The following is a 60046-nucleotide window of genomic DNA, read 5'->3' as shown; positions in this document are numbered from 1 at the left end:
AACTGATGGTGAAGGCCCACATGATCAGCCAGGTAATTGTGACCTGGTCATGGAAAGAAGTTGCTCTGTGCAGAGCAGGAGAAAGTGATGTGGTGTGAGACCACTGGCCATGCACACATCAGCCATTCCTGACTATGCTCTCAGTGGTAGCAGAGGCTCAGTGCAGTCTTTTTGGGTTTCAAGCATTTTACAAATTCAAGGACCTTGAAAAAAACCTGTCTAATATCAATCTAAATGCACTTTCATAGTCAGGGTGAACTGATCAGTCATTTACGTTCTGCAGCTTCACTGGAATTTGAATCGGAGTGCTTATCACAAACTAATTCCCAGATGTGTAATTTTCCACTCAAGTCCCTTATGTAGTAATACTGTATGTAACATTTTTCTCTTTGTAATAAATATTATTCATGAAGAAAATTATATATGTTCTGCCAAATGCTGAATGGGAAAGATCCAGCCAAGTTGAAATGCTAAGGGATAAATCTTGCTGAATTGTTCTGAAATGTGTTTGTAAATTTATTGGAAGGACTTCCACTCACATTCTGGATGTGTATGTACAGCATGGCTTAACAAAATTCACTGGCTGGAATGGAGGCCTGGATGGATTTTGCTAGTCCTCCTTGTACAGAAGGGTTTCACTTATGTTAGATTACTTGGCCTGATGGAAAAAGCAAGCCATTTGATTTCAACATAAATACCAGCAACAGGGATACACCACAAGAGTTTCTGATGGGACTCCCCGTATTCCTTGCATTAATGATAAGGAACTTTTCTTGCATTGGCAGAATTTGTCAATCCCTGTATAAAATAATTCATGCTACTTCTATCACTGGACTGTGCAGATTTTTAGGTTACAAGTAAAGTTCTGTAAAATTATATATTTTAATGCAACAAATTAATTGATGACAGATGGTACATAATAGATATATTCCCTATTTATAAAGTTTAATAAAAAGTTTTAAAGTTTTGTCTCAGCCTGACTATATTAGCGAGGAAAAAAATGTATCAGTTTTTGTGCTGAGTTGCAAGGATTGCTGTGTGTAAGCCTGGGTCCTGCCCACATATGCAGCAGGAGCACTGGGCTGTGCAGAACTCTCCCTACCACGGCCCTGGATGGGTAAGCTCCTGAAGAACCAAGGCTGGCCAGAAGTTTTCCTGTGTTGAACAGAAACTGTTCAAACCCTACTGCCCAAGGGCTTTGCTCTAAGTCAGGAGCTGACTGGGAGCCAGAAGAAGTCACTTTTCAGCTGACTGGAGACATGAGCTGGGCCATTTGCTGCACCAGCCCTGGTGAGGAGCAGCCCTCCCCTGCTGGAGCCTTGGTCTGTGGGCTGGCTGTGGAGGAGGCACCAGCTGGGCCAGCACGGGCCCTCTCTGCTTGTGATCCATCGAGGGATCATCCTGGGACATTCACTGTGGATGTGCTCAATTTTACAGACTCTACTGGATATTTTTTGTACTTTCAATAAATAGTGATTCCCAATAGAATAAATGTGATGTGTCTCATTCCTGTGCCTTCTCTCACTGTCTCATAGCTGAGGCATTGCAGTTTATCATCTCAGCTGCTGCTGTTCAAGACAAGCCTTCCTCTACTGCACTGGTGGTTTATACACAATAGGCAATAGGCACAAACTTGCACAAGCTCTGTCTTGTCTGGCATTGGTCAGAGGAGAAACCCTGTACTTGCTAAATTATGAGGGAAATGTCAAACCATGAAGGAAGCTGATGTGATTTTAATGCTCTGAGTCAGTTTTTCTGAGGTATCAGACATGTAAAGATGTACGTCACTGGATTTTCTGTGTGTCATGGCAGGGCTGTTAGGCACCTAGTTTCATTCTTACCTCCAGGTAAGGAGGAAACCATTTCTTTCTTGATTGAAGTAAATTCTCAAGATGTGCTGTAAGAATCAAAGCAAACATTGCTATTGCATTCCCTCTTAACAAGCTTGGACAGGATATTGCCATGCCCACTAAACAGTATTACATCAACTCATTTTTAAACACTTTGATGCATGCACTGTCTGAAACACCCAACTGTAGCCTTCAATGCTATGTCCTGCCCAGCAGTGATTTCTAACACTGAAAGCCGTGGCAGAGGGACTAACTGAAAAGCATCAGCCCAGACTTGATTTCTCACAAGAAGAAATGTCATTTCAAGATGGAGTTTGACTCCCTGGCCATAGCTGGCAGCACACAGTGGGTCATCTCTTGGCATTTGCTTTGGCAATCAGCGCAGTCTCCTAAACTCCATTTCCCACAGACACTGCCTCTGTGGAGATTTATTTTGACAGCTTGAGTTTTAGACAGCTTGTTCTGCATTTTGGCTTCAGCCAGGATGCCACATGATGTTAAAGAGCAGCTGAACTGAGTGGACATCTGCTGTCACAACAGTGACCATTACATTTACAAGCAGGCATAAACTGGGCTGAATTAAAAAGGCAGCAAAATCCCAGTCCAGTAGGGAACATAAGCACAATGACTGTGGCTAACACTGGGGGATTTATTTCCCTTAGTTCCCCCTCCCCCTCTTCTCCTTCCCTTTCTCTCTACCCTAATTCATCCAACTTTGGTAAGTGATTCACCACTGGACTCCCAGGTTAATACTGAACCTGCTGAGTCCACCTGGGGTTGGGATATATTTAGATAAAATGCCTCTCAAGCAGCAAATAAATATCAGCCTGAAAGAGCCAGCACTGGCCCATGGTACCGAATATCACTCGTTGAAAGGCCATTTTCCAGACCTCTAGAATATAGGCTGGACTGGCAGGAATTCTCATGGGGGAAAAGGAAAACAACTGCAATTCTTCTTTATTGTTTTTTCTGTTAAGCAATTCATTTATTTAAAATAAGGTATTTCTAACAGAGAACCCTGGATATCATTTTGCTTCCTGCATCCCAGGACATTGGGCATTGTGCACCTTCTGTGCCTGAAGATGTACATTTATTTACAGGTTTATAAACTCCAGTATTTTATAAACCTGTAAATAAATTTCACTTTTCATGAACGATTTTTTGAAGACGTGACTTAGCTGCCACATACTGTCAGACCCTCCCCATGGGCCATGGAGGAGGGGTGGGAAGGTGGCAAGGAGGGGCTCTTCCTTTCAAGCAAAGGAAGTTTTGGGCCTTAAAAGTGGTGAATTCCTTGGCACAATTTGCTTCTGCCTCTGCTGAAAGCTTTCTGTTCCAGGCCCTGCAGCTCACACACGGGCAAACTCCAGGATGTGCTCCTGACACCCAGGAGTTTTCTGACTAACTACATCATAAATAGTTTGTTACTGTTTTTATATATTTTATATGTTTGTTACTGTCATTATATATTATATGATATATCTTGATTATAATATGATATGATATGATATGATATGATATGATATATAATATAATATAATATAATATAATATAATATAATATAATATATAACATAACAGGAGGGGGAGATGTTGGAATGCAACAGGCATTCCTCTGGCACAGGCTCAGAAGGAAATCCAGGCACAGGGACTGAACTGAAACCCTTGTAGAAACTGAGATATATGAAGCCACAAAGTGAAACAGAAATATAGATTTAGAGTACAGATTTTAGCTTTTAGTAGAAACTTATACTAAGTGCCTTGAGTATATAAAAATACTACATATATAATATAATATAATATAATATAATATAATATAATATAATATTTAATATTATGTACTATTTTATTATTGTGAAATTGTATTTATTATTATTGTAAAGTGTAAACATATAAAACTATTGTTATAATAGAAATGATAAGTGTTTTATCAGGGAATATTTTCATGGCAGACCAGAGAAAGAGAACAAAGGCACCGGTGACTGTGGCATTGCTGGGTGGTGGGGAAGGACACTCCCTCCCATGGCAGCTGCCGCTGCTGCTCCTGCACAGCCTCAGTTCAGCCGCAGCCCTGCGTCCCCTCTCTTTGGTTACATGGGAAGTGCACAAGGAGTGAGTGCCTCGGTGACAGGGCTGCAGTGCTGCCACCCCACTGCAACAGCAGCACCTTCACCAAGAAACTCCTCAGCAGCCACCACTCTCCCAGTAGGGGATTTTCAGCTGCTGTGCTACAGACCAGCAGCCTTTCCCCTTCCCAGCTCACTGACAGGTCTGAATACAGGGCACTTGTTGAAAAATCAAATATTGCACATGGACAAATAAGGAACATTTCAGCTGGAAAACCCAAACCATAAAAATAAATCCCCTATGCTTGTGGTTAGATGGGAGGCACTGCCAGCAACAGCATCCCCACAGGCCCATTCCCTGTACATGGGGGACAGAAACAGAGTATCAGTCCCCTGAAGTTTCCCTACCAGTTCATTTTACTGATTTGCCATGAAATAAAAGCTCCTGTTGATTGAAACATTGCAGAATCAAGCCTGTGTTTTCTGTAGGCTGAAAGCAGCACAACCCTGAGAGCCACATACAGCTCTAAGCTGCCACACTTTAAATACTTTTCTATCCTGGTCCCATAGGTTAGAGGTTAAGCAGGTTCAGGCTAATCTTGCTTTGTGCCCCAGCGTCACACACACGGGCAGTGAGGTGCAGCCCTTTTCCCAGGCTGTAGTGAAGCCCATCCACACTAGATGGCCCCAGGAGAACGCAGAACTCCCGGGAAAGCACAACTGAAACCCGCTCTGTTGGCTTAAAAGAGATCAATACATTTGGTTACTCAAAATCCCTTCTCAGAACGGCTTGGTATTTCAAAATGACTGAAAGGCAGTCAGTGCCTGTCTTACGAGGCAAGCCAGAGAACAGCACTGAACATTTGCATTTATACAAAAGAAATTGACTTCCTAGAGACTCTTGTCAGAGAAACCCCCCATGGACTGGCCACAGCTACATTTCAGAGGAAAAAGGTGCCATGTTTATGCTTCCGTGCTGTCAGATCCTAGTTTGAGGAGCAGGCTTCAGGCTCACCATGAGCAGAACATACAGGCAGGGTTTGGGGGAGGATGCACTGTGCAATGGGGCACTGTGGAAATTACAGCTGAAGTCTGGCCCTTACTGTGACTTTCTGCCTTGATAAAAGCCACTAAAATATAAGAGACAGACACATACCCTGTGAAACTAAAAAAGAAAAAAAAAAAATTGGCCTGGTTAATTACTTGCAAGGCCTTGGCAAAAGAAGTGATTTTGGCTCCATCTTCATATTCCCAACCAAATAAATATGTCTGCCAGAATCCCCTCAGCTGGAGGAGAAATGCCAGGAGTGATCCTGGGGGTGGTTTTTAGCACTTGGACACAGACTGTGAACCACACTACATGTCTTCCTTAGGGTTGGGTCCCCAGCAGGATTTATTTCTGCGTCAAGGAAGATTACAGCTAATAGGATTTGCTTCTTGGAGGCTGTTGGCGTGTTTGGTGCAAACCCCTGCACAGTGCTTTCTTAAAGGAGAATATGGACCCTGTCTGTCATATTTTTCTTCTTCTTCTGGCCTTCCACAAGATAAACCCATCTGTTTCATCTTGCATCACAGGATGCTCTTGTTCTCAGGACAGCTTTGGAAGGTAAGAACACTGTTACCCTGTTGTAGCACCAGTGAAGGGGCTCAGACAGCCCCAGTAGGAACTTGCTGATGATGTGAGCACCAAAACCAAGCAGACTGATGTATGGAGTGCCACTTCTAATACTTGAACTGTGCTGTCTTGAGCGTAGAATGAGATTTCTCTTATTTCCCTGAGATATGCAGCTACATACATAGCCATTTTTATGATTTAATAGCATCCTTTATAGCAAAGTTGGTGTAAACCCCAGGGATGGATGGATGGCTGGATGGATGGCGTATGCATGCCCTATATACAATACCTTAAAATTATTCAAGTGCTTGTAGACCTGCATAGGGAACTGGTTTATTGGCCTCAAATGCGGTCTGTGACCTGGAAAATTTTCTGGTTTCCTCCCTAGGAGTTTGCTCTGCATGTCTGCACTGCTGAGGCAGATCCCTGCAAACATCCCTCAGGACATCCGGAAAATTAGAATAGAAAATTCTCACCTAACAGAACTGCCCCGTGGGTCTTTTGAGAACGTCAGTGCCTTGGAGTATCTGTGGCTCAATTTTAACAACATCACAGTGATGCACATCAAGAGCCTGGAGTATCTGCCAGCTCTGAAGGAGCTGCGCTTGCAAGGGAACAAATTAAGTTCGGTGCCATGGACAGCATTTCAGGACACCCCGACTCTGAAGATCCTGGATCTGAAGCACAACCGGCTGGACGTCCTTCCAGAACACGCGCTGCGCTATCTGCCCAACCTGACCTACTTAGACCTATCCTCCAATCAGCTTACCATCATATCCAGGGATGTCTTCTACAACTGGCCCGTGTACCAGAGGAGCCAGAGCACGGAGGGGCCGCTGGAAGCGATTTCCAACGCCGTGCTGGCCCTCCATGACAACCCCTGGATCTGCGACTGCCGCCTGCGCGGGTTTGTCCAGTTCATCAAGTCTGTGGGCCCACCTATTATCCTGATGAACTCCTACTTAACTTGCTCAGGCCCAAAATTCAGGACAGGGAAGTTTTTTCACGAAGTGGAGCTTAACAGCTGCACAAAGCCCCTGACCTCAGCCCTCGACACCAACCTGACAGTCCCAGCAGGGTTAAACATCACCCTGACCTGCTTTGTGCAAGCCAGCCCTTCCCCGGCTGTCTGGTGGACCTATGCACTCAAACTTTTAAGGGCATTTAATGGTAAGCAGAGCTTTTCCTTCTTCTTGGTTTTTTTTTTTTTTAATTAAAAATTTACGCTGTACTATTCTACTTACATAGGTCTGCAGGCCATCAGAGTCACCACAGCAACCCAGCCCCTTTGGAGCACCACAGTTCCACAGTTATTGTGGTGGCTGTAATCCAAATGATCTCAATCATCCTGTGCATCTAGGCACAGAGCTGCTTCATGCAGGATATCAGTCAAAAATAAAAGGAGCATGGCCTCATTTTTATACAATTATCATACTTGTGGATTTTAGAAGCAGCTCTTTCTTCATGGTACATGATTGCAGGAGCTACCAATCTTATATTAATTGTACATATTTAATAAAAATGTAGCTATTTAAATATGCATGTACATTTACTAAATATATGCATGTAGATTTACTAAATATTATATGCTACATAATTTACTGTCACATACTACAAATATACATGCACACATTCTGTATATGTGTACGTGCACGTAGATGTGTTTGTATGAGCCCACACCCATATACACAGACTTGTATGTTCCTACATTATTCCCATGTATTCCCTCAAGAAATACTACACAAACCACAAAACTGTACAGCCCTGATTCCTATGTCCATTCATGTTCTGAATGAAGTGAAACAGAGGTTGGTATTTACCTGAAGTCTCGCTTATTTATGTTCTTTAGCAAAGGTGTTGTAATATGAGACCTTTTCCTCCCAATCCATCCTCCCTCATGTTTATTTTTACTAAGAGCCCTCAATAGGACAAGTTGCTATTTTCATCAGGTGAAGTAAGACATACAGGCAGCCAGCACACAGGTTCTGTGTCCCTAATAAGCCAGCTAACTAAATAGGATAGCATTAGCCCTTAATCCTGGGCTGATATTTGCTTCAATTGCAGTGCTGCAGCAGCACTTGTGTGTCTTTCCACAAGCACATGCTGATTAATTACATACAGTTTCTTCTCAACCACAGCCACACACCTCTGTTTGGGTAGATGACAGGGTTTCACACTGTTCTTAAAACTGCATTTCACTTCCAGCCCAACACTTTCTACCTTCATGCACCTATTTTGGTCTGAGCCTGTTGAGATGGACAATTTAATCCTAACAGAGGACGAAGCATGTGTCCAAAATGTAGGTGTGCCTCCTCAGTGCTCTCCTGGTTTGCCCTAAGAACGCCGATGGCAATGGGCAGCTCGGCCTCTGCCCACGGCAGCTTCTCCCTGCCCACAGCAGCGCCTCCAGCCGCTTGCACTGGGCCAGGCGTCGGGCACACCCCATGTCTCCTAGACCTGGGTGTCCCAATGCGTTTATTGCCTTTCAGACAGACAACACACTTTGCTGTCAGCTCTGTGGGGTTTGGCACATTCCTGTGCCTCTCTCTGTCCCTGGGCGGGCGGGTCCCGTCCCACACAGCCTTAGGGCCCAAGGGCACGGTGGCTCGCTGCTGACCCACTCACCTCTGCCCGCAGTGTCCACGGAGCCCATCAGCGAGGACACCGTCCGCTCGGAGCTGCTGATCCCGGCCGCACGGCCAGCAGACGCCGGGAATTACACCTGCACAGCCGCAAATTTCCTGGGCAACGCCTCGGTGGCCATCAACCTCCGCGTGGTGGCCCCGTGGGCGAGCACCACGCCCCGCGGCTGGGCGCCCGCGGCCCCCGCGGAGCCGGGCGCTCACGTCGAGGTGCGCATCGCCAAGCAGACGGTCTACGGCATCACCCTGGAGTGGTTCGCGGCGGCGGCGGCGGCCGCGGAGCCGGGGGAGACCTGGTACACCCTCCTTGTGGGCCGCTACGACGCCGCCCAGAAGGACACCATCTACATCGGGCCCGGGGTCAACACGTACTCGGTGACCGACCTGCTGCCCGCCACCAAGTACGAGGTGTGCGTGGCCGTGCGCAACCAGGCTCCCCGCAAGGGCCAGTGCGTGGTCTTCGTCACGGGCAGCGACGTCAGCCAGATGGAGCAGCGCGAGAAGCTCATCCACATCGTGGTCATCGTGTGCGCCATGGTGCTGGCCGTGCCGGCCGGCATGTACGCCTGCACGGCCGAGGCGCTGCCCGGCTGCCTGGCCCGCTGCCCCAGCGCGTGCCCGCGCCGCCGCCGCGGGGGCCCGGCGCAGGCCGCGGGCAGCAAGGAGAGCACGCTGGACAGCCTGCCCGCCGGCAGCGAGGACGGCCTGTGCCGCCCCGACGGCGGCGCACGGCGGCCTGCGGACCGCCCGGAGCCCGGCAAGGCCCGGCCGCCCCACAGGAACAGCGCCGACCTCTACTAGCCGGGCCCTGCCGCGCTGCGGCGCCTCCACACGCCCGCAGCCGGTGCTGGGTTTCTCCAAGGACTGCGCCGGGCCGGCTCCGTGCTGCGGGGCTCGGGCACGGCGGGCGCAGCGCCGGTGCTTGCAGCAGGCTCGGGGTGCCCTGGGAATGGAGGTGCCGCTGGGGTGGGGGAGCTGCGCCTCCGTAGCCTGTCCCTGCAGCACTGTCATGGAGCAACGCACACTGACACGCCAAGAGAACCAACACTAACAAAAAGAACCCCCGAAGCAATAGTAGTGCTTGTGGCCGAAGGCCAGAAGTGTCCCTCCCTCACCCACACAGGTGTGTCTTTATTTCTGTGTGCCCGCAGCTCTGTCCGGTGCCCGGTGCCAGCCTCTCCTGTGTGCCAGCTTCTGGGAACGCACAGGGGAGCTGGGCACGCCTGCCGTCACAGCCCAGCAACAACTAACAGTGGGGAGGATTGGGTCAACATGAGGAAAAGATTTTATTTTAGTTGGAGAAAAAAAAATATTTTGACCAGAGGTATTGGTTTTGGGGTGGGGTTTTTTTTCTTACTCCTCCTTAAGGTTTACGCAGCCCTCAGAGATTCACAGCTTTGGTTGTGCCACAAACAGGAAAAGTGCAAGTGCTTGAACCAGGCTAGTGGGACAAGTTGACAGAGGCAGAGAACAGAGTGGAGGATGGGGTTGGGAGCTGAAGATGCAAGCTAGGCGCATTCCCTAAATGCAGACAGGTGCCTGCCTATCCTGCTGCTTTGAAACCAAAGCTCGCCTCTTTGCTAGAGGCAAAAAAGCCCAAAGATGCATGTAAAAGCAACTGCCTCCTGCTTGTGAAGCAGCTCACTGCTGTGATTCTCAGAGGTCTGAGGACATGTGACTTACTGTTTTTCTTTTTTTTGACCTCTTGCTTTCCAGCAAACCAAAGCATGTGGCCCATAGACCCACAGCACTTGTAATATGTGTTATAGATCGTCTCAAAAAGAAGAATCTAGAGTAGACACCCCAGCTGTTGTGAGCTTCATGCTGTGGTAGCCTGGCTTTCTAATTGTATTTTGGTGTTTGGTGTGTGTTTTCCACACTGTCTCTCCTCCCAGCACCTCCTCCTGCTGTACTGTACTGCACAGCTTTGAACAGAGCTCTTGTTTTGTCATTGCTGACTCTCGTTGTCAATACTTCACAGGACTTCCTAATCTTGTCAGTCTTTTAGTGTCAAAGCAATAAACACGACCGGTTTTCAGAATACACAGAGGTCCTCTGCTTCTTCTCTGGCCTTTTACAGTTACAAATTGCAAAGAAACCTGGATTCCAAGGAGCTCTGGGGTTTTGCTGCAGGGCTGGAGGAGGCCAGGCAGCTGCAGTACAAGTCACAGGGCCCTGGAGTGGTGAGGAAGGGGCAGCAGCAGCTGGCCAAGCAGAAAAACCTTGTCCTGGGAAAGCCAGCCACAGACACAGCTAGTACAGAGTGAGCCATGAGCTGATGCTGGCTGGAGACCAGTGTGGGGCTGTGGGTGAGGGGGAGTAAATAACAAAGCACTGTCAGTAATGACCGGCCTTCTTCCACCCCAGTCAGCAGGGAGGGACAACAGCACACTGTAGAGACTGGAGAGAGCTGCTGAATCTCTGAGGAAACAGCCAAGGAAGGATAAAACATCCCCTGACCTGTGGATTAGTTCATAACAAATTGCAGACCCTGGGCACTGGCGCAGGCTGAACCTGCTGCCCTCCTGCCCCTGGGGCCAGCTGCAGTGCTCTGTACCACAGGAGCTCGGCCAGGGCTCTCTGTGACTCTGCCCATGGCCTGTGCCAATGGCATCCTGCTTCTCACCTCCCCTCCTTCCAGCCTGGTGGTGTCCAAAACCCACACAGCCCCTCTCCTTACTCACAGCCCACAGAAGGGTCCATTTGGTCACCATAAAAGTGGCCTGGCTGCTTGTCTGGTAATGTAACAGGTGAGCACAAGGCATCGTTGCCAGCAGAAGCACACCAAGCACAGAAGCATCTTTTGCAGATTTTAATTTTTTTTTTTTTATTAAAAAAACTCTTCAAGTTGAAATACAGAGTAACTGGGAAGGAGTCTCACAACATAGTAATAAAACATCTTTATTGCCTCTTAAATATAATCTCTAAGACTATAAGCCTGTAATTCCTGTTAAATCTGACATAATTGAATGGTCTTTATAGGCTTTCCTCATTAGAGAATGAACACTGAATACTGGCAATAACACAAAACTGGGAAGACAGTGGAATGGGGAATAAATCAGGGACTTGGGGGAACATTGCAGAACCTGCAGATGCCCAGCCAGCAGAAGGCAGGTGCTTGCACAGGGCAGCAGGAGTGGGGTCAGGGGCTGCATGTCCCCTCCCTCCAGCCAGCTTATGGCCAGGGGACAAGGACGAGGTGATTGGACAGGTGAGAACTTGGCCTCACATCACAGTGCCCCAGGAGGAGGGATAAGCAAGAAAACAGTGGAGAAAAGGAGAGATGTGACAGGAGAGGCTCTGGGAGCAGCGCTCCTGCCTTGGCCCCCAGCTGGGACTCTCCTGGATCTCTTGGCTACAGCTGCTGGCTCAGCTCATGGGTGACATGAGCCACGAGCACTATGGCCTCTAGGCAGATTGAACTGAAGTTAAAAAAATACAAGATTTTCCTTGTAAGTGCATAATTTCATATTCAACCAGCTATCTCCTAAACTGATGAAGTCCTGGTGCAAAAAGGGGAATTATTTCAGCTGCTGGAGTGAGAGGAGATCCTGAGGGCCAGGTCTGCTGGTTAACTGAAATGACAGCTGGAGAACTCTCATGAACCCCTTGAATTAACACAGAGTGCTCCCCACCTTGATGTTCCTGGTACCATGACAGCACAGCTTCTCTGCAGGGCTGGCTTTCAGAGACACAGTGCAGGGTGCTACTCCCCAGCCAGCTCGGTCAGTCGGTGCTGCCTTCTCCCCAGGGGATGGGAAACAGCCAGGGCCAGATGAAAAACATCTCAGAAACAAACCTGAGGGGGGTCTGTGGGATAGATCCAGTGAAAAAAGTGCTCTGCTCTTGCTGCCTTTCTACTGTCATGTAACAGGAAAAGAAAAACCTGTCAGCTGCCCTGCCAGTCCCCCCCATTAAATGTTGTTTAATTCACTCAAAAATACTGATAAGAAAAGCCTGAATATTTTATGGAAACCTCCTTTTGCACACACCAGTCCCAGTAACAAGCCAGGAGAGGTGATGAAATATATTTCTTGACACCTTCTGCTAGCAGTGTACAACACCACATGATCTTTCCAGACACTTCCCTGACCAACATATGCAACTTTACAGCACTTGTCTCTGTCTTCCACTTATCATTTGCTTCTCAATTTTACCTTGTCTTCCCAGTGTTTTTATTCATGTCCTTCTCCTGCTGGGCTCCTGCTCTTTTGGAGCACAGTGTCAGAAGGAGGCAGTGCCGAGTGAGTGCTGCTATTGAACTTCCATGCTCAAATCTTAACCCTGCTGGTCCAGGGAAGGCTGAGGTGCCTCTCCTGTCTCTCCCCAGCATGCAAGTCCAGGGCAGAAGCAAAGCACAGCATCATGTCAATGTGCTCTGGCAAAACCCAGAGTAAGCTGCAGGAAAAGGAAGAACTTCTCCAAGCCTGCCTGCTTACCTTCTGGGAATGAAGGTACTGAGGCCAGGAGCACATCGCTCCGCCAGCTGCTGCAAAGCACACTGTGCACAGGACACAGCAGTGCCACTGCTGTAGGAGACCTGCAACTGACTCAGTGCTGCTGCCACATCTTCAAAACTGGGTCTGGGATTTGAAGTGATGGATTTTCAGACACCTCAAACCCACCTGCCAGACCAGGTCAGAAGAAGCATCCACCAGGGTCTTGGCTGCAGAGCATCTTGTTTGAAAACCCAAGCTCTGGGTAGAGACCTCCAAACCAGGGGCAGCCTGAGTCCCTGTTCATCTGGGCAGACTGTGGCTGGCACACTCAGCACCGTGGGCAGACTCAGCTGCAGGAGGGCCCATGGGACCAAGGGAACAGCAGTCACGATGGTGCTTGCAGAAGGTGAGGGGTGGCTATCACAGCGAGAAGCTGCTCTGGTTCACAGGGTGCTGACAGACACAGGGAAGAGACAGAAAGTAAAAACATTCCCAGCCACAGTCTGCAGTCTCTGGGGACTGCTGGAAGCACCTAGATGTGGGGCTCTCCGAAAGCTGCGTTCCTCTTCTCAAACCTCATTTTGAGCTCTGACACGAGGGCGTTGTGGGTGCTGCTGTGACCTTTCTTCTTCGGTGGCTTGATGGTGTGCTTGGGAGTGAGGGAGCCGGACACGGTTGGCACCCGCCACCCTGGGCCATCGCCTCGGGGAGCCAGGGCCGGGGGTGGCGGGGGCACGGGGGCTGCCGGCGGCACAGGGACAACCTGCACGTTATTGTTGCTGTTCTCATTGTGCAGGCTCTTCACGTCCTCCTCAACCACAAACTTCTCTGCAGCGTTGCTGGGCCTCTTGAACTTCAGCCACTCCATCCTGACCGTCCGGGATGGCGGCACCTGTCTCTTTTTTATGATCCTCCTCACCGGCATGACTTTGTTGGACCGCTTGTTGCGCCAGAACATGGCAGTAGAGATCATGATAGTTATCAGCACCATTATGCCCATGACACCAGCTAGCACTCCTAAGGCTTTCATGGGGTTATCTTTAGTTTGCATCAAAAAGGCGGCCATAGGCCCTTTGTGAAGAGTCTGTAAAGGAGTACAAAGAAAACACATGACTTACTCCAGGGGACAGACAGTGACCCAGAAATTTCATTTGTCCAAAATATGTTACAAGTAGAGCTGATTGACGGAAGTTGTCTCTAAAAAAAATATGAGAGTCACACAGCCAGTCCAGTCCAGGGCTGGAGAATTTAGATGGGGCTGGAGACTGGGTAAACATTATAGTACTCTGAGGTAGATGACTTGAACACAAAAGCTTACAGAAGTACTGCCACCAAATTAGGGCAGATTCCTGCATGTCACCATAGTGTTTAACTTGCAAGAATGGAGCAAGAAAATAATTGACTCAATTACTGAGCATGGCATTGAAAAGGATTAGGAGAAAGCTTCTGCTTATAAAACGTCAGTGTACAAATGAGTAGTTAGCAGATATGTGCTTCATTCTGTTTTCAAGTACTCTTTTACAGACATAACAAAACTCTTTGAGGTAGGGGAGATAAGTGGAGCTAAAGAGCTTTGTTTATAGAAAGAGAAGAAATCAGCAATGACATAAGCTACATATGGCATATTAAGGACAAATGAATGGCCAGTTCACTTTCCAGCTCAGCACACTGTGCGTCTTGGAGGTCCCCGTATAATTTTGCGGATTTTGCCCTGCGGGTGGAGCTTGGATCTTTTCACACTTTTCCAGTACATGATGGTGGAGATCACCATTGTAACAGAAATGGTGGAAAGGACGCCACTCATGCATATTCCATATATTGTCCATGGACGCTTCTTGAGGCCTAAAATATAGGATTTTACCCTGGACTTGATCTGGAAATATCAAAAATAAGAGAAATGGTCAACCCTCACATGGTTGTATTTGAAAGAGGCCAGTATCTATTATAAATACAGCTGGGGAACTAGGCTGAAATGTGCACAGGATAGAAAGCCTATGAAATAAAGGGAGCTAAGTGTTGAACTAGGCACAGGAGAGGAGGCGGTTGCAATGATGTCGAACTGAATCCAGAAACAGTTACAGAAGTTAGGGGGCACATATAAACACCTGGCTGATTGGGGAATAAAGCCTAGAGGCATGGCACATAGATCACCCTTATTCAGGGTGTGGTAGCCTATCCTTGGACTGCATTTCCAAGAGAAGTTCATTGTGAATACAGGTGGTGTCTGAACAAACATAGTGCTATGTAAGGCCAGGAGAGCCTTCAGAAATGGCACATTCACACTCAGGTGTGGTTACTGAGAGCTGGTCATAGAGTGATGTGTGGCTGCAGAAAGACAGGGCTGTCCACTGTGCCCTAGTCCCCTGTCTTTGACTACAGGAGGGAATCCACCCAAACTTTGCATGTCCAGTGAGCTGTGTTTTAGTTAGAGGTCTAAGCTCCCAGCTCTTGGTCAATGGGGAGAAAAGGACCCCTCTGGAGCAGTAGTTACCATATGCTAAAATAGGTGTCAAAGACAGTGTGTATAAGGAGAACCTTGTCAGTACCTTGGACTTGAACCTCTGACTAGTAGATCAGATGGATTTCCCTGTGTGACACTAATCTAGGATGCCCATCTCTTTGCCCTCCCCAGTCTGTGGGGGAAGATGACTAAGAGTATCCCAGAGTGTGCTTCAGAGTACCTCTTGTCATTAATATCACATCCATAAACTAGAGGCATGTAAATTAGCTAATAAACACCTCCTTGCCTTAATTTCTGTTTTTTCACAACCTATCTCAAACACTTTATCAAGCCCACTCTTCTCCTACCCTGAATGTGTCCCATTGCCAACGAGAAAGTAGCAAAGAAATGCTAGTGAAACTCACAGACTGTGTCACTGGGCAGGTAGGGACAAATTTTCATCATTTTGCTGTACAGAGAGTTCTTCCAGTACTTAATTAGGAGTGGACATGAACTAAAAACTAAAAACAAAGCAGCCCATGACTTTGGTGGAGCTTAGACTCACATCAGCTTTGCTGTTCTGTGTTACATGGATTTTTTTGTACTTAAATCCCATCAGATGATAGAAATTATACCCTGGCTTACTTAACTTCATGTGAAAGTCAGATAAATTAAGTGTCAGATAAACCCTGCTAAGTAGTATGTGACCTGAGTCCACCTGTTACGAGTTTTGTCAAGATCTATTTTATAGGAAGGCACTGATGGCTGAAGAGTATTTGACTAGGTATTTGAAAACCTTGAATAAATGAGATTAGACAGAAATACATGTTGCCCATGTACATAGCTGCAGAGGTAAGAACAGATAAAAAATTGTATGGAGAGTTTTGACATTTGGCTTCGTTCTGTCTCTTGGCCTCAGAAAATCTGGCATCTGTTCAGAGCTTCCAGTGATGAAGAGATGATTAATACCAAAACTAAACCCATTAACAGCTAGCTGGTTCAGCCTCTATTTTAGTTACTTGACCTCTACTATACAAAGCTTTGCCTGGAATTAGCCTTGGACAACAACTGTTCTGCATAAAAACATCAGACATTTTGTAAGCACACAGTGGGAGAGTTTGTTTGTCATGGCCATGACACTGGCAGGATAAATAGAAGGAATAACTTGCAATACAGGCCAGGAATGTCATAATCTTAGCCAGGCTGCAGAGAGACTTATGGGAAGTGCACATTTAAAACATCAAGTCCTTGTGTTGATTACCAGCAGTGTGATGTAGCCAGCTCAACAAATAGTGACACTATTTGTTGAATTGCTGAAGCTGTTGTTTTTTCCTAAAAGGCATGCTGCATTTTGAAGGGTACTGGTTTTTCTGGTGCACATAAAATAAAAACAGATACATGATTAAATGAAAGCTGTCACATCTCTGTGAGTTGGGACATGGAAGAAACACTCCTTAACAGTCATCAAGGGAGTTAAAATACCAAAATACCACTGCTCACAGAAGATAATGCTCTGCTGTTTTTTGGGGGTTTTTTGGCTGTGGCAGCTTCTCAAGAGCCTTTCCTAATGCATGGATTGCAGTGAGCAGAGCACGTGGGCCAAGTATCCAGAAGCTGGACCCAGAAGGAATGTGGTTGAGCTCTTCAATCACAAGAGCAGCTAAGGCTCACCAGCTATATTTAGGAGTCTAAGTAAGTAGGCAAACCTGTTAAGAGCCCAAGCTATTGCAGATTATTTGTAGATGTGGCACTTAAGGGACATGGTTTTGTGATGGACTTGGCAGTGCTGGAGTTGGACTCCATCGTAACTATTTGGTTCAATGATTCTGTTACAGACAACTTGGGCTCTGTTGACTTGAGCAAGTGGATCTGTACAATCTGTGCAATGAACCAGCTGCTTCTGAGGAGCCCACTTCCACACATTCAGTGTTTCTGGGGTTTTGTTCTAGCCTGGTTGCAGGGAGGGACTGCCTGTTGGTGCCCTGGCACACTAGGTGTGCTTCCAAAACACATTTTCCTCTGAAAGAATCCACCTTGTGTGCTTGGAGCTATGTGAGGCACAGGCCATCCCACAGCATGTGGGGATGATCAGGAGATTTGCTTCAGAAGTGACTCCTGATCCGAGGTAGAACACCAGCTGTCCCTGCAGTGGTTATCCCAAAGATCAGTGCTGTCACTGTATATGAAGGCTGTGTTTGCAGCACTTTGCAATACAAACACCAGCATGAAGCTAGACTTCGCAAATCAAACCAGTATACACTTCAAGTCCATGAAACTGTGGAAAGAAGAGGCTAACTGCTCTGCAAATGTGGCAAGGGCTGTTCAGTGCCAGCAACCACAGCTCCCATGGTTGCCATTAGCATGAAACAGAAGATCTCCATGTTACTTCAAAGATTTTTGTTGAACCTTTCAGTTAAGAGAATCTAAAACTGAGACTCACCAGCTATATTTAGAAGTCTAAATGAGTGGTCAAAGCTATTAAGAACTACAGATTATGCTGTCTAAATATGGACTTAAGGCTCAGCCTGTGAGGGGGTGTAAATAAACGCCCCCTCTACATTTGCAGAACCTCAGTGGAGTCATCAAGAGGCCAAGGGATGCCCCCATCAGGCCAACTTTCAGGAACAGGAGTGGGAATCGGCCTTCTCTGAAAATACCAGGCAGGAATAGATTTCTGAGTGAGACATATGGATGGAAAAAGACTGGCTTTTCCAGCATATGTTTTTTCATTCTGTGAAAGAGCATTTTTTATTTATTGTGAAAGGATAGGATATTAAGAGATGCCCCTCAATGCCAATTTCCATAAAATCAGACTCAGTTAAATTAAAAGGCCTTTGGATTCTTTTAGCACTCTATTATTCCAAGAGAAGGTCCTTTTGATGTGCAATACTGCTGAACTTAGCCACAAGGCATCCATCTCGAAGGGCACAGACTTGTGCTAATTGCAATGGTAAACGTTAATCAGAAAATATGCCTGTTTAATTACTTACTGTGATTAACACTGCCGGAAACCTCTAGAGGATGCATTCAAAAATATCCTCCTTATCCAAAATCAGTAATACATAAATGCCCACCAAACAGTGAAATAAGATCCTTTGTACAGCTGGATGAAATGCACATTTGTAACAGCCTCAGAGAAAGAGAGACAGAGAGTGTGTTTGCAATATGCCTACACCAAGAGATTGTTTTCTTCACAAAGTGTTAGCAGTGACTGTGTGTCCCTGGGACACAGGCTGTGACCAAGGGTTTTGGACAGTGGCACTGCATCTCATGTACCTGCAAACTGAAATCTGTTTCTGCAAAAAAGATGGGATGCTATGGGATAAAAAATCCCACCAACCCAACCAACCCAAATCATTACAAGCCATGGAAGAAGTAATCGAGACATGTACAAAAGGTCATGGAGGATGTGACACTAGATTAGTAGCCCAGATTCTGCTGAAGAAACCTACTCAAAGAAAGAATATGCTGTTGCTATCTCAGACTCTCTGTTGGGACTTGGCATCAAGAAGAGCATGAGAAGAAGGAAAAGAACTCTGTGTGAGGAAATCTATGTCATCACATGCTCTCTGCTTCCCCTTCAGACTTTATGAGGAGGGCTTTCCCTCACCTTGTGCTAAATATGTACTTCTGGAGGGGGAGAAAAGGGAGCAGACAAGGGACTTCATACAGGACACCATCTTCCATCAGGTACTGCTATTGCTTCAAGCACTAGCAGAAAATTCAGGAAACTCCTTTTCCCAAAGTATCAGCTACTTTTGTTTTCCTTCTAGTTGTCCTTCTTAAGCTGGTTCAGGGACATGTTGTCCCCCAGCAGGGAGGTGTGGGACACCCTCCCTCCACTCACACCCACCAGCCCCACACGCTGACAGAGAGGTTTCCAGCTCACCCAGGAGGGAAGGGGAGGCTGGTGGCCACCAGCAGGGACATGCCTGAGGACTGGGCCTGGGTCCACCTGCTGCCATGCACTCCTGAAACATGCAGCATGTGAGGAGCAGGGAGGGAAACCACTCCTGCTCTTGGCTGTGGGCAGCAGTTCTTGTTTGTTGCATAAAACCCACCAAAACTTCATTTCCATGAGAAATCCAAGTGTTAAGCAGTTAAGATAGATTTCCTTTGTATCTGTAAGACCAGCTAAATCTCTAGACTCACCACAGACCCCCTGCATGCAGAGTCCCCCAGCTCCACGTGGCAGAGCCTTGCAGCAGCAAGCCCAGCTCACGCTCACAGGGCTGGCTGGCCCCAAAGGCAGCCCCATGTAGGCACTGCCCTGCTGGGGCAGACCCAAGTCCCCTGGCAGTCCAGCAGGCTCTGAACTGTGTACAAAAACTATCATATGAATGTGCCTCAGAGTATCAGGGGAATAAGAGGAGATGGAGTAAACAGAGAAAGATTATAACAGACCTAAGAGCAGTGGGAGCATTGTGACCAAACAAAGAGAAGGCCAGCTGCTGTCTGCAAGATGAGATTTGCATCTTTGGCCTGTTTATGTGTGTGATCCAGAGACTGTCAGGCTAATGATGTGTTTCTCATCTGCTTTAAAGCCCATTTCCTCCCTGCTGGTACCTAGTTAAAGGCATAGCAAGGCAGTTACAATAAATAAGAATTGTGCAAGCGTGTGCTGCACACCATAAATCGCTGCTTGTTCTTCAGCTGACTTAAAAGCTGGACTAAGGAAAATCTCAGCCTACGTGTGCAAGGCTGTTTTAAAGTCTTGTTTCATCTGCTAATAATATTGCAATTATTGAACTCCCATCCAAAGTTCTATGTACTTTAAAGCATTTCTGTAAAATTTTTTCTCACTTTTCCTATGTCACTTAGGGTGGCTTCTCTGATTTAGTTCACTCTGACCCCAGCTGTTTTCCACTCACTTTTTGTAAGGGAAAAAGTTTTTTTTTCTTCTCCTGGATGAAAATAAAAAAGCAGAACTTTAGCAGTTGGGATTTACCTTTACTCTCAGAAGTCTATAGACCTTAATTCATATCTAACAATCTCTAACAAAAAACTCATCTCCCAGTTATATTATGCTCCTACCTTTGTACCTTTGCAAGGTACAAAGGTAGGAGCATAATATAAATTATAAGATATCAAAATATCTTTCACATTTGTGGCTGTAGAATCCAACTTCACCACAAGGCTATAGAAACACTCTGCAAAACAGAGCTGGCAAGAGAGTCTCAGAAATGGAGCAAGCAATGTCTACCCTTTGGTGCCGTTCAGGGATTGTCTCCCAGAAGGATTTTTCTGAAACATTTTCTTACCTCTTCTGTGATATCAATCTTCAGAACTGCTGTGGTACTGAAGGATGGGGAGCCTCTGTCTTTGGCCTGGACCACCAATGACCATATGCAGTCTTTATTGTTTGTGATGTTGTGGATGATGTCCAGAGATCTGATATAGGACTTCAGCTTGATCTCCCCGGTGCTTTGGTCTATGTCAAACACATTGGCTGGATCTGCTTGCATGATGGAATAATCCACAATGTTGTTGGGTTCTTCTGCATCTTGGTCAATGGCCTGGTAGGGGAAGTGTGAAAAACAAAGGTGTTATTGTTTCTATCTTTGCCTGAGGACAAACACCTTCTGAGCATTCACTTCTGAGAGCATCTGTGCCATGACTGGGCTGCTTTCATTTAATTTTGGAAGCTAGGCTACATTTTCTAGTGAAAAACAGCAGGACTAGACTCCTTTCTTTATAAATTACTTCTATTTGAGATGAAATAAAATCAGAGGAAAAAACTGAACTGTACCTATCTGTAGAATGCAAATGGTCCTCAGCTGGGAGCTTCTCACACAGTGTGGGGGACAAATGTGAAGTGATAAAGAACAATGGGATTGGCTCCATGCCATAAATTATAGCTGCCTTAATTTTTGTGCTGTGGTATTTATTCTACAAACATTAGGTGTTGTGTTATCAGGCTTCATGATGTGCATTTAAACGTGTGTAAATAGGATGTTCAGCCTGGGAATTGTTATTGCATTTTTTCACCTTCTGTTCCGCACTGGATTATTGGATAAGGTTCTTCAAAACGAAGGGAACTAAGTTGTGTGGTTGAACACAAAGGGGTGTCAGGAAGGTTATGTGTTCAAAACCCTTTCATTCACTTATCTTGTTTGGGCTTCTTGTGATCACTGTATAATCCAGGACTGTCCCCAGCTGATTGTTCAAATACTGTAACAGGACTTTATATTCTGCCTATAGAATTTATTTCTCCTTCTCAGCAGTCAGTAAATACTATAATTCTACACTTTAATCCATTTGTTACGTCCAAATGGATGTGCAAAATAAAGCTGCAAGAAAAGACAACTTTCAGACATTCATCATGACCCCTGAGAATAAAGAGCAGAGCCAGGGCTTTTCCAAAGCACTCAGCTTTGTGACACACAGTGCCATCTCTCACCTCTATCTTCACTGGTGACCCAATGATCATTGTCTTCTCCTGGATGTTTTCATTGAACTCTGGAGAGTGGTCATTGACATCTAGCACGGTGATAAACACTTCAGCCAAGCTGTATTTCCCATCTGTGTCCTCTGCTTTCACATAGAAATTATACTTTGAGTTCACTTCAGCATCTAGCACAGCCCAGGGCTGGGTGTAAATTATACCTGTTGATGGGTGGATTAGGAACCTGGAGAAGAAGCAGGAGAAGACTTTTGGTCACTTAATGTGTGTTTAGATCCCACCTTTGCTCCAGGCTGTAAAGACTGAAATGCTGTGCCCAGACACTGGCACTCTTCACCTAATTCCTCTCCAGGTGATATTTCCAAATCTTTCACTCTACCTGGTGTTTGTCTAGTTCCTTTAGGCTTGAAAACCAGAGAACTGTCAGTGTCTCCTGGTTTTCTCTCTCTTGTGCCATTTTAGCTGCATTTTCCATTAAAAGTCTTTGTCCTCAGTAAGTGCTCAGTGTGATGGCCTTCTCCCAGAGTGATTTTCTTGCATTAAAAGGAAAAACATTAAGCCTATTTTTTTACTTTTTTTTTCAGTTTAAAAGTACAGTGTACTTTTAAACTGAAAGTTTATAAGTACACTGTAATAGATTATGTCCTGCATAAATTAAGACTGATTTATGTCACCTAAATATCTAAAAGAAGTGTGATTCATATCATATTTAAGGTCTTCAGTTCTCAGGACGGGTAGGAAAAAAATCTTCTCTTAAATCTCCCAAACCACAGAGCAAATTATCTTTTCCAAAAATAACCATTTTTCCATAGACTGACACTAGGATGGAGTGGGTGTTCAGATTTATCTGTTGCAAGTTCAGTTTTACACATTTGTAATTATAGAGACACTGTCAAAAGTGTCAGCCCAAAGTTTGGATTTATGGAGGAGATACCAAAAAAGTGTCTTTTTAAAATGGACTGCCACTGTAGGCTCCAAGCAGTAGTGCTTTTAACAGATGAAAGTTTTTATATTTCCTTTGATCAATGTACAGGGTAGCAAAATATTTTCTCTATTCCAGCTCTGAATGCAATTGAGAGTGATGGTAAAAGGGGCATTTAGCAATCTTGAATTTTCAATTGTTCTCATAACCCTGTTAAATACAAATACAAGTTTTGATGAAATCCAGGATCTGTGGATGGGAATAGCTGTGTAGGAGACAGTGCCTGTTCTGCCTCCTCAGCACCCAGCCCAGCCTAACCATGCAGACAGCACTCTCATCATTCCCATTTTAGGGGAAGAATAGAAGTGCTCCCACTGGCAGCTTGGATTACCAAAGTAGGATTGCCATCAGATTGGTTTCATCTTCAACAGTTAACACTATTTCTCTTACTCCAGTACAACTCATCTTTCTGCCCACACAACTGCACACCCACTGATGTAATATCCAACACAGAAACATTGTGCCTCTGGCTGAAATTCTCCTATCTGCATCAAACTGTGTGTTCAGCACATCTAGAGGTGCCAGGGCTAGAAAATCAATCCAGCCTTGCAGACTGATGCCATTCTGGCAGGAGGAAAACAAACAAAAATACTTAAGAAGGAAAAGAAAAGTTCACATCATAATTTCTTCATTCAACAGCATAAGAACACTGAATCTGAGCAGCCTCATAATGCCAATCAGAATAAAGTTGTGCTTACATTTTTTTCCCCCTAAATCCTTTGTCAACAACCTTCTCAAGCTTCTTTCCACCAGCTGCTGCATTCTAAACCTAAGAGTCTGCCTGCATGACATGACCTTTTCTTGCTTCTCTCTGTGCAGTTAGCAGCTAGCTTAAAGACTTAGTGAAGAGCTCAAAATAATCCATCGTGGAAATGCTCCCAAATGTGTATCCTTCTGGCTACAGAAGAGGCTCACCCTTAACATCTTGGATTTTGGACTTTGATTGTGCCTCCTAAATGGTTTTCACCTTAACGAGAAGAGTTCAGCTTTAGCTCCAGGTGGATAACGTACAGAGGAAAAAATATTCTTGAGATCAGTGCCTGCAAAGCTCAGGCTTTTCATTCATTTCCAGCATCCTGCCCTGCAGAATGCAGGCTCCAGCAGGAATATCTGTGACAGCCATGGCACTGATCCCAGCCATGTCTGAGGGCTGGGATGGACATGGTGTGAAGGAATCAGTGTTTCAAGATGTTCTACCCCCAGCACTGTTCCCAAAGACAGAGAGAGGGAGGGAGGCATTATTACCAAATCACACAAGCATCAAATTCCTTTTTTCCTGATGCAGGACTATTATATTTAAATATATGAAAGGTTTTTAACAGCCAGTGCAGCTGACCTCCAAAGCTGAAGTGTATATCCTTGACTGTGTTGTCTTCCTTGATTTAGCTTGACAAGAGCTATTTGTAAAGCCATATGGAAAGGGAAGGGGGAAAAAACCAAGAATTTAATTTTCTGTAGAACTGACTTTTCACAGCTAGACCAAAAATCTCTCTTTCTCTTACAAGTATTTTTCAAATGGTGATTGAACAAATCCTATGTATTGATACTCTAGCTGCTTTGTAACTCTTTGGGGGTTTGTGGGTAGAATTCCTTGGGTTCATGAAGTAGATGTTTAATGATCACAGTAACTTCACAGTAATAGTTCACAGAATTCACAAAGAACAGGGCATAAATGTCTTGTAAATAAGCAGACCAAGAATGAGCTTGCTACCTTTCTTTTAAAATTATTTTACAACTCTGCTCAGAGGTTATGTAGTTTTATTTATTTACTTGTTACTTACAGATCTGCTCCTGTTCCATAGATAGAATACTTGATTTCTCCCCAAAGCCCTGAATCTGGATCTGTAGCCTTAAGAAAGGAAAAAAAAGAGAGTTTTACTTTACTAAAATGGAAAAAGATCTGTTTCATTTTTCTTTTGAAAACAGGCCCAAATGCTTTTCACCCTCTTTGCCATCACATTTTTAGTGGGAAACCGCATGAGCAAATAAGCACCCAGAAAGTGCACAGCCTAAGACCAGGAAATGTCCCTGCCAGCCCCAGGAACGCTGTCCCTGTGCCCGGGGGCTCTGGCACAGAGAGTGACGCTAGATGGCCCCATCCATCCACAGTTACCTCCTCCTCCTTTGATAGAGATGATCTCAGTGACATGAACACACTGCCAGCTCTCAGACCTTCCTAATTATCAGTTAAACATCAATGAATATTCCCTAGACAAAATTATTTACTTCTTATATCGTATTTTTAAGCTTCTGCTTGTTTAATTAAGTCAATTTATAGTAATGAATAACAAATGTTTCAATCTATACATTGTATTTCAGCTTTGTTTATATTTTAATCACTCTTGTGCCCGTGTGACTTTTAATAATGCATATACTGCTACCAGATGATATCTTTGTTTTATGCTCTTGTTGGCTTCCTTTCTTAGCTCAGGCTTAGGAAAGCTATTGATTTGGTAGCAGCTATTTCCATGAGCTCCTGCTCCTCTGATAGCTCTGAGGAGGTGTTACACCATTGTATCTGGCCATCAAAATCCATGGTGGTGCTGGTTGATTCATTCATCTCGCTGTTTAAATATCTGACAACTGGAACAATGTCTTTGATTCCTGCATGATTAACATAACACACCTGCAGCCCTACTGGTATATGTAGTTTTGGTCTTTGGTATGAGCTTGTCAGACTCTCTCATCCCCTAATTTTGACCACAGCCTAGTTTAGTACTGTCTGACTTCACTTAAAACATCTGCATACCTGGGACTTCTTCCAGAATTGCCATTCTGAGTACTTGAGACATCTTAGTTTTTCACATATAGTTGTGAATCTGGGTCAAGTACTGAGTTGACAGCACATGACTAAATTTTACATGGGCTCCTTCAGCTACACGTTCCTGTGCACTTTGGCTCAGAAGTTTTATTGCTTCTGCAAACATTTTTTAAATCTCATCTTTTTTTGCTCTCCACATCCTAGATTTTTTTTATTCCTTTTATCTCAAAGATAGTCATGTTTAAGAGTTTCTGATAGATTTCCTATTAGTTTCATGCAATAACCTTTTCTCTATTGTTTATGTTTCAGTTCTTTGATTCTTCCATTGCTAAAATCTGCCTTCAGCACTTTATTATTCTGGTTATTTAATCATCTTTCTTACATGTTGCCAGCTTCTGCTGGAGATCTCTGGCAACCTGCCTCCACCATCCTTACCTGTGTGGCCTCTGCAAGGTGACTTGCATCCCCCACCAAGGCCCAGGTGGCCAGGAGCTTTCTTGGCTTTGTTACATGAGGGCATTTTCCAGTCTCAGCAGTTGCATTAGAGAGAAGCAGCTGGAAATGCTCCTCCAGCACTCAGGGCCCATGTAACCACCCTGACTTTCTTTGTATGAAAATGCAAGATACTGGAAAATCTATAGGCATATTTTTCCCACTGTGAGAAGATGCATACATAAGGATCTTTTTTTTCCCCAGTCCTAAGCACTTTCATTTTATATTCTTGCCCTCATTAACTGTTTCATGATTCCTTTAGCAGCCAGGTTCCTCCCAAGAGGAGGAGACTAATACCTACTAAGCAGCCATCTTGTTTTCTTTTTACTCATACTTAAGCAAGCAAATCCAGTAAATCCAATTCCACTTAGCCATAACTGAATCTTCCCACTGGACACTGATTTGGCTGAGGCTTCCTTAATACTCAAAGGCCATGGGATTTGTCTTAAAAGCAGATGGCCCTTGTTGTTCTAAATAATATTTGCCTAAAACTTTATTTTTTCCCAAAGTGCTTTTTTTTGGGTTGATTCTGGAAAATAATTGGAGTTTGGTCCAGAAGTCAAATGTTGAGTAAGATTTGCTATTTGCCCTGTCCACTGTTTTTAAGGTACTTGAACTGTTTCCACAGACACCCAGAAAAGAGAACATTTCTTAAGAGGTGAATGAAACTTACTGTAACAGCAACTACATTGGAGCCCCCTGGGGAGTTCTCAGGGATCCTGGCAATGTAGTAGTCAGAGGAGAACTTGGGGACATTGTCATTGGTGTCCAGCAAGCGAATCACCACGTCGGCCGTCGAGCTGAACTTCTCCGGTGTGTTCACCTCTATTGCAAGAAGCTAAGAAGAGAAAAACCAGAAATCACCACAAAGCAGCTATTAGTTCTCTTAAAAGAGCTTCCTCCACCATCTGTGGCACCATCAGTGCATTTTAGCCTAGTTGGAGCAGACAGCTCAGAGCCAAGGAGATGATGAGCCAGGTCAGCGTGTGGCCTCAGCTTATTTGTATGTGCTTGCTTCAGATGGGCAGTCAAGAGGCCTTCAAACCTGTGTATTCACATTAGACTTCATGTGACAGATGTGACTGGTCATAACTAACCAACACACATCCAAAAACCGTAACAGAAGCTGACAATCATCCCTGGGCAGTTCCTAGAACTTTGGGAAACGGAACCACTGAATTATTTTGAATAAGCATATAAACTTAATTGTGATCTTTTGTAGAGGAAGTTCTTCACCAAGAAAGAAGTCAGGAGCAATAAACTGCACCAAACAGGGAAAAAAGATGAGGGAACCAGTTGTTTTGAAGCAGCATTACTCCCACCCCAAATGCTGGATGGTCAGGCATGTAGAGCAGAGTCCCGTTTCCCAAAGATTGTGAGGACTTCTACTACTGACTTCATGGCACTTCTATCCTCATTGCCTCATGCTAATTAGGACTTTATCAGATGAAATGAGGGCTTTTGTATTGCCTCACTGTCTCTGAGGAGAACAGAGCTCTCTGACATCACACATTCTTATAACTGCTCATCTGAAAGGACAGGCAATCACACAGAGTAAACTGAATATTTACTGTATCTGTCTGCTCCTTACTGAGCAAAATCTGCTGGATTTGGGAAGCATCAGTAGGATGCCTCAGCTGGCAGAGCAGCAAGCTCAGGTGGTCTGTGGTGGTTCTGTAAGCCAGAAAGAGCAGTTTCAACAATGGGTACTGAGAGACATTGGGACCTTCCCAGGGTCTGTCCCAGTGTCTGCATCACACAGGATCAGCACTAGGCCATCAGTCCTGAGCTCTGAGGGGGCTGAGCCCAAATGCGTAACAGCAGAAACAATGGTCTAATGTTTGGTTTTCATGCTTGGGCAGAGACATAGTTAACCAAAGCAGGAGGTCTCTAAGAAGACAGCACACCACTAATAGACTACTGAGCAGGACGTGAACTGAGATCTAAGAGGCTCAGCTGAGAAATCTGGCTGCAGGGGTTTTAATTGCTAGGAGACGTGTCCCAGGAGCTCCCACAAGGAGGGAGTGCCTAAGGGAGCTTTGGCAGGAGCAGCAGGGCTGGCACAGCATCCCCTGCTCCCCTGGGAGCTGTGGGAGCTCATCCTTCCTGTGCAGGGCCTGTGGGGAGGGCGAGTGATGCTCCCCAGCAGTGGCACCCCGACTGCCTGGGGGACACCCTGGGCTCAAGGCTCTGCTCTGCCAGACTGGGACAACTGTATCACCTCCAGGTGAAAGCAGAGGGTGGGGAGTTGTTCAAGCAGACAGGGAAAAGGCCATCTCAATGTCATCTCCTAGAGCTGTGCCTGCTGTGTGAGCATTTATAATGTTTGGAAATAAAGATAAGAAATGAATCTCGAGGGATTGCTGGCAATTACTGCTGCTCCAAAAGGAGAGCCTGGTCACGCCATTGCTGTGATCTCCCAAACTTTTGTGTTTGGGAGTCTCGGGTGGTGTTGCAGCAAAAGAAATTTTTGAAAGGACAGCCATGCAGACATCAGCAAAAACCTCCTCATGAGAAATCTCAGCTCCTAAAGCAGTACAGAGGTAAAATCTTAGCGCTGATTGTACACATGAAGCTATTACTAAATTCTAACATCTTTGCTGCTGCAATCAGCCCATCTTAGTACACCTTATGAAAGCTCAGTATTTTTACTTTGTTTTCTACACTTATTTTTTATTCCCTCTCCTTTAAGCAGCCATGGTCCTGCTATGTCAACATGCTGACATCTTCCTTCAGGGAGGAAATTGTGTCAGCTCACTTGCCTGCAGTGCCTGATGCAGACCTGTACTGTTTGTTTCACGCAGAGAGAAAAAAATAGTGTAAAACTATTACTTCACAGGACTACATATCAACAATTCATACCTAGGTGCCAGAAGAGCAAACTGACATGCAATTTTCAAAGTGGTAGGTGAATTTTTAAAATAGAGTTTGATTTTGGCAGCTGAAGATAACTGCAGCCTCCCCTGGTCCCAGTCTGTAGATGTGAGTGTCTGGATGCTCCTGCCAGGGCAGGATGGGCTCTAAGCTGAAGGAGATGGCGGCAGGAGGTTTGTCCCCAAAGCATGGCAGCCCATAACAAGGTGGGACAGCAATATCTGGCCCCTGTGGCAGAGGGACTGCAGAGAGGTGTGAGTTACCACTGCTGCCATACTTTGGGAAACCCATTTGAGCTCTTAGACAGCTGAAAATGAAGGAACTCTTGACTACCACCTACATTTAAGAGCCAGCACTAAATGGAAGATAGGTTTCTCTAGCAGCCTTTTCTTCAGAAAGTTTTTCAGTGCATCTCCCAGACAAATTAGCTTTAATTATTCTCTGGCATTTTACTCTTCAAAAATGAACTAGAGGAGAGGGATCATCGCTTACAGAAAAAAAACCCCAAAACCCTGAAGATAATCTCTCAAAGCTGTTGTGAGATACACATTAAATAGAAATATATTTCATCCAATATTCTAACCATAATGAATACACTGACAACTAAAACTGGGTAGGAAGTGATTTGAACTTTGCAGGAAAGTGAAGCCAGCAATGAGGTCTTTATAAAGTATTTACTGCCATACATTGCTACCATATCATCCATCTGCACCTTCTCCGTTTGGAATCCAGAAAAAGGCTGCAATTTTTAAGCCGTCTTATAGTCTCCAGTAGAAATAATTTTGGAAAGTCTTTCTCCAGTAGAAATAATTTTTTAAAAATAGAATAACTGCTTAAGCTATAAAAATATATATCCTTTTTCCTGGTAATTAATTCTTTTGGTGTTCATGGCAATCACATTAACTACTTTGATTTCTATTGGCATTCATGAGGAGACCATGTGTAACTCCTTTACTGGTCTTTTGGTAGTTTAACCTGAATAAATGTGTGCTTGTTATAATTAGTTTCAGTAGCACTTTATGGCCCTTTCAGAATCTTCCAGTTTAATGCAGTAATGATGCCTCATATTTTTGTGGCATCTATAACCTATAAAGCTCAAAATGGCTTAGGAACATTACAAGAAGAGGCCTGAAACATACTGAAGTGAAATTTGCTAAGGACACAAAGAAAACCACACAGCAAGGGGGAGAACAAAATTGTGGAATTTTGGCTTTTGGATTGTGCAAAAAATGCCCCTCTCTGTACGTTACAAAATTAGCATATGTTAATTCTCAGCTAGATTGTTTTGGCAGTTTTTAAAAATTATTACAGGGATTGTCTATGCAGTTCTTTGCAGTCAGAACTGAAACATCTACACTCAATTTCAGAGGCAGCTGACAGAAAACCAGACTACTTAATTATCTTGTTGATGAGCCAAAGAATCCATCAGTGAAGGTGATAATGCAAGGTTCCAGCTTTTGGATTAAACTGGTTCTTGCAGGGCTGGTTTAGAGCGTGGGTGAGCCTCAGGTCAGCCTGCAAATGGCCATACAGATAGATAGACTCTGACAAAGGCAGTGAGCAATTTTGGGGAATTATCTTCCAGTCAGTTGGGGTCTTCAGGCTGCCAACATCCAAAAGCATGATCATGAATCAAATTACTTAGCACTAAGTAGGTAAAGTTCTTGCTGCAGAGAAATTAGGATTTCATCCTGTGAATGTATCATTGTGAGTGCAGAAATAACACCCTAAGGGCTCAGTCTAGAATGATTCAGAGCCACCAACATATACAGTTTCCAGAGAGACATAAAAATCAACATTTTGCACTGACTGGACTAAATCAGTCCACAGATGCATCCATTAAACCTTGTGAAGGTGGTGAACCAGAGGCAGAAATGAGTTTCCCTTACATGGACTATCATGTATCTGATAATGCATCAGACAGCTCTGGGTGGATTAAGAAGCCAAATCACATCAGATACAAAAGCCATCATACTCATACTGTGTACACTGAAAAAGAGGACCTGGAAAGCAGAAGTACCTTGAAAGTTAACACCTTGAAGCTTTCATAGTCAATGGCAGCAGAATTTTCCACTATTATTGTAACCTGAGCCTCATTCAGGACAGTTTGAGGAACCACTCGGAAGATGCCCCCAGGTCCAACAAGCCGGAGGTTGAATTTAGCATTGGCTCCCTGTTGATAAAAGCAGATATGACATTGATTGTTTTCAGTAATGTCACGTTTCTTACAGCCTGGATTGCTCTGCATGAAATGAGAACAAGTCTTACTGCTGAGAGCCCTCTGCTCTCCATCCCCTGGGCAGGAGATCACTAAGAAGCTTAGTTGTATAATCCTTCCAGCCCTAGTCACAAGACAGACACAGCTTTTCTTAAAATAGATTGACAAGCTTGGTTATTCTTTCAGTCATAATGGAAAAACCCTGCAGCAGGCCTGGCTGAGAGAGGAGTCCTGTGGCAAGCAGCCTTATGTTTTGTGCCACACACTGGGAGCCAGACAGAGATGACACCACGTGCATACTGGCAGGGAAGTCTTGCCAAGGAAAGACAACTGAACTGCTCCAGTAAGGACAACACAACCTCACAAACCCAGCCTCACAGCATGGTTTGGGCTGGGAGGGACATTTGACATCACCACATTTCAGCCCCCTTGCCACAGGCACAGACACCTCCCACTAGATCAGGGTGCTCAGAGCCCCATCCAGCCTGGCCTTGAACACTTCCCATGTCCAGCATGTGTCCTAATAACTCACATGCTGTGTGAGTCGTTCATCATGCATTCTGCATGATGAAGATGCAGAATCACAGAGAGAGGGAATTTCCGAACAGAGGTGGAGCATCACATTTTGAACTGATTGGATTAAGCTAGCCCAGAGGTGCAAACACCAAATCTTTTGGAAGTTGATGCACTTGTGGGGAGAGAGGAGATCCACTTGTGCAGGACAAAATCTGACACACACTTGACAGCTCCAGGTGAAGTGAGAAGGCAAATCCCCTTACACAGATAAACCTTCTAGTCAGAGAGAACATGGGAAGCAGCAGTATCCAAAAGGTTATCATCACCTGTATGCAAGTGGGGAGAGTGAGCCAGAGCCAGCTGGACAGACTAATTCTTTTAAACTAAAATGGAGCATGTAAGAAAAAAGATGAAAGGGGGATCCTCATATTTCTGCCTTACAGAGAAGATGTGAAAATGAGCTGAGCCTACCTCACCAAACTCTCTGGGTTCTCCAATTTCTCAGTGTCATGTTTACACTGTGACCAACAGCCAGATTCACTGCCTGCCTGGTGCCATGCTCTGCCTGTAGCATGAATCTTGAGATGATGAATTTCTAATAATAACTTTCAAACAGGACAATTTTACTTTCAGCTGTATCCCTGGTGAGCTTGTTATGAGCAGTTCTTGAGCAGCCCTAGCTCATGTCAAGAGAAAAAGTATTCAGCAGTAGTCCCTTAAGGGAAACAGAGTGACCTTGGATCCAAACTCAGTGGTCTGTGTTGTTTGGTCACACAAACCCTAACCTCAACTACAGAGATGATAATGGGCTCTCTTTTACTGGGTGGTAAAGCCAAACACACAAAGCCACAGCTGCTGGCCTGTGGAAAATGGTGCTGATGGAAAGAGTCTGACAATACAAAGTCAGACAAAGTCAGACAAAGTGTGTGGCACATGGGACTGTACATGACTAGAATTGTGGCATGGGACAGGAAGAGAACTGCCTCCCTCCAACAGCTGAGTGATTTCTGCCACTGATGTCCACAGAACCCAGATCTGCTCAGAGCCTGCCATGCTGCTGCATTTCTCAAAGCAGACAGCCATGGGACACAGGAATGACTGAGGGAACAGCAGCACTGAGTCCTAAGCCATGTTGAAGAGGTCTGGGAGAGAAATTTCTGTATCATTTTCTTGCAAGTAAGCATGGCATTTCCATCAATCTATAGGCGTAAACCAGACCTTAACCACAGCTTCCTCCTCCTCCCCACTTTTTTCATCCACTCCCCCAAAACAAAGTCTCTAGCAGCTGTGACAGAGACAGACACATGTTTAATTTTCTTTTCTGCAGAATCATCTTGGATGGAAGGGAAAAAATTGCATTCTCTGCCTTAGAAGAAAAGCAACCCATCCCCCCTAGAGTGATGCCTTGTGCTATACTAGGAAGCTTCTTGAGAAATCTATACAGTGTATTTATCAGTGTTTTCTGCTTATTTTATAGCCTAACTTGCAGCCTGAATATTTTGTCAGCCTAGATATATATTTTGTCTCTAAAGAGAAGAGATGGGTTTTGTTTCTCCCCTCTGCAGCACCAGCCCCCATGACAATAGCAGGATAGACATAGCACTGCTTTGAAAGCAGTCATTTATCTGCTCGCTGCAGAGCAGCAGGAGGGAGGGGGAAGAAGCCAGTGGGTTTGATAAAGTACAATACCATCAAACCAGCACAATACTGAGCACAGTTACAGAAGAGAGTTCTTTCCAATAGTAATACAATTGTCAGATGCATTAAGCTTTCTTCTTGTCACTACCTAACCTGGGGCTAACTCAGAAGGATGTCATTCATACAGTATTTAGCTTAGGGGTCCCTATAGCAACCACTGCCCTAGCACCTACAGGTATCACAGGTCTGTTAGACAGCAGGCTGAGATGGATGGAATCTTCTTTCCTTTTCCTTGATCTGGTAAGAGTTAGTTTGGCTTGGGCATAATTTTTAAGAGTACCTAAAAATATCATTCCAGTGGGAATGATTAAACCAAGCATGCACTGCAGACCCTGACTGTAACATAAGGGTCACAAGAAGATGCAGACAGCAATTACACCTGAAGTTACTAAATGGCTTGGAACCTCCAAGAAAATCTTCAAAGGGAGTATGTTCTCAGACAATACACTGGCAACAAATGAACACAACCAGCAGTTAGGGAAGTTCATAAGGATTGTTCAACTCCAGTTGCTACAAGACCTGGGCTGCAGGTTTAGGACCACCCTTCCCATTGGCATAACAGTACAGGACAGACTAACTGAACTGCTGGGTCCAGTCTCTGTGGGGTACTGGACTCTACCACTATTTTGTCTGTCCTAGGCTTTTAGGGAATGCAGGTGAAACAGCTGAGTTTCTAAAATGACATTTCTCCATCTGAGAGCTCTTTCTAGTCTTTAGGAAAATAGGACAGGAAAACAGCACAGTTTCCATTTACCTGATCTGAATCATTGACTGTGATCTTCAGTCCCCGTAAGATTTCACCCTCTGGAGGATGCTCGTACATGGTCAGCTCAAACCTGTTCTGGGGCCCATTTTCTCCGTAGAAGGTTGGTGGGTGGTTGTTGAGGTCCACCACCCGTATGGTCACCATGGCAAAGGTGTGCTCGGAGCTGTCACCTTCCTGACTGACTTCTGATGCCTGCAGCAGGCAAGAGGAAGAAAAGAACGATGAAGCAGTTTTCTCCTCCTTCAGATTCATGTTCAGGTATTATTCCACATGTGCAAAGCACTCTAACTTGTAAGAAGAGTCATAGGCTTATATTTCTCTAAAACCTCAGTCCATTTCACACTGAAGTTTATGATGATTAGAAGATTATGGTAATAAACCAGTCCCAGTAGAGCCCCAGTTGATTCTCCCTCTAATTTTGTCATCTTAGTAACTCACTCTGGGTGAAAACAGTTCTCTAAAAGCAATCCAATAGAGGCAAGGTAATTGCTTGCCTAAAGTGTTGATAGAATAGAAAAGGAAGACAATGTTTAAATTTGCTGTGGTGCCACAGGCAGTTCATTGTCTCATTGCTGCAAGGACTGCAGCCTCTAATACTGTGAGAAAAACTATACTTGTGGCATTTAGGTAAATATTTGAAAAAGTGCATGGGTTTTTTTGAGATTTAGTCTCCAATTCAAAATTCTGCTGTGGTGTTTAGATGAGCTTAATTTAAGATGGATAGAGTTTAGGCAGACAGGCAAACCTAGGTATTTTTCTGAACCATGAGATCAAATCTGTCTGGGTTTCAACAACTGCAACATGTGGCCTGATTCACTAGATTGAACCTGAGACATTTCTTCTGCCAGGACAGAAACTGGCTGATATTTTTGTCCCAACAGCTATATCTAACATGCCTCTTTACTCAAAGGGCTCAAAACCAAAGGCACTTTCTCCAAAGACACTAGTCTGGCAACTGAGGTGCCTGTCACTGTATATGCTGGGTAATATAACACCTTTTTGGTTCCTCTAGCAGCTTTTGCAGCCTGCATCAGCTCTGGGTCACCACACACACAATGAGGAGATCAGAAAAGCTTGCAAGGCTTTAACCCTTTCTGCATCTGGGGAATGGTAGCAGGATGCAGTGAAGCAGAGTTGATAGAGGAAGAAATGGTGCCTGAGTTTAACTGAGCCCATGAGAATCCATGTTCTCCAGGTAGATGTAGCTGTACCTGCCCTGCTCGAGCCCAGGAGCAAGCAAGTGCCCTTGGTTCTGGCAGTGTGCAATTCCTCAAAGCTCCCTTTAAGCCAGTATTGTCTTTATCACAACAATAATGTGCAGTTCCAACATGCTGGGGAAAACTGATACAGTCTTCACAATTTAATTCTGCACTTTTAAACACTTTTTCTTTAGAAACTGCTTAAAATAACACAGCCTGTGACATGAGTAGTGGCTCATTGAGGTGTTAGCTCATCAAGGTGTGAGCATGTGTTTGTGTGTGGCTGAAGAGTGCTCAGGAGTGGATGCTGACATGACACTGCATGATCTGTCCCACTCCTATTACTAATCATGGATTTCACTGTTACCTATCTCATAACATGGAAGTTTCAAGACATTAATTCCCAGTTTAGCAATAAAATCTGGAAACATAGAGAACAGGTATCTATGAACTGTAAAGGACATTGATTTTCTAGCCTCAGAGAGGAAATTTGGACAAGATGATTTCATTTGAAAAAAATAATTTGAGATACTAAATATCCCAACAATAATATCCCTACATTAGCAATTAGTGCTGCTTTCTACTATCTGACACTCTGGGGTAATTTCTGAAACAGGTGAAGTCAGCTATAAATTGAACAATTTTGGACAATCATGCCTACTCATGGCATTTTAGACCAATAGTCTTAAAGTGGCCACAGTACCTACCTTAACTTTTAGTTCATACACTTCTTTCTTGAGCTGATTTGGGCTTTTTATCACAGAAATGGCTCCAGTTGTGTTACTGATTTCAAATGAACCTTCACTTCCTGCAATGAAACCAAGATGCTCTGGTTACATGCCACACTTTCTTTGAACAACATGGGCAAATCGACTGTACACTTCACTTAGCACATCTTTGTCCATATGTCTATCCATATGTATCAGTAGATCTGAAGCCACTCTTCAAAAATGAAGCATTTCTCTGACTGGTCTGAGATGAAATCACAGGTGAGGGTCTAAAAGGGCTTCCTGCCCTAGGAACAGCTCAGTGGAGCTCTTCCCTATGGGCAATTGTCAGCATTTTCCTCTTCCATCCTGCTTGGGCTCCCCTCAAGCCTCAGCATCCAGGCATGCAAATTTGGTATTAATTTTATTATGCTGCCTTCTTTATATGCTGGTTTAGACAAAAATAGACATTTGTCATTGTAATTAGCAAATGCTTAATTAAGTCTCTGAGAAACAAGAACATTTCTCTCACTAATATCAGCTAAGGTGAGAAGTCTGACAATCTGTCAAAAAGAAGTACAGTCACTTCCCTCAGACAGCATCTCTGGAGAAGTGTCTTCTGGTCTTAAACACTGAGTTGTCAAAACAACCTTTCAGCCTGTTGCAAGGCTGCCCTGAATAAAAATGGTTTTTTGAAGTATCTGGGATAAACCCCAAGGTTTCTGAACTGAGGCAGAGTCTGACAGAGGCAGGACAGGGCTGCAGGCTGACTTTGCTACTGCTACACAACTTCCATTGATCTGGAGACAACAGGAGTTCCAGATTGCTGGATTTGTGTTGAAGCAAATGCCAACTTGCAGAGGGGCAGCAGTGTCTCACCAGGATGTCAGGAACCATCTCACATCACAGCCAAGGGCAGGCTGGTGCCCAGCAAGGGCAGCCCTGATGCTGCCTCATGTACACTATTGGCCACATCCTGTGCTTTGTGGCAGTCTACCATTGAAAGGAAAAGAGAGGAAATCTCTTTAAATGTAGGAGATCAAGCCTTCAGAAATAAAGGATGATGACCCCAAAGCCCAGTAGTATTTTTCTTAAACTCATTTCCAATGCTGATTTTTAAACCATCCCATAGTATCCTCTTCTGCTAATAGCTACAATAACTGCAACTTCATTAAAGCACTCTAGACACAACATTGAACACATATTGACTCACAATACCCAATTATTAAGACACATTGGCCTGCAAAATACATTCTGATTGAGAAGAAGCTTAAGTCAATAGTGGTTTCAAACCACCATACTTCATGTTATTGTCTAGTTATCCCAGGGAGACTGGTAACCTGGAGTACATGTAGCAGTATTGGTGTTCCTCCAGATGTTCAGAAGATTGGAGCATTTCCTATCATTATTCCACACTCCTGGGATAAGACAGGCTTATTAAGAGCAAACAATTTCCTGTTTGCTGTTAGTGTTTTCTTGTCCTTTAATATCCCAGCCTGCAGTTATTGGAATAAAGGCTTGTCAAAAATAATGCCAGTGTCTGAGGTGCAGGAGTAGAAACCTGTTGCAATCTTCTGTTCTCTGTTTTTCAACTTTCTATGCACTAAAAGCATATTCCCTTCCCCTCTTTTCTATTTCACAAAAACAAAGCCCTTTGTTAATGGGCATGAGAAAAGCCTGCTCCCCATTAAGTAATATTTTGTTCTTCTTATCTGTTATCCCCTTCCATCTTCCTTTCCCACTGTTTCCTAAACACTTATAATTTATTTTTATCCCAGAGAACCCTTTTGGTCCTTCTCTGTTTTCTTTGGCAATCCAGTATATTTTCTCATTAATCTTACTTCCCTTTGACATTTTCCCTGGTTCTTCTGCCTTCACTTGTTCTCCTTATTTAATTTCTCCCTTGTCTGGCATATTTTCATCCCACTTGTTCTTGCTCCTCATTTTGCACCTTTATTTTTACCTTTTCCCATTTTCTATCCATTGTCTTCTGCAACTCTTTTTTCCTTGATGTTTCTACCCTTCTTTTACATGTTTATTTCCTCACATTAAGAAGGAACCTCAGCATGGGTCTCATACCACACCAACACAAAAACTCAGCTGTATCTCTCTGTTCTGGCTGCTTAGATCACAACACAATGAAGCACCTCCTCCATAGCTCTTCAACTACACCTCAGATTTCTCTTAGGAAGTTTTGGGATCTTTCACACCTGTGAGTTGGAGTGCCCAGTTGCTACAGAAGCCTTGTTTTGGAAGGGAGAGTGTATAAAACTCAAAATCCCCAAAGCTGTAGCCTGGAGTTTAGTTGCTCTAAGCTGTTGTCTTCACCACCTAATGAATCACCAATTCATTAAGTTTCACATTCATGCTATTAAAAGATGTGTGGCAGACACTCTCAGAATAGCTCATGGAAAGCATTAATCTTCTGATAACATCTGTTTTCTTCCACTTCAGTGTACAGCCAATGTCTCTTCATTGGTAAATATAATTTCTTCAAGAAATTGGAGGTTTGACTGTTTAGCCACTTTTATCACTGTGTTAATAAAAATATCCCTCCAAATGCCATGTCTGGGTCTTCCAATGAATTATCTCACCTCCCAGATTGAGTGATAGAGATGCTCAGAAGAGTGAATGCATCTCCCTTTACACTTTCTGGAATGACAAGCAGCCTACTGATGCCTAACAAATCAGCAACATTAACAGTTCCAAGCACAGTTCTGTGAAGAAGATACTAAAATTCACTGAATTGAATCTTGGCTGTTCTCTGCTAGACAGGGCCCTGAAGTTGTTTGAGGTATTGGACATTATTTCCTGAGATTTTGTCTCAAGTTTATTAAACTCTAGCATATTCTGTTCTAATTTAATACCAGATGGAGTTTTGAGTGCCCTTCAAATTTCATCTAAGACAAGCCTACTCACCATTCACGATGCAGTAATGAATACTGTTAGGCTTTCCTCTGTCTCCATCAAGAGCAACAACAGTGAGGACCTCAGAGCCCTGGGGAGAAATGGGAAATCACAGTCTGTGTGCTGAGATCAGAGCAGTGAAATTGCAACTGCACATTAATAAACTGAACTGCTCTAAGTGTTTCTGCAGTGAAGTGCTGGGGGCAGAGTGGGCACTTGTCTTGTGCCACATGGGGAGCACAAAAAGGGCCAGTGCCCACTGCTCTGAGTGTGAAATGGCTGCAGACCCTGCCTGGCCACGGGTGCCTCAGCCCTGGGGGCTGGCTGGTCACGGGAATGGTTGGAAGCTGTGGCCAGGGACACCTGCCTGGAGCCACAGATGTGGAGAGAGGATTTGGAGCAACCAATCTGGAACCCAAAGTGTAGTTTGGGGCACTACCAAGATTCCCTCTGGCTGTTTCTGTGTAGGCTTCTGTGTCCCATGGCCACACAGTGTGCTGAGACACAGGCAGCTGCCAAGGAGTCATTGGGTCACTTTGGTCCTTCCTAATTAAGTTCAGACAGGCAGTAGAAGCAAAGAGAGATCACAGAGCAACTTGGCCCACAGAAGATCTAGGGCATAAAATTGTGATGAAAATGATGGTGATTTAACTGCCCTTAAACCTTCCCTGTCTGTCTTTCTGCCCAAGTAACATGGCCGTGGGCCATACGTACAGAATTTGTGTACTGAGGACCATTTGCTCATGTGACTGCTCCTATCAGCTCAGAGGGATGATGAGTGTCACATTAAAATGCTCACCCAAGTGGCAATGAGCTGTACAATTCAGGCCTCTGCACTAAAGTGCTCCTGTTTGAGGCTGCAGAACCAGGGAACATTGAAGTAACTGTCAGTGAATCACAAATGGCAACAAGGAACATTTTCATGACAACCCCTGAGTGAATTTTTCAAACAAGAGCAAGCTCTGTTAAAGCAACTGGAAACACAGAACTGTGTTTATTATCGTTTATGCTGGAAGCAGCAATAAAATCTGCCTACTGGGCAAAATGCAGTGCAGTCCCTTTGAAGGTGACAGAGTACTTGTAAATCCTGACAACTCCACCAAGGAGAAAAGAAGCAAGTTTACAAAATTAACACCAAATGCACAAACACCACTACAATCAGCTATTGCCTCTTTCTCTGTGGAGCTGATTCTAATGGCAAAAACCCACACAGGGAAGGACTGATCCATGCTTCATCATTATATCATAATGGTGTAAGTTATGAGCTCAAGCTGGATGTAATTAACATTTATTGATTCTCATTTCCATAGTAAACACTAACTCCTGTGTGCACCTGATAGTTATTTCAAGATCTATATGTAACTATGCAGAATAAATCAATATACATAACATCATTCATTTTAAACACCTGCAAAGTACATGAGCATTACTTCTGTGCCCTGCTGAAATGTAACAGCCTCTGCAGTGAATTGCAGTATATAGTCATGCATGGGCTGCAGTGCACATTTCTGGACAGAAAGATAAGACACAATCTTTCCTGAAACTCAAGGGAAGGTCAGATGAACAGAGTGCAATCACACTGCTAAACTGATCAATAGCCTAATGTTGGGTAATTTCATGGGTAGATACCATTTCTTGCTCTATATATGAAGAAAATTTTAATTAAAACTTATGGATCAGGGTGAAAACTGATCCATACACAATCATGTCACTGCTTAGATATAGAGAAAATTCATTAGTTTGCAGCTTCAAGAAGATGTGGCTGAAAATGACTGATAATCTGGTTTAGACCTAGGAGGCCTTCCTGGCCCATCCTGCCTAACCAGCCACCATTGAGCAGAAAGCATCCTGCATTTTGGGAATGTCAAGGTTGCTTCTCCCCAGGGGATATCCATGGCTCAACAGGGAGTCTGGAGTATGTGGGCATAAATTCTGTCTGCACCTTGTACAACCAACTGTTGGTAGCAGACTGATCTGAGCTAGAAAATAAAAGCACTGTGAGCCCACAGAGCAAACAGACACACAAAGGCTTTTAAGCATGATGTGTTCAGGTGAGGTCACTGGCAGCCTGCTTAAGCCTTCAGCCAAGTGCCTCTGGAGGTCTGAGCTACACAAGAGCCCTTAGTCCCTGTCTGGGTTTAGACCAATGTAAATGGGCAGAATCCTTTTTGACTTCAATGAAAAAACCAGGAAGCCTTGCATGGCAAATTGGCAGTAGACATGAGGAAGAACAAGTGTGAGATTTGGTCAGCTCAGTTCACCTAGGAGTCAAATCAGAGTTTAGGTGCTATTTCCAGTAAAATCTATGCTAGAAACCTTAGGGCCATCTTGAGTAAGATGGGAAAGGCTGTACTTGTTCTCCCATGTATGAAACCAGAACTTACTGCAAGCGTGTCCTCATAGACATATCCATAGTAGGGAGTCCCAATGAACATAGGGGGGGTGTCCTGAACATCCTCCACGTTGATAGTAACTGTGGTTGTGGCTGAAAAGACTTTGTTGTCTCCCCTGAGCTTCCCACCACCATCCTAGAAAAGAAGTCATTGTCAGATGCCTCTGCTGAAGCATGCCTGCAAATCAGCATGGACCTCATGAGCCTTCAGAAGCACAGTTCCAGGAATCCTTTCCCTCTCTGAACATATAGATTTAATCTGTGCTGCCCTATTCCCTTCTCTTTTCCATTTGTCCTGCTCTCCCCTCTGATTAGGAAGACAGCTTGCAGTGCCTCATAAGTAATTTCTTATATTAAAAGTGATTGAGGCAAAGTATGCAGTCATAAATGATCTTTAGAGAAGGGATAGGGAATTCAAGGGCTTTTCATGAAAAAAGAACACTAGAAACTGATGCAAAAAGTTAGTGACCAAGGTCTACAACTTTTCATCCCTTGTCATGAACACAAAACAGTACACAGTAGCAAGGTAGTGCATCTCTGGAGGGAAATAAACAGTGTACATGCTCAAAGTCTCCCAGGAACTCCAAAGTGATAAAGTGCAAGCACAGAGGAGCTGTGCAGCCCAAACCTGTGAGACAGCCACACTGTGTAAGCAGTCTCTGGGGACTTGGTACAGCCAGCGCTGCACCACTGATACAGCAGAGCCAATTAGGAAGACAACTTGCTATTTCAGAGGCTTTTAACACCCTCAGTCTCAGAGCACCAGCTGTAGGTCAGCAGTCATGCTGGTGTGTAAGAGTGTGAATTGTTCAACATATCTGCAGTACCAATTCTAAAAATTCCAATTTTTTTTTTTAAAGATACACTGATTTTTTTTCTTCCTTACTGCCCCAAAGGTAGAATTTAAGCCAAATTTTGTTTTTCTTCCTCAAATGCACCTTGGCTAAAAATACATTAAAAGGCCCATATATTTAAAAAAAAATATGAGCAACTCCAAGTCCCCGTAAGTTACAGCAAAACTGCCTTCTTTCCACCCATGTGAGTCTGTCTGTGTGACAGGTCCCCACAGGATTGTGAGAGACTTCAGAATCTATAAACTTTTAATGCCTGTTAGCATGTGCAGTCACAGGCATAGTACTGCTGGGAAAGACAGTGGCAAGAGGGGATGTGCAGCAATATTTGCAGGATTTAAATAAGCTCCTGCCACGGGGCAGCAGGGAAGTGAAAAAAAGAAACATTCACAGATATTTCCAGAAAAGAAATCCATCACTTGTGCTGTGCTGGGTCTAGCTGTGGGTAGTGGCTGTGGCCCATCTGCCTGCCAGGGTCTGTCCTTATGGTGGTAGGGCTGTGCCCTGGGCAGCACGAGGAGCCCTGAGCTCACAGGCTGATGCTTCTTGAAGCCAGGGCTGGATACTCTAACCCTTCACTTCTAGGTGAGTCCCATGACACAGGGGACATGAATGAAATGTGGGAAACCCCCTCCCAAATCCTCCAGATGTTGTTCAGCAGCAGCCATCAGCTACCTTTCATCCCTCACCTTTCCACGTTACCCCCCATGGCTCCAGATGTGACAGCAGGAGTAACTCTGCCGCCTCCATGTTTCAGCAGCACTTGCATTCAAACTAATTGGTCCCACTCAAACACAACCCCACCTCCTCTAGTCTCCCATAAAAGCCTTTACCTTGGCTACAACCACCACAAAGTGTGTTCTTGATTTCTCGTAGTCCAGGGTGACCCCAGGTTTGATGCGCAGGACGCCGCTGTGACGGTCTATCGTGAACTTGTTAGCATGGATGTTCTGGAGGGAAAGAAAAGGAGAAACAGCCAGGGATTACACATGTGGAGGTAGGATTGCCACAGGGATTCATCTTTTATTTCATCTGCTAAGGGAGGAGACTAGAATAATGATATGGTTTGGGTGAATAATGCATTTGATGAATTTCACCTCTGTGTGTTTATGAACAATTCATGAACCAACCACAAGTCTCTCATTATTCAGGATAAATGAGTTCCTTGTAATGTAGATTTTTTAAATCTTTTAGTATTTCATTGTGAAAACTTACACTTTTGGTTAACTCAGTTAATCGCATGGAAAGGGGTGGGGAGACTTAACAGAAAAAAGATGAAGGGAAAAGGAACAAAAAAAGAAATGGTGTCACCCCTTAGTGTTTCAAAGTTCTACTGGTTTCAAAAAAAAGCAGGAAGTTTGCGTGTGTAGATTGTTGTCAAACACAGTGGTCTGGTGATTTTTGTGATGAACAAACAAAATCTAAAGAGCATCTGATTTTAAGAGAGACCTGAAAAATGCCTCCCTCCATTCTTCTGAACTGGGGATAGCTGTACAAGCACCTCTGTTCCTGTATCCAGACACAATGGCCACTGTCAGATAATCTTGGCCATTTCAGCAGGCATCACCACCTGCCTTTATCATACCTATGGAGAGGTTTTTTCTGTGCAACTTGACAATTCTCAGAGACTGTGCCCAAAGACACGGCAAGATTTTTTCAACAAATACACATATATATTATCCTTTTTGCCACACAAATATATTATAAACTAGATATAGAATTTTGGAATTGCTGTCCCTTGGTTCATAGACTATCAGCTCTCTGGAAATAGCCCTGTGCAAAATTGAATCCTGTACATGGATCATAATTTGTGAAATCAAAGCTAAATTTCAACAAGGTACTCAAGGTGTTCTTTCATAGTATGCCCAAGCTCTTAACAGGATTAGCTTTAGTGCTATGTAAATGTCCTCTAACTTGTCTTCATATTCTTATCCAAAATTAAATATTGCAACACATTTGCTTTGTTTTTTGTTTGCTTTTTTCATGTTTCCTCTTGAATAAAGGGAACTGCAGATAACCTGGATGAAACTGCCTATAGGAAGAAGGAATTTGAAAGACATAATGCAAAAAAATTGCCCTTGTGGAATAGAGAAGATCTGTAATACAGAAGTTCAGCTCTAAATCTGGAGCCCTTTCAGTTCTTCACCAGTGGGCAGCAACTGAAAGGGTGGTTTCAGGCAGTCACTGCTTTGTCAGGGAGAAGATTTAGCACCTCTCATTTCACACTGTGATCTTGGTATCAATTATGCAGCAGCCTGCTACACTAAAGGGCACATTTATGTTTCCAGTGTGTTTTGCTTCCTAAAGAAAGCTATTTCATGCTTTAGAAATCCCATAAGCATACGCGATTACCAGCTAATCTTGCTCTCCCTGTCACTCCAAAGGAAGGGCCAGTAAGGGCCCTGCCATGAGGGCTGGCAAGCACAGGAGTGTCAGTGGCAGCTCCAGCTCCCCTTGCTGCCTGCTGGATCAGCCTTGGCTGCTTGCAATCAGACAACATCCCTTCTGCCAATGCTTATTTCCTTGTGCGTGGTACAACATTGATCCTAGAGGCACTAGCAGTGCACTCAACCCCCAAAATCTTTTTAAAATCTGCTTTCTGAAATCTCAGTAAATGAGAGACAAATTTGTGAAGGTACAGACAATACTTTACCTGCAAGAAGTAGGTGATGCTTCCTCCAGAACCTGTGTCTTTGTCTATTGCCTCAATCTTAAAGATGCTGCTGCTGGAGGGAGTGTTCTGTGACCAGAAAGAGTTAGCAGAGTCACACAGAAACAGAAAACCAGGTGAGGTAAAAGAAATGAAACATGAGCATGCAGGGAGGCAGAAAGAGAGTGATGGTAGAAAGAATGTAAAAGCACTGAAGGAACCAAAGAGCAGAAGGGAAAGAGGGAAGAGATTAAAACTGGAAAACAAGAAGAAACACCTCGTGAAATAAAAATAGCAGAACATTTTAGCTAAGACTGGGTGTATCCTATTCCCACTATATTCAATTCTAAAAAACTCACATTGACTCACATCTAGGAACTTACCCCAAAAATAGCACACCTTAAGTACCTACAGACTTATTCCCCAAGTTTGCAGTGAATATTAAATATCTACACAAACCCTAAACCAAAAGAATGCAAGTCTGTCCTGCACAATTTGTTATTTTACTGAAAACATATTAGCCCCTGTTTACATCCTCTAGAAGTATATTTCCAGTATGCAAAGGAACTTCACCAACCTCTGGGACTTGGACTATGTAAGGTGTATTGATGAACTCTGGGCTCTCGTCATTGGCATCCATTACAAGGATCCTGACTTTTTCAGAAACCTGGAGTAGAATATGAAGAGCATATTATGACTCCCATGATTTATGAATCCCATTATTTCCCTTTTACAGAGATTTCCAGGGCAGTTGTGCCTGTAGGACGCTGGAACATCCCAAACATTTCTTGTAATAATCTCAATTAATTTCTTTGGGATGAGGAAAAGCTCTAGATTTATCCAGTCTTGTAGATAAGAAGAGGGTCCCACTTTGATGAAGCCCACATCCTCCTACTGGCAGACTGCCATCCTGGCCCTGACAACATCAGTCCATAAATTGAAAATGCCAAGAAAATCTTTGGAAGTAGGACTGGAGGTTCAGTGCCTCAGATAAGTCCTTAATGATTAGACATGCACAAAGCTTTATCTAGCAGCAGACCCCACCACCTCAGCCTAAGCAAATCTTCTTAACATCATGCTAGAGAAACACTGTGGGGGTGGGGACAGGCAGCTCTTAGGCACCCAACACTAGTTCCTATAATGTCACACATTTCTCCAAAAAGCCTCCACATCTTAGGCACAAATCCCACTGTGCTGGCAGTGAAACTTCATGGGAAGCTGCTGTAATTCTGCAGGCTGCTAAGTCAGTATTTCAGCTCACACTTCATTGTAATTATCCTCAAATAGCTGAGCAAGGAGATGAAGTGAGACTTGAATAACTGCGAGTTCAGAGGCTCTTGGAACAGGAGGTAAGGCTCTAATGAGATTATGTTTTCTGATCAAATGAGATGGTCCCTTTAAGGTAATTTAATAGGAGTAGGTATGTGAGGACAGACAGTTTAACAAGCTACAGCATAATTAAATACTTACTGTACTCAGGCCATCTGAAATACTGACAATAACTTCAATCTCATCTTCCTTCTGTAAATGAAGAAAATTCTTTTGTAAGAGAGATGGTGTTTGTCCTGATTGGAAAAGGGACTGCAGATTTAAACCTGTCTAGGCAGGCAGATGAAAGTAACAACTAATATCACAGAGCAATCCCAGCAGAGGCCAGGAAGGCTCCTCAGAAACTCCAGCTCCCTGAACCTCCTCTGGCTACTGTCAGGAGATGGGTGCTCTGGTAATCCCTGTTGCTTCCTAAAGTGCTCATAAAAATCAGTCACCTTTCTCAAGAAATGTTCCCTAAAATGGCACTTTGGTTAAAATTGTTCTGTATTAGTGTACAGATTTTTAAAGGGTTTACCAAATATTGTGTAAGCTTCTCAATGAGGAGATATGAAGTGTTCAATGCCTTATTCCCAGAATAAGGCTGGATTTAGGCATCTTTAACCAACATAGTTACATTGACTAAAGGGCTATGATGTACTAGAGGAGTGTCCTGAAACACTGCTTACACAAATCTCTACTTCTTCCCAATGACAGGAGACTCCCCTGTCTGAGGATTTGATGACTGTAGCTGCCCCATAGCTCCTGATGGGGTGTGGGTGGGGGAAGATATGAAATAAATAATATACTTCTCTTTTGAAAAATGCTAGACAGACAGCAGCTGAAAAATTTGATAGCCATGTCAGTGGCACAAGTCAACTGGAATGCAACACGATGGGTTGCATATAATGTCTTAGAATTGCAAAGAACATGCTTCAGGGGCTAATAAACTGGCTTTGTCCCTCAAAGCCTCAGATCAAATTAAACTGAAAGAAATCCCACAGACACCTGGAGTGGTGCCATTTGATTGTACCTCTCTGTCAAGCTCTTCAATCAAAGTAACATTTCCAAGATTCTTGTCAACAGCAAAGTAACGCCTTGATCCAGCTTCATAGGTCAGGCCATATGTCACAGGATCTCCTTCTGGGTCAGTTCCATTCAGAGTGTACACGTGGGTACCTGAAAAATTGAGATTCAACAGCATTTCCCTGTGGCTATTTCAATAAGTGAGTGTTTCTCTGGTCTGTTCCTTAGGAACCTGGCTACCCCACAGAAGGAAAAGGTTTTGTCAATCAAGCCCACTTACTGGGAAATATGGAAAAGCAGACAGTTCAATAGTCCTGGGGGCAACGTTTTAGCCAGCTGGTTAAATTGAGTTCATCAGCGCTGGTTCTGTCACTTTAGGCCCTTTCCCGGTCAATACTGTTCATACCCAAGGGTTTACACAGGTGACAAGCTCTTTGCAGCTCTCAGCCCAGGTGAGCCAGAAGTGGTGCTGTTGTGCAAGTGGGTGACAACCTCAGCAGCACCAAAATGCCCTCACAGACCTCTTCTTTGTAGGCACAACAGAACTGCAAACTAGCATGCAGAGAATCTGGCAATCTCCCTCAGGGAGAGCTCCCTCAGGATTAGATCTGAGCTCTGGAACTTGGGAGGTGCTAGGACATTTCATACTTTCCCACTTTCAGGATTAATTGATGCAAAAGTCTTCTTTCCTGTTTCACTCCCACTCATTAACTCTTTCTCATTAAATTCTTTACTTGACACACACACTCATGCTCATATAAATTATTACATTTTTCAAACTCATCAATGTATTTCCTTCAGAAGCTGGAGAAAGATTATTATTTCTATTTTTATACATTGAGAAGTTGGTGCCAGTTTTTCCACCAAACTGACTTGTGTATTATAATGATAATTCCTGGGGGAGTCATAACACCCATATTTTCAAAGCATGGTGAGAGTGTTTATTAGTATTATTTTTTAAACGTACATATCTGTCATTCTACTATGCTTTAACACCTTCATCTAAATAACTTCAAGCAGTTTACAAACACCAGTTAACTGAGCCTGAAATATAAACCACTGTTGTTGTTTCCTTCCTCTCTGCTGTGCCTTGGCTAAGTTACCTGAGATATTCAGGTTGGAGAGGTTAAGCACAGAAACTGCTTTACATCTAACAAAGATGCACTGCACTGGAAATACTGCAGCAAGTGACTCACTGGTTACTAGTGAGTTTTGCTCATGCATGCAACCCAAATACAGGATGCAAGGAACCTTGCTAAGAAAGTCAGCATAAAGTTAAAGAAGAACACTAAGGCTCAGTTTTGAACTACTCTGGTCCTGAGTTTGACAGATGTTTAATTCTGTACTCAAAAATAATAATTTTTTCTCCTCTCCTCTCTTCATAGATCACTGACCAGATCTGTAAATTTGTGCTTAGCTCTAGAGTCTGCCCACACCACTGAGAGGTCAGCTTCTCAAAGGTTTCCTCAGTTTTGCAAGGCAACCTTTTGGACCTCATTTGCTTCTTTCTTGGCATTGGAACTGTGAAGCTGCTCAGGGGCCTTAGTGGCCATGGGACACCCAGCCATCAGTGGTGATATTTGCAAAGCATGGCTGTCTTCTCGTCATAGCAAGAGATTATACTAACCCACATGGAATCTGTGCTCACTTAGGAGTAAATTCTCATGTGATAATTATCAGAGCAACATTTGGGCACCTTTGTATAGAAAAATGTTACATTGCAAAAACCAATGCACCCACAAGAGCACTGACAAAAGATTCTGTTATGAGCTGGGTCAGCCAGACAACAAATAACCAAGACTTGCAAAACAATTCACAAAACTACAAAACACTTTTCCACATTTTTCTTGTACTTTTCCTACAAAACAGAATGGAAAATAACAAAACATCTGTAACTGTGATCACTGAAAATTATTAGGGAAAGACAATGAGTGGTATGATGAGACACTTCTGACTGTAACAACTCTCTAAACACAAATGAAAGGAGAGGAACTATCTGGGACTGATATAAAATAGTATCCTGAAAGGACACCTGCTTCCTGATACAACTATCTATATAAGACAGAGAAATTTGAAAACTGGAGGGTTCTGCAGCACCAGCACTGACTTATTTTTTCTTGTTTCTTAAAAGCTTTGTCTTAATATCACAGCTGGGTCCAATTGAAGATTTAAGGTGTCAATTGCCATCATCTCACTGATATCCTTATAGAGTGCTTTTCTGCAGCCTTTTTTTTTTTTTTTGGTCCTTAGTTGTCTCTATTTCTCAGTTGTTTTCTGCCCTTCTTGCTACCTTTTCCTGTCCCTTGCACTTGACACAGTGCTGGCTGTCCTGCCTGTGGATGTCCACAGCAGCTGCTGAGCAGTGCTCTGTGTGCCATGGAGAGGCAGGATGGACACCACATCTGGGCTCTCTTGGAGCTGAGAGCAACCACCAGGCACACCAGGCACCAGGTCTCTGCTGTGGCTGCCCTGAAATGCCAATACCAGCAGCACTCAAATGCAAACCCCTCCTCTGGGGGCACAGGGCTGGAGAACAACAGACTGAAAGTTTATGTGAACCCATTTAAACCTAGGCAGGTTCTTTAAATCTCAGAGTTTCCTTTTCTACTTTTCTTAGAATTTTCTTATAAGGAAGACAGGAACTTTCTTGCTGCTAAATGAGTAGAAACATTGATATTGGTACAGACTGAGATTACTGAGCTTTCTGAGCAAGTAATGACAGACTTCATCGATCTTTACACTGGAGTCTTTGCTTTTTAGCTAAAGCTGATACTTCATTTTTCGTAACACAAAATACTTGCATGCCTTTTAAATTAGATTGTGGATCAAAATTTATTTTCTAACTCATTATAATTCCTTATTTTTTCCAAATTGTAATTTCACTGCACAGTACCCTCCGTATCATTAACACCCCCAGGAACACTTCTCACCACAGTGTTAATGCCAATTAAAAATCTGTTCTCAGTGTGCTGCCTCCACTTGCTGAAAAGGAAATAAATGAAGAAGACAGATAAAATCTTACCAGAGGATACCAAGTAAATATCCTCTCCCTGTCATAAAAATATGTGAATAGAAGAGTCTTTACTTGAGGATATGGCAAATGCCACAGTTAGAAGAGCTGGATACTCTGAGTGCCCAGGGGATGATGCAGCAGGCTGGGACAGGGGAGTCCTGGGGCGCTATTGCTGCTTCCTGCTGTGGCTTCCTCCCACGAGCCATGCCAGGCCTTTTCACTCTGTTTTTCCTATTCCAGCTTAAAAGTCTTGCTCTCTGCTCTGCCACTTGGGCTGAATGGCTGTCTCATGATGTCATTGCTCCATTTTAATTTCATTTTTGACTCAAATTTAATCACAGTTTCTGCCCTGGGCTCTGGAACTGGTTTTGGTTTCTCACTGAAGACACACTCTCCCCCTCTGCTGTGCAACACCCAGCAGTCAGATCCCTTCCCTGTCAGTTAAACAAGAAGCCAAGCATATTTTGGATTCATGCTCAGTCCTGCCACTGCCCTTTGCCAGCACAGCTGACAACTGTTAAGAAGATGCTGAGAGGGACATGCATGGCCATGCTCCCAGGACAGCATACCCCTGTTCCTAATGTCACAGCAAACACCACCTTGCCTGGGGTCACAGGTCTGCTCTCCACCTGTCTCACTTGCCCAGCAGAAGAGGAGATGGGCAGTTAAAGCTACAGAGGGCTGTTTTCACACCAAGCTCAGCCCAAGCACAGGCTCCTGGAGGCCATGGACACACACCATGCCTACCCCAAAGCCCCTTCCCCATTCACCACCTGCTGCTGCTCCTTTCGGGACTCCTGCTCCCTCCCTGCAGCCTGGTGCAGCAGCCAGCAGCCAAAGCAGAGACATGGCAGCATCAGCAGCAGCCAAAACACACCCTGCAGCTGCCAGTGCCTGTCCTGGAGAGATGGGATGTGGCAGCAAGGGGTCAGCACGGGGCCTGGACCATCACCCCATGAACACCAACAATATGTCCCTGCAGCACCCATGGCAACCAACTCCAAGGAGAAACCATCTGGGTGCAATTTTCTGATGTATCTGCAGTTTCTGTCAGAAAAATCTAAACAAAATTGAAGGCTGTAACACCTGCTCAGAGCATCTCTGTGCAGTGCTCAGCTCTGCAGGGGGCTTTGCTCTGTGCATGCTGGCATTGCTGCAGGGGCGCAGAAGGCAGGCTGTGCTTACACTGCTGTTCTGGCAGCCCCCAGCTTGCCTAGGGGTGGAGCAGGGTGACAGAAACAAGGGAAGAATGATAGGGACCACAGGGGACAAGAAGGCTCTCCTCAGTCAGCTGTGAATGATGGGAAGAAAGGAAGCAAACAGCATGTAGGAACAGGGCAAGCTTGAAGGATGGAGGGATCTGAAGGGATCAGTCACCCCACGGTGAGTAGGTGGCAGCTGTAGCTTTAATCAAAGAACTGCCACTGCAAACTGGCTTTTAATGGGAAAAGTGCCTTTTTGGGGGCAAGGGAAAAAACAGAAAGGGAAATGCAAGGAGATCATGCAGAGATCTACAGAGCACTGATGATGGTTGGGCTCTGAGAGATAATGAACTTAGGCCTTCTGAGTGTGCTTCAATCCCCTGCTCTGCAGCTGTTCCCAGCCCCACTCTGTCCTCACCATGAGGCTTACAGGGATTATGAGGTAAGATGAAACAAACAACCTGAAATAGCATCCCACCCCTGCCCTAAGACGTTGATTAGGAGCACATGCACATTTTGTATGTACACATGCAAAGAGCTAATTACCCACCTGCCCCACCAAACCACAAACACCAACTGCTATTTCAGTTCATAACTCCTCCTATTCTTAAATCTGGCACTGAAAGGGGCTGCTGCTGTTCTGGCCTCTCTTACCCTGAGGGCTCTCAAGCCCTGCAGCAATAAATAGGATCTGGGAATCTGTAGGTACTTTCAAGCATTCATGTAGAAATAGTACTTGCTGTTTTTATGATAGCTTGGTGCACAAGTTACAACCACATGTAAATAATCAAAACTGGACAAAGGAAAAGAAGGTAAAGTTAAGGATGATATGAGAATGATAATGAATTTTATGTGTTCACACACAGCTGCAGAGCTGCAATGTCTCTTTCAATAGCCACACAGACTCCATCATGTCCTTTCAGTGTCCCCAAATGTTCCGTGTCCCTTGCCTACAGATGCCTGGGAATAAAACTAACACATACTACTTTGCCAACCACTTGCAATCTCAGCAGGGTCAAAGACTGTAAAATTTCTGGAGGTTTATTAAAGCTGCTGTCTGTGGCACTGCACAGATCAGACACCAGCTGCTGCCAAGAAAAGCATCCTGTCCATGACTCCAAGCTTTATGTAAGGACAGGGAAGATCTAATAGCAACCTGTCAATTTTTGCAGCACATAAATCTGAGTGAAGCCATCCAGAATCAAACATATGGAAGTTTTAGTTCTCCTGTTTTGTCACTGATCATCCTGCTCAACCTGAGAGATGACTGTGGGAGTGTGGATGCTTGGGACTGCACATGGACATGGGAGACCAGATGCCTTCTCCTGCTTCTGGAGGAGATCATAGCTGGTGATGAAGAACAATATTCCCCTCTGCAGTGCCACAGAAAAGGACCAGCCTGGTAGCCATTTAGCAGAGAGCTCTGGCACAAAGACCTGGCTGTGGTCTGATGTGAGCTCTGGTCCTCTTGCCCTGTACTAAGCTGAAAGCACACCCAGCACTGCAGTGTCAGTGCTGTTTGTGCCCTTCCCTGTGACTGTCTCTGCCAAAGGCTCCCTGAGGAGTGGCTACGCTGACATGGACAGCAGCAGTTTGCATTAAGCAAATCCCAAGCAACCATGTTCCAATGGAACTCCTGAAAGTGCTTTCAGAAGAGAGGACCTTGCAGTACTTAGAGCTGTTTGTCAAGGTGTTCTGGGAATTAGCCCAAAGAAGCACTGGAAGCTGTGTGACAAAGCAATCACATTTTGTCTTCCCAAAAGTAAGGTCTTATCTCTCTTTCCCAAGGGTTCCTACAGGTCTTTTGGAGCTTTCAGAGAGAAGCTGTTTCTCTCCTGTCTTTTAAAGCACATTTACACATCAAATTAGAAGTACAAGCCAGCCAATTTAAACACATGTAAGCACATTCTGGATGAAGCTAGCAGGCAGGAAGCACAGCAGCTCTCAAGAAAGAACAGCCTGAGCTTTATCACTGCTGCAAGCAAAGCACAAACTCTCCAGAGACCTCCATGTTCCTAGTGTGGTTGCTAATGTTACAAAAGCACATACAGAAGCCCATCACAAATATCTCATTACTCTTACTCAGGCTAATTAGGAGAGCACTAACACAGGCTCTGATCCCTCACACTGCTGTTTTGCTGTTTATTGAGGCACACTGTCCTTTTTTTGGCTGCTGGAGCACCAGATCAGATGCAGTGGAAATTACTGTTGTACTTCACTGCTGCAGGGAGTGCTATCATCTGAGAGACCATGTGGTGCTGCAGTTCTGACAGGAGGGACATTTTTGCTCATTGTGTGGCTCTGTGCCATCTTTATCTCCTCATCCCCACGCAGGTGCCTGGAGGCTCCCAGTGGTGGCAGGCAGAGGCTGGCACCACACCAGGGAGTGGGGCTTGGATGGCAAATGAGTTGTGCTGCCTGAGGTTTCAGTGGCAGAGCTGGCAAGCACCACCCCAAACAAACTGAGTTGGGGTCCCATTTTGTGGCTGTCTGGGATTACAGCCTTATCTACACTTGGACAAGTGATTCCAGTCTAACTCCAGCTATCAGCAGAACCGTAGGGGGCTGAACTAAGTGTGGTTTCCATGAGAATCCAGGCAGAAGTACAGCAAACATTGCAGCTCCTTGGTCTGCCTCTGGCTTTTCCAAGTGCCACTACATTAATACAGTACTGGTGGCCTTCAAGCTGGGGTTTCCACCTAAGCTTGACCAAGCTCATGGCAAATTCCTGCTGCATCATAAGCAAGCTCCTTTTAAGTTCATTGTCAAGATGTGTCACTTCTACACGATGTCCTGCCCTCTCCCCCTCCTCTGCTCAAGTTGAGCAGGTAAAGGAGAATTTGCTTCTTCCAAATACCCCCTCCTCACCCTATAGCAGGCCCAGTGTGGGTCTTGGATGACATTAACACCCCTGAGTCAGAAATGGAGACTTGGAGCAAACCCAGGCAGCTGCTTCCAGCTCAGAGTGACCTTGGTGTGCTTTAAGAAGGCGTGGGTGGCAGTGTCAGGCTGGCAGAGCAGGCTGTGCCCTCTGATGCCTCCCTCATCCTGGCCTTCCCCAGCTGCCTGAGCCCTGGGAGGGGAGTTTGGCTGCGCCCCTGAGCAGCCATATCTCTCCTCTCTGCATGAGGCACGAGTAAAGGGGTGCTTCAGTACCCAGTTTGCATTAACTAAATATTTTTCTGATTCAGCCTGTGAAAGCTACAGATGAACAGAAGAAAATCCTAAATAAAATCTCAGTGCAAAGTTTGAAGTAAAGGTGATGTTCATCACTTAATATATATTTTTATGTAATTGCTTAGGTCTTAGGAGATTATTTTTCCCCCACAGAAAATATTGATTATAAGTTACGTTTTGTTCTTATTTAACTTTTCATAGTCCAACTACAGTTAAAAGAAGCATAAATAGACCTGCCTCGGAGTGCTGAAATCTGTACACTGCATCAATTTTTGAATTTTCAATAAAACAAAACAAAACCTTTTTAAAAAACATCAGTTATTTAGACAAAACAATTTTCACTGCAAGTGGAAACATTTTTTACCATTTGTACATAAATATTAAAAATGTGTTTAGAAAAAAATCATGCCCCTTTGTTTTTCAATGTACAGCTTGCTTTTATCAAGGCTGATAGCCTAATTTCTAGTAATTTTTTCTTCTCATAAGCATTTATAGAATTGGTAAGAAGCTTCCCACCAAGAATTTATTTCTGACCCCAAAGGTCTGAGCTCTGAAGCTGTGAATAGATAGGCAGAAAAAAAAGAGGGAGCTAGAATTAATGTTTTAAATTACAGCAACAATTCAAACATGTCATTTTAAATTGAGGCCAATTAAAAGCTTGAGAAAAAAAACATGTAAGATCACAGCAAATAACAACAACCTACAAGAAAATATATATGTTAATCATAAGAGCAAGCAATTCCACTTTCACAATTTAAACATACAAATTTTAATACTGACCAACAGGCGTGTCCTCTGAAAGGCTGAGAAGTGCCATGTTCCCATTTGTGCTTCTGGCTCCATTATCAAAGAAATAGGGGGCATAATTTGCCTGAACTGCAATTAAAACAAAACAGAAGCCAAACAAAAGCATTTTGTAGGTGACAGTTATTTGGCTGTCTCAGTTACCTGACTCTCAGTAAACAGGAGCTGTTCAGGGAATACTAGGAGTGCATAACACACCCAGTTGCTGCAATGGACTTTCAGCACTGTATCTGTAGAGATATTTTTAATAAAATTACTTCTACATGCCACTGTGCCAGTATTTACACAGCAGGAAATAGAGAGAGTATATAAAAAACCTCCCAACCAACAGAAACAAATAGCAGGAGCTCTCTTAAAAAAACTCAACCAGTTCCAGACAGCTTCAATGAAAAATGAACTTTTCCAGCTTGCAATGATGGAACATCTCTCCTCTACTCCACACATACAAGCCTGAAACTTTCCCAGTGCCACAGTACCTTACCCAGTGTTCTAAGCACATTCTGCCTTAAAATTATGCCTACTACATGAGCAATTAGCCATAATTAAATACTTACTTGCTGCCAGACAACAGCAAAGTTTAAAAAAAACAAAACAAAAAACAACAAATTAGTTGTTATTCTACTGACTGACTGTTAAGAGATTCAAAATAGCCCATTTGAAACAAAACTGCAAGTATATAAACACGGAGGGTAACATTTGCACAAGGACCAGTTGCCATGGAAAATATTTCAGAACAGCATTACCACATCAATAAGGATAACTACAGGATTTAAGGTTATGCTTGTTTTCTCTATATTTTTACTTAACAAAGTGATTATTGTACTCACCCAGGCAAACATGCACCAAACTGAGAAATAAGGAGGGGGTGAAATGCCTTACATGCTTCATCCCACTGAAGAAAGAGCCAACTATCTTCTGTGTTATAAGGGCTTGGTTTTTGTTGGTTTTATTTATTTTTATTTTTTTTATCTCTCTGAAACATCCAGGAAAGTGCCCTTCAGGTTGATGTAGCAGAGAAATGTGGAAGAGGCAGTAACAGATGCTAAGATGTTAAGCGGATGACACGTCTTAATTTCTGAGGAATTTAAAGAAGCTCCTTCCTACCACCTAATTAGACCAATTACTTTGCAGGGAGCTGTGGGACTCATCTCTGAGACAACATTTGGAGGAATCAGTGTAACTCTCATGTTTTGCTTTTGGTACTGTATTTGTGCTGCACAAACACACAAGTCAGGGAGAACGTAAAGTAGAAATTTGTTTTCTTTCTGAACTCTAATTCTCTAAGGCAGTTATCTGTTTTTAAGAGTTAGAAGCAGTTTATTTTCATTTTAGCTCTGGTAATCTTGAGAAGCTACAAAAGAAGAAAATCTAGTATTAGCAAAAACAGTAGAAATTATTGTTACAGTTTAAAAGAAAGCACTTATGATAGCAAAAAATTACACAACATTGCATATTAAAAATGCAGAATGTTCTTTATATGAGTTGGCCTGATCATTTAATTCTTAAGCAGCATGAATTGCTGAAAGCATCTTTTACTTTCAGCAGAAAATTTCAACATACTAAGAAGCGTGTTTAACCATCAACACGTTGAAAAAGTTAACAGAATAGCTTTTTTTAAAATTGCTTGGTTTGACACATATAAGGTGTTTTCACTAATTAAAAAAATAAACATGCCAATACACTATGTGGTTAAAAATCAGCCACACTGAGGATGCTCACAGATAAACCTGCTGGAAAGGAGCTCCATCAGTGACAGTATGTGACTCAGTGACCCTTGTGGTCCCTTCAGCTCAGATGATTCTGTGACTGTGATCCTGCAGCACCTGGCTGCCAAGCACTGAGATGTTTACATTGGACATGAGCTGTTTAAACCTGACCTGCAGCAAAGCACTTGTTCTTTAAGGATGTGTTAATGGAGTTTTCTGGGTTAATTAAGAGTCAGAGTGAAGGATGGGTCCAAGGAATTGATCAGAGTTCCCCATCCCAGCGCTTTAAAGAATGGCAGAGGCTGCACATGCTGGGTGCCTGCATGGCACAGGTGAGGTGGGCGCATGCAGTGCAAACACTGCAAGCAGGTGCAGATGCAGGAAGCAGCTTCACACAGAGGAAGCTTTGGCTCCCTCAGTCGCACACAAGTTTCATCATTGTTTGCTGAGCTGCAGAAGGGAGCAGGGGACTGTTCCCCAGACATGACCCCAGAGGCAGAGCCTCCCCTCCCAGCCCTGGCCTGAAGATGAGCAGGGCTCCAGGGTCAGCTCTCATCACTCAGCCGGGGAGGGACAGGCTGGGCAGCTCCAGTCTATTTTTCCTACAGAAGGAGCTGACAGCTGGATCCTGTTACACGTTTATGGTGAACCTTACCCTGACAAATGCTGGAGGGGGCCATGGGAGAGGCCTTTGCTGCAGTGCTGTGCTGCTCCCATGCTGTGGACAGGGCTTGTGGGCACCTGCAGAGCCCCTGGGATCCACCGTGCTGCTGGCAGGACACCTCTGCCTGCAGAACAGGTCAGCTGTAAAGCTCTCCAAAGGAGAAAAGCAAAACTCTTGGGCCGATATTAACAAAACTCATCACCCATAATGGAATTTACCAGAAAATGGTACAGGGAGCAAAAGGCTGCAAATGGATGAGACAAATTAATGAAGACTGGGTTCACTGATGACTAACAAATGTGATGACACAGATGCAAACCCTGGCCCAGTTCAGCACTACATTATCACCTGCCAGAAGCTCAGAAGTTTAACCAGGGAAAGGCTCTTTGACATCTTGATCTCTTTCTGACCATCTCCTATGGGATCAGGCCTTCGTTCTGGCTCTGTGTGATTATATTTGTAGAGAACTATTTACAAAAGCTCCATGTTGAACCAATCTGTCACTGCAGCAGTGGCCTGTAAAGCCAAGAGAAACCTGCAGCAGGCAACTATGAAAAACAAATGTATTTTTAGTGCATTTAAATTCAGGATATGGTGATCCAAAGCTGAAAACTGTGTGGGAGCAGATACACATATAGAAGATGGATATAAATTTAGTCCCTGTTGTAGATTTAATCATCCCACCTCTGTCAAAAATAGTATTAAACCACTGACAAAATCACAGAAATAGATTTGCATGGTGCCCAAAAAAAATATAAATAGCACCTAAATGTCTTCTCATCTGCCTCCTCAACCCAGAACTAACAACATGGGTTTTTTTCTACAGAGAATTCTCCTAGAACAAGTGATGGAGAGCTCTTGTCAAAGTTAATAGCTGTCTGTTGCCCTGGTTTCATCCCCTGGGGATCTGAATCTCTAGGGCCTGCATCTCCAAGGAAGCAAAATGCCTCCCTCCTGAATTTCAATGAGTTTGAGCTCTTAATCCCCTTACAGTTTGGAAACCTAGCTAATGTGTGTCTATGCACAGTCAGAGCCATACCTAACACAGCAACATTCAATAGAGTTGTTTTTTCTGTCAGAAAACATACTTTGATCAAAACCAACACAGCTCATGGATCCAGGCTTATTTTGATGAATTTTCTCCTTTGGAAGAAAAGGGACAGGAAGAGGTTTCAGGAAACCAGTACCTTCTGTCTCAACATTTTTGGAAATGGTAGGATCCCTCTTTCTATGTAGAAGAAACTTGCTATTTTGTACGTCTTTAGCATATCAAGTAGCAAGAAACATAGAAGAAAAATGAAATATACCCACCTGATCTGGACCAACTGGTTTCCCAGGGTTTTGTTTACTATTCAGTACAAAAAACATCCAAAAAATATTCCAATATCTTCAGAACAGAAGTTTGGGTGACTGATTAGCAATATCTACTGGAGCTTGTTAGACAACCTGAATTTTTATACAATAGAAGTTTAAATGTTGAAGGATGCTACAGTAATGCAGTGGATATTTTTCAGACTTCCCTGCCTCTGAGCACAGCTGGGGTGTACTGGGGTGTACGCCTGCATGGTTGTAGAGCTGCTGGATTGTGCACTGAGAAGCCCCTGGGATGCCCTGAGCCATGGATGCTTTTTTCCCCCAACACAAAGCTACTTCCCAACATGAAACCAGATCATGGCTGGAACAGGGGCCAGACACAACATCAGCCACATGCAAGGCCAGCTCCTACCCTGTTAACTCTCATCTCTTTGAGCATCTTGGAAAATCCTGGGCCCCACTATGTTTACTTTTTTAGCCCTAAACCTTAAGCCTAAGACTAGTAATATTCCCTAATTAAATATGGATGACAAGAAAGGGACTTTCACCACCACCAAGAGCTGCACTTTTTCTGTTTACACAACCCTGAATGGGGGAATTGTGGGTCCCACAAAGACAGCTGCTCTTGAGCCCAAACCAAAACGCAGCTTAAAATGTTGGCCAGACTAGAACTGGCAGCAGATGCCAACATAAAACAGCACCTAAACTTCCCCAAGAGCACAGCCCCTCCCACAGCACAGCACTGCCACCAGGAGCATTGCCTGTTCACAGCTGAGGGAGGGAGTGCCCTGCTGTGCCACTGAATCCCAGCTGGCACCGCTGCCACCTGTGCTGGCAGCCTGAGCAGAGGGCTCTGACTGAGCTGGCACGGAGGGAAATTGGAAAATTACTCTTTCCACATTGTGGGTGGCCCTTCCACCTCAGGGCAATCACATTAGAGCTGCCCACCTGGGGAATGCTTGCTTGGCATATAAATGGGAGGCTTTCATGAGTCGCATTTTGATCAGCTTTTGGATGCTCATGGGCATTTGCAATTTAAAAATCCTGAGAAAAAGAAAATGAAAGAAATAACAGATATTATTTTCCACTGTCCGGCATTGCTTTTTTAGCTGCTATGTATTGTCTTCATATTTTGTGTCTCCATTTTCCTGCGTTCTATGCTCTGGACAGGTATTGATAAGTAATAAAGTTCACACTCATATAACAATAGTTTAAGCTACTTTTTTTGTATGCTTGTCCTTGAATTTGGGGTCTGTATGACATTAGGCATTACCCTGGAGGGGAGCACTCAGCATTTTTTGTGTGCACATTTGGGCATGTACATTCAACATAGAAAGGGCTGCACCCTTTATATAAACCACAGCA

The 60046-nt window shown here is 44.1% G+C and overlaps 2 protein-coding genes across 2 annotated transcripts; one reads left to right on the top strand and one right to left on the bottom strand.

The window, feature by feature from the left end:
- Positions 1-5411: 5411 nt before the first annotated feature.
- On the top strand, positions 5412-8973 carry LRIT2 (leucine rich repeat, Ig-like and transmembrane domains 2). The gene is made up of 3 exons (XM_054277414.1): positions 5412-5521; positions 5919-6700; positions 8168-8973. The coding sequence occupies exons 1-3, from the start codon at positions 5412-5414 to the stop codon at positions 8971-8973; spliced, it is 1698 nt and encodes a 565-aa protein (XP_054133389.1).
- A 4170-nt stretch (positions 8974-13143) lies between these two features.
- Positions 13144-55885, bottom strand: CDHR1 (cadherin related family member 1). Its single transcript, XM_054277213.1, has 17 exons — positions 55825-55885; positions 54974-55069; positions 46809-46954; positions 45938-45988; positions 45045-45134; positions 44471-44557; positions 42651-42767; positions 40959-41102; positions 38587-38665; positions 35668-35768; positions 33750-33953; positions 30584-30736; positions 26363-26527; positions 24218-24285; positions 21452-21680; positions 20313-20567; positions 13144-13695 (listed from the first exon to the last, which is right to left on the bottom strand). The coding sequence occupies exons 1-17, from the start codon at positions 55883-55885 to the stop codon at positions 13144-13146; spliced, it is 2598 nt and encodes an 865-aa protein (XP_054133188.1).
- Positions 55886-60046: the final 4161 nt, after the last annotated feature.

This window comes from Melozone crissalis, unplaced genomic scaffold (assembly GCF_028551555.1).
Source record: "Melozone crissalis strain CALT ecotype California unplaced genomic scaffold, PUWL_Pcris_2 ptg000019l_1, whole genome shotgun sequence".
NCBI classification, from domain to species: domain Eukaryota; kingdom Metazoa; phylum Chordata; class Aves; order Passeriformes; family Passerellidae; genus Melozone; species Melozone crissalis.
The sequence above is the reverse complement of the archived record's forward strand: the minus strand, read 5'-3'. Positions and strand labels throughout refer to the sequence as shown.

What these genes read in the sequence shown, in the direction of transcription:
- LRIT2 (XM_054277414.1), top strand. Translation starts at nt 5,412, where the DNA reads ATGGACCCTGTCTGTCATATTTTTCTTCTTCTTCTGGCCTTCCACAAG. An exon ending in TCTCAGGACAGCTTTGGAAG is followed by an intron (nt 5,522 to 5,918) that starts GTAAGAACACTG and finishes TTTCCTCCCTAG; the next exon opens with GAGTTTGCTCTGCATGTCTG. An exon ending in ACTTTTAAGGGCATTTAATG is followed by an intron (nt 6,701 to 8,167) that starts GTAAGCAGAGCT and finishes CTCTGCCCGCAG; the next exon opens with TGTCCACGGAGCCCATCAGC.
- CDHR1 (XM_054277213.1), bottom strand. Translation starts at nt 55,885, where the DNA reads ATGAAGCATGTAAGGCATTTCACCCCCTCCTTATTTCTCAGTTTGGTG. An exon ending in TTGAAGAGCTTGACAGAGAG is followed by an intron (nt 45,989 to 46,808) that starts GTACAATCAAAT and finishes CTTCATTTACAG; the next exon opens with AAGGAAGATGAGATTGAAGT. An exon ending in CCAATGTAGTTGCTGTTACA is followed by an intron (nt 24,286 to 26,362) that starts GTAAGTTTCATT and finishes TCCTTTCTTAAG; the next exon opens with GCTACAGATCCAGATTCAGG.